General features: G+C 53.3%; 5 protein-coding genes across 10 annotated transcripts; 2 read left to right on the forward strand and 3 right to left on the reverse strand.

Moving 5' to 3' along the window:
• The first annotated feature begins 23,265 nt into the window (after nucleotides 1-23,265).
• On the forward strand, nucleotides 23,266-28,976 carry ACHE (acetylcholinesterase (Yt blood group)). Of its 2 annotated transcripts, XM_055561676.1 has the most exons (6): nucleotides 23,271-23,343; nucleotides 24,455-24,616; nucleotides 24,923-26,009; nucleotides 26,374-26,858; nucleotides 27,655-27,824; nucleotides 28,739-28,976. In XM_055561676.1, the coding sequence occupies exons 3-6, from the start codon at nucleotides 24,945-24,947 to the stop codon at nucleotides 28,858-28,860; spliced, it is 1,842 nt and encodes a 613-aa protein (XP_055417651.1). In that variant the 5' UTR covers nucleotides 23,271-23,343; nucleotides 24,455-24,616; nucleotides 24,923-24,944; the 3' UTR covers nucleotides 28,861-28,976. The 2 variants fall into 2 exon arrangements, with proteins under 2 accessions (XP_055417652.1, XP_055417651.1); XM_055561677.1 differs by lacking the exon at nucleotides 24,455-24,616 and having other exon boundaries at nucleotides 23,266-23,343.
• A 189-nt stretch (nucleotides 28,977-29,165) lies between these two features.
• Nucleotides 29,166-30,326, forward strand: UFSP1 (UFM1 specific peptidase 1 (inactive)). Its single transcript, XM_055561679.1, has one exon. It carries the CDS (start codon nucleotides 29,742-29,744, stop codon nucleotides 30,168-30,170), a length of 429 nt encoding a protein of 142 aa, XP_055417654.1. The 5' UTR covers nucleotides 29,166-29,741; the 3' UTR covers nucleotides 30,171-30,326.
• Nucleotides 30,327-30,581: 255 nt separating this feature from the next.
• On the reverse strand, nucleotides 30,582-44,715 carry SRRT (serrate, RNA effector molecule). 4 transcript variants are annotated; one of them, XM_055561675.1, is made up of 20 exons: nucleotides 44,400-44,715; nucleotides 43,993-44,132; nucleotides 38,070-38,198; nucleotides 37,686-37,832; nucleotides 37,244-37,432; nucleotides 35,241-35,410; nucleotides 34,929-35,113; nucleotides 34,642-34,740; nucleotides 34,445-34,562; nucleotides 33,955-34,112; nucleotides 33,573-33,634; nucleotides 33,384-33,462; nucleotides 32,899-33,087; nucleotides 32,351-32,524; nucleotides 32,103-32,256; nucleotides 31,757-31,950; nucleotides 31,341-31,569; nucleotides 31,125-31,214; nucleotides 30,891-31,017; nucleotides 30,582-30,733 (listed from the first exon to the last, which is right to left on the reverse strand). In XM_055561675.1, exons 2-20 carry the CDS (start codon nucleotides 44,112-44,114, stop codon nucleotides 30,730-30,732), a joined length of 2,619 nt encoding a protein of 872 aa, XP_055417650.1. In that variant the 5' UTR covers nucleotides 44,115-44,132; nucleotides 44,400-44,715; the 3' UTR covers nucleotides 30,582-30,729. The 4 variants fall into 4 exon arrangements, with proteins under 4 accessions (XP_055417650.1, XP_055417647.1, XP_055417649.1 ...); XM_055561672.1 differs by having other exon boundaries at nucleotides 30,582-30,789; nucleotides 44,400-44,703; XM_055561674.1 differs by having other exon boundaries at nucleotides 30,582-30,789; nucleotides 31,413-31,569; nucleotides 44,400-44,700.
• A 660-nt stretch (nucleotides 44,716-45,375) lies between these two features.
• On the reverse strand, nucleotides 45,376-49,531 carry TRIP6 (thyroid hormone receptor interactor 6). Its single transcript, XM_055561678.1, has 9 exons — nucleotides 49,227-49,531; nucleotides 48,833-48,960; nucleotides 48,617-48,742; nucleotides 47,960-48,346; nucleotides 47,546-47,639; nucleotides 47,269-47,438; nucleotides 46,386-46,564; nucleotides 46,004-46,124; nucleotides 45,376-45,868 (listed from the first exon to the last, which is right to left on the reverse strand). The coding sequence occupies exons 1-9, from the start codon at nucleotides 49,333-49,335 to the stop codon at nucleotides 45,737-45,739; spliced, it is 1,446 nt and encodes a 481-aa protein (XP_055417653.1). The 5' UTR covers nucleotides 49,336-49,531; the 3' UTR covers nucleotides 45,376-45,736.
• Nucleotides 49,532-49,816: 285 nt separating this feature from the next.
• SLC12A9 (solute carrier family 12 member 9) lies at nucleotides 49,817-59,398 on the reverse strand. 2 transcript variants are annotated; one of them, XM_055562182.1, is made up of 14 exons: nucleotides 59,275-59,398; nucleotides 58,297-58,549; nucleotides 57,949-58,083; nucleotides 57,364-57,495; nucleotides 56,424-56,732; nucleotides 55,493-55,600; nucleotides 55,263-55,374; nucleotides 54,576-54,733; nucleotides 54,395-54,477; nucleotides 54,105-54,229; nucleotides 53,759-53,951; nucleotides 53,421-53,595; nucleotides 53,031-53,177; nucleotides 49,817-51,090 (listed from the first exon to the last, which is right to left on the reverse strand). In XM_055562182.1, the coding sequence occupies exons 2-14, from the start codon at nucleotides 58,475-58,477 to the stop codon at nucleotides 50,204-50,206; spliced, it is 2,745 nt and encodes a 914-aa protein (XP_055418157.1). In that variant the 5' UTR covers nucleotides 58,478-58,549; nucleotides 59,275-59,398; the 3' UTR covers nucleotides 49,817-50,203. The 2 variants fall into 2 exon arrangements, with proteins under 2 accessions (XP_055418157.1, XP_055418156.1); XM_055562181.1 differs by having other exon boundaries at nucleotides 58,297-58,519; nucleotides 59,275-59,393.
• Nucleotides 59,399-66,228: the final 6,830 nt, after the last annotated feature.

Raw genomic sequence — 66,228 nt, forward strand, 5'->3', positions numbered from 1 at the left:
CTTGGGAGCCATCAAGATCTCCCCCTACCACCCTGCCAAGGACAGCTGTGTCCAGAAACATGGGCTGGGTCGGGGTGGGAGAGTCAGGGGCAGAGCTGGAGGAGGGGCCACCGTGACCAAAAGTGAAGATGCCCCAGAGAAAGGAGGGGTTCCCAGGGCAGACGCAGGTCCCTCAGGAGGGCTGATGGACAGAAGTAAAGGGAGGGATGGGGCTTCCCCGGGGACTAAAGAATCTGCCTGCAATGCAGGAGACGCAGGAGGCGTGGGTTCAATCCCCGCGTTGGGAAAATCCCCTAGAGAAGGAAATGGCAACCCACTCCAGTATTCTTGCCTGGGAAATCCCATGGACAGAGAAGCCCGATGGGCTACAGTCCATGGGGTCGCCAAGAGGCAGACAACACTGAAGCGACTGAGCAGGCACGCACAAAGAGAGAGAGAGAATCCAGGCTGGAGGAAGCATCAGAGCTGGGGGAGCAGGAGCAACAGGACAAGGGAGCTCCAAAAACTGACTCCAATTGGGAAGACCAGAAAGAGGTTATCCCATCCAACTGATGCATGAGGACTCCTGCAAACCTGCTCGGTCCCAGGGGGGAGAGCAGCACCCCTGGGACCCAGATTCCCTCCCCTCCCCCGCCTCGGTTCTGCCCGCACAGAGAGCTCTGAGGGACCCCTCCTCAGGCTCCTTAGACCTCAGAGTCCCCCCAAACACACACACACACTCTGCCCTGGGACATCAGGACGGTCTCCGCAGCCCTCCCCCACCGCGCCTCCTCACCTGTGGACCCCAGGAAGGCCCTGAGCATCCAGAGGAGATGCAGCACCCTGAACAGCTGCATGGGTCCAGAGGCGCCGCAGAGGCTGGGAGCAGGGCCAGCGCCAGCACAGGGGATCGCAGCTGGGAGGCCGCACATGTGCACAGCAACACCAAATGAAGTTATCTGCCCTGCTGGGCGTGGGGGCTGAACATAGCTTCACCTTTGCAGGGCTCCACCTTCCCCCTTTCCCCCCTCCTCCCTGGATCTGCTGTTGCTGCAGGGAGGGTGGACTACCTAGAAGATAAGACAAGCCCAGGGGGTGTCAACCAGGAAGAGCTGTTGGTGGCCCAACCCCAGGATGCCTGGCCCACTCAGAGCAGTTCCTAGGACACTTCCCTTCCTTACCCTTCCCCTGCCCTCCACCAAGAACTAGCAAAACTGGACAGAGAACTCACTTGGCCAAGACCTTGGACTCTGGAGTCTGGGGCCTCTCCTTAGTTTCACTCCCATTGGTTTAGATGGTAACGCATCTGCCTGCAGTGCAGGAGACCTGGGTTCGATCCCTGGGTCAGGAAGATCCCCTGGAGAAAGAAATGGCAACCCACTTGCCTGGAAAATCCCATGGATGGAGGAGCCTGGTAGACTACAGTCCATGGGGTCGCAGAGTCAGACATGACTGAGTGACTTCACTTTCACTTTTCACTTTCTTTGCCCTCGGGGGAGAGGAAAATGTGTTCTTCTTCACTCCCTCTGCCCCTCACTCTTCTCCCTCTCCATCTTGCCCTTAGCATGACTCGAGGCTATACCCCACTGCTAGAGCCGGGGAACAGTGCAAAATTTCATCAGAAGTCATTTTAATATCTGAGGAATTGGTCCAGGTCTCAGAAAAGGAAACGCAAATGGCTAGTGGAAACAATCAAATAAAACAACTACTTTTGACCTAGCAGATTAGCAAGTACTAGGAACTTTGATTCTATCCAGTGTTGGGCAAAGTGGGAAGAATAAACACTTTTATTTGGCTGGCAGGGGTATAAGTGGGTTGGGCTGCTTTAAAAAGGCAATTTGGTGGCATCTATTAAAATTTTAAATGTACGTTCAAGGACCCAGTAATTCCAACTTTCCATCTCTGTGTTCAAGAAGCACTTTAAGGAGGCATTCATGAGAGTGTTTATTGCCATCCAGTTTATTGCACTTTCAGTAGAAATTGGAAACAACCCAAATAGCCCTCCATAGGAAACTAGAAGGACTATGGACGAGTCATAACATAGACTACCATGTTCAAATCAAAAATAATGGCACCGTCATGGCAAGGCTCTAAGAATGGTTTATGCAGTGAATCCAGTACACAGTTTTGTTAAAACATACACATATATGTTTCCTATGAATACATACACACACGTATACACATACATATGTGTAAGTGCATTCAAACTTTGGAAAGAGACTCACTTACTCCAATAACAGAGGTAAGGTTAGCTCAAAGAAGCATAAAGGAACTAACGTTGGGAATGATTGTCAGGCAACTCTGGCCCTATCTGTAGTTTTTACTTTGACAAGCATTGTCTCCTTGACCAGACTCTAGCCTGGCCTCCCTGAGTCTTCTTCTCTGCTGAGCCTCAACCTTGAACTATAAAGACTTGGACAGACACTAACAGAGTTTCTAACCACTCAAGGTCCCTAGGATGACCCCAGCCCTCCTTAAAAGTGCCAATCTAAGAAAACTCAAGGCTGTCAGAAGAACTTTACTAATTGTTCTAGCCAACAGCTGGGATAGGGCTCCTGTCACCTGGCCTTTGTGAAGGATAGGAGCCTAAATTTATAAAAATGAATAAGAATGCATTGCTCATGCACGTGTGCTCAGTCGCTTCAGTCATGTCCAACTCTGTGAGGCTCCTCTGTCCATGGGATTCTCCAAGGCAAGAATACTGGAGTGAATTGCCATTTCCTACTTCAGGGGATCTTCTCGACCCAGAGATTGAACCCCATTATCCTGTGTCTCCTGCTTTGGCAGGTGGAGTCTTTACCACTGAGCCACCTGGGAAGCCAGGTAGCAAATCAAGATGAGTTTCACATGGACTACTCACCCCTTTGGGGAATTTTTCACTTTCCCAACACTGCTGAGCCCTTGCTTTCTCTCTTGCCTACACCTTCACTCTCCCTTTAAAATATCACACACATGTGCTAAGTCACTTCAGTCACATCCAACTCTTTGTGACCCTATGGACTGTAGCCCACCAAGCTCCTCTGTGCATGAGTTTTTTTAGGCAAGAATACTGGAATGAGTTGCTATGCCCTTCTCCAGGGGATCTTCCTGACCCAGGGCTCGAACCCATGTCTCATATGTCTCCTGCATTGGCAGGTGGGTTCTTTACCACTAGTGCCACCTGGGAAACTCTTTAAAGTATCACTTCTGTGCAAATCTAAGTGGAATTCAGTTTATGCTAGACTCTTTTTCCTATTGAAATAGTATATTACTGATTAAGATCTGTCCTTACCACTTTACGGAGAAGGCAATGGCACCCCACTCCAGTACTCTTGCCTGGAAAATCCCATGGACAGAGGAGCCTGGTAGGCTGCAGTCCATGGGGTCGCTAAGAGTCGGACATGACTAAGCGACTTCACTTTCACTTTTCACTTTCATGCATTGGAGAAGGAAATGGCAACCCACTCCAGTGTTCTTGCCTGGAGAATCCCAGGGACGGGGGAGCCTGGTGGGCTGCCGTCTATGGGGTCGCACAGAGTCGGACACGACTGAAGCGACTTAGCAGTTACCACTTTAATGTCTGGCTTTGTTTATCTTTGACAACTTGGAGAATATGTTTTTAAAGGTAATTAAAAAGTACTTTAGAGGAACTTTCTGGGAAGGCTGTGGGCTAGGATACATCAGGGCTTCATCTTCCCAGCTAAACAACAACTGCATTAGCAGAATCTGATCTAACTATTTTGGAATTTTAGAGTCTATTGAAGGCTTGAAAGTTGCAGGGGAAGACCTGGATGGTAAATTGCAAATTTTGGTCAATTTTAGTTCTTAGCACAGTAGCAGCTACCCATTCAACACCTCCAGCCACATGGTAGGCAGCTATGCCTGTGTTCCTGGAGTTGCTCACACACAGCTTGTGGAGCTGGGGTAGGCAAAAAGGACCATGTACTCCAAATGTCAAGGATCTGTGCTCTGATCCACTGATTGCTACTGATCACATAGGTGCAGGAAAAGAGGTAGATGGCCAAAGTTGTTCCACTTCTGCATTCTTACAAGCCCCTCCCTCTCCACCTGAAATGATTTCTGGGTGATTTAAAGTGCCAATAGCCCTCCCCCCTTCATTTTTTTGTCTTTTCTCCTTTTGAGAGTCAGATATTAGTCAGATATTAAAGACTAAGACATTAAAAAACAACTGCATATATGGGGAAGATTTGTAAGTGGCCATGCATGCCCAGGGGAAGTTTTAGAAAAGACCTGACAAGATTTTAATTTGTATATTATGCTGCGATCCTTGGCACAGAGACAGAGCACAATAATAAAAAAAATAAACGAAAACAATAGAAGAAAACAACAGACCCTAGGGAAGGAGGAGAGTCTGATTTCCAGAGTTGCCACACTATTAGATTCAAATATTTATTGTTCAACAAGAAACAAAACATTAGCAAACCAAATTCAATATTGCATTAAAAGGATTACATACCATGATCAAGTGGGATTTATTCCAGGGATGCAAGAATGAATCCATATCTGCAAAACAATCAACATGATACACCACATTAACAAAGTTAAAGATAAAAATCATATGACCATCTCATTAGATGCAGAAAAAGCACTTGACAAAATTCAACAACTTAAGGTTTTTTTTAAACCTCTCAATAAAATCGGTCTGAGAGTAACATACCTCAACATAATAAAGGCCTTCTATGACAAGTCCACAGCAAACATCATACTCAGTGGTGAAAAACTGAAAGCTACCTCTTTAAGATCAGGAACAGAACAAGGGTGCCCACTCTTGCTCCTCTTATTCAACATAGTATTGGAAATCCTAGGCAAGAAAAAGAAAAGGCTCCATACTGGAAGAGAAGAAGTAAAACTTTCCCTAGTTGCAAGTGACATGATTTTATGTATGCTGCTAAGTCGCTTCAGCCATGTCCGACTCTGTGCGACCCCATAGACGGCAGCCCACCAGGCTCCCCCGTCCCTGGGATTCTCCAGGCAAGAACACTGGAGTGGGTTGCCATTTCCTTCTCCAATGCATGAAAGTGAAAAGTGAAAGTGAAGTCGATCAGTCATGTCTGACCCTCAGCGACCCCATGGACTGCAGCCTTCCAGGCTCCTCCATCCATGGCATTTTCCAGGCAAGAGTACTGGAGTGGGGTGCCATTGCCTTCTCCAGATTTTATGTATAGAAAACCCTAAAGACTCCACCCAAAAAAACTACTTGAAAAAATAAATAAATACAATTAAAGTGCAGGGAATGAAACCAATATACAAAAATATGTTGCATTTCTATATTCTAACAACAAACTAACTGAAAATTTAAGGAAACAATCCCATTTATAATCACAGCAAAAAGGGTAAAATACTTAGGAATAAATTTAACTAAGTGAAAGGCCTGCGCAATGAAAACTGTAAAACATTGCTGAAAGAAATTGAAGACACAGAGAAACGGAAAGATATCCTGTGCTCATGCCCCATAGAGCCATCGCCAAGTCCCCTTCAGTTGACCCCAGTGCGCCATATGCATATTCATTTGTTAAAGGTATTCTGTGCTCATGGGTTAGAAGATTTCACATTGTTAAAATGTTCATACTACCTAAAGCAATCTACAGATTCAGCGTAATCCCTACCAAAACCCCAACGATATTTTTCACAGGAATAGAACCAAATGTTCTAAAATTTATATGGAACTACAGAAGACTCCACCAATCTGTTCTCTGTATCAGTGAGTTTTGTTTTGGGTTTAGATTCCACGTCTAAGTGAGACCATGCAGTACTTGTCATTTTGTGCCTGAGTTATTTCACTTCGCATAACGCCCTCAAGGTCCATCCACGTTGCTGCACATGTCAGGATTTCCTTCTTTTTATGGCTAAATAATATCAGATTGTGATATTCGAATAATATGTGTATACACATTTCCTTGTCCATTCATCCATGAATGGACATTTCTCTGTCTTGGCTATTGTAAATAATACTGCAGTGAATATGAAGGTGCAGGAATCTTTTCAAGTTAGTGGGTTATTTTCCTTGAATGAATACTCAGAAGTGGAAATGCTAGATCATATGGTAAATCTACTTTTGATGTTTTCAAGGATCCTCCATACTTTTTTCCATAGTGATTGTACTAATTTACATTCCCACCAACAGTGCACAGAGGCTCCCTCTTTTCCACATCCTCTCCAACACTTGTCATCGCTTGTCTTTTGATAATAGCCATTCTAACGGGTGTTAAAGTGATATCTCACTGTGATTTTGATTTGCATATCCCTGGTAATCAATGATGCCGAGCACATTTTCTTGTACCTCTTGGCTTTCTGTGTATCTGTAGTATGTTTATGATATAGGAACGTCGTGGGTAAAATGCTTTTCAGTATATTTTTTGAAACTTGCTTCCATGTGAAGTTTGTTCCTTGTGAAATTTTTCCCATTAATCAATATCCCCCTTCTCTCCTCACCCCTGCTTCTCTCTTCTTCCTTGTTTTATGTATGCACAGTGATTCCTAAGAAAGGAGTACCTAGCTCACCCTATTCATGTACCCAAGATCATAAAGTGGCATTTCAAGTGGCAGCCAGTTCTGTTCTTAACTTTCGTGTTGGCAGTTTTATTTTATCACCACCGCTTTAATGTAGTTCCTATAAATCCATTATATAAGCTTTATGATTTAACACAAACACTCTAGCCTGAGAAAAAGCAAGCAGGGGATAGGAGGACGGGGAGGGAGTAAGAGAACAAGAGTTTGCCAGTTTCCGTTTACAATATGACTTAATATTATTGCCATCATTTTCATTCTAGTGAGGACTAATACCCTAATTAATTTCAGTTTGAGATTTATTCTCTTAGGAGGAATGCTCACATTAAGTTAGAGAAATGAATGCCACCATTTATAGATTTATGAGTTTAAAAAAAAAAAACTCACAGGAAGCTTGTGCAAGTATTTCTCACATGGCAACTGACTTCTGGGGGCTGTGTATAAGGAAGACCAAGTCAGCCTGAAGACTTCTGAAGGTTCACCAAAACTATTTCAACTCAAGGAAATTTAATCTCACCTTTCCCTAGCATTTATTTCTTCTCTTAGTCACCTTCCTAAAGTCTGCTGTATTAGAAAGCTCTGTTAGCACTAGCCTACCCGATACAGTCAGCCCAGGAACCACTATAAATACGGAGGGCACTATTGCCTACTGGAGAAGGAAATGGCACCCCACTCCAGTACTCTTGCCTGGAGAATCCCAGGGACGGGGGAGCCTGGTGGGCTGCAGTTCATGGGGTCGCTAAGAGTCCGGCGCGACAGAGCGACTTCACTTTCACTTTTTACTTTCCTGCATTGGAGAAGGAAATGGCAACCCACTCCAGTGTTCTTGCCAGAGAATCCCAGGGACGGGGGAGCCTGATGGGCTGCCATCTATGGGGTCGCACAGCGTCAGACATGACTGAAGCGACTTAGCATAGCATAGTATTGCCCTACTACTTATAATGCCAAAGGGCTTCCTTGGTAGCTCAGCTGGTAAAGAATCCGCCTGCAATGCAGGAGACCACGGTTTGATCCCTGGGTTGGGAAGATCCCCTGGAGAAGGGAATGGCTACCCACTCCATTCTGGCCTGGATAATTCCATGGAGGGTATATTCCATGGGTTTGCAAAGAGTCAGACACAACTGAGCGACTTTCACTATAATGCCAACAGAATACTGAACAGTAAACACTCAACTAAAATGTAATTGAAGCTTTGGACCAAAACTGATGAAACTGAAAGATCTGTGTGTGTTGAGCATCCCAGACCATAATCTGTCACTCAGCTTTTACTTCCTATTAGTTACAGTCTTGTTGCTTTGAAGCTCTTGGAGTTTTTTGTTTGTTTGTTTGCCTTTGTTTTCTGGTTGGAAAAGTTGCTTTTGTAAAACTACACATTTATAAATACAAATTTGCTCTTAATAGTGAAAGCCATTCAGTCATGTCCAACTCTTTGTGACCCCATGGACTATGCACTCCATGGAATTTGCTCTTAAGATTTGGTTTTTTGTTTGTTTGTTTAAAAAATTAATCCACAAGTCGTCTTCTGGCTTTGATGAACCTCAGTTCTTGCTGAGTTTGGGGTTTTTTTTTTTTTCAATTCTGATATCTAGACCAACTTCCAACTCAAACCACACTAAGAAACCCCTTTGCTTCCAAGTCTTAGGACTGTTTCAGAAGTTAAAACTGTTTTTTCCATGTCGGTGATCTTAAAAACTATCCTTTTTGTTGTTTAGTCACTAAGTCATGTCTGACTCTTTTGAGACCCCATGGGCTATAGCCCACCAGGCTCTTCTGTCCATGGGGTCTCCCAGGCAAGAATACTGGAGTGGGTTGCCATTTCTTTCTCTATAGAATCTCCCCCACCCAGCAATCAACCCTCATCTCCTGCACCGGCAGGCAGACTCTTTACCACTGAGCCACCAGGAAAACCTTAAGAAAAAAAAAAAAACTATCTTAGAAGTTTTTAATAGTTCTATTCTCTAACTGCAATCTGAAGTAGCTATAACATCTAGCCCTGGTGAATTGGTTAAAGTGTGCATTTTATTCAAAAGTAAAATTTAAGATAAATTACATACTCAACACATCTAGAAAACTTGGCTTGTGGTACACAAGGTGGATTACTCAGTAACTGTTATAGGTAGCTTTGGGGTCACACTTTTCATTTCTGGGTAGTGCTTTTACAATTCATTCCACTTTTATGACGTGAATGAACGCCATATTTTTAAAAATATTACCAGGTCCAGAACCGTTCTTACACTTTATACTACAGGAAATTTCATTTAATGGGTTTAAAATAAAACATTGTTGATTGGACTGTTAAAAGCAAACTACTATTCCTCCAGTTTACATGGAACATTCATTCACCAAGATAGACCACGCTCTCAGCCATAAAACACACCTGAATGTATTTCAGATAGAAATCATACAATGTCTGCTCTCAGACCACAGTGGAATTAAACTGGAAATCACTAATAGAAAGATAACTAAAAAAACATCATACTACGTAGAGATTAAGCAACCCACTTCTAAATAACACGAGCCAAAGAAGAAACCTCAAGAGAAATTTAAAAATATTTTGAACTAAATGAAAATGGAAATATAATTTATCAAAATCTGTGGGATGCAGTGAAAGCAGTGCTTTAGAAGGAAATGTATAGCATTGAATGCATGTATTAGAAAAGAAGATCTAAACTTAATCATCTAAGTTTCCACCTTAAGAATTCAGAAAAAAGAAGAGCAAGTTAAATCCAAAGCGAGCTGAAGAAAAGAAACAAGAAGAATTAGAGCAGAAATCAATGTAACTGAACACAGGAAATCAAGAGAAAAAAATTAACTAAGCAAAAGCTAGTTCTTTGAAAAGATCAATAAAGTCAATAAGCCTCTAGCCAGGATAACTAAGAAAAAGAGAGGGACTTCCCCCCAATACAGGGGGCCCAGGTTCAATCCCTGGTCGAGAAACTATATCCCACACGCCACAACTAAGACCCAGCACAGCCAAATAAATAAATAAAAATAATTTTAAGAGAAAAAGAGAAAGGGCACAAATTACTAATATCAGAAATGAAAGAGGGGACATCACTACAGATCCCCTGGACATTAAAAAGATAATAAAGGAATACTAAGAATAACTCTATGCCCACAAATTTGATAACAGATGAAACAGATGAAATGGCTGCTGCTGCTGCTAAGTCGCTTCAGTCATGTCCGACTCTGTGCAACCCCATAGACGACAGCCCACCAGGCTCCTCTGTCCCTGGGAGTCTCCAGGCAAGAACACTGGAGTGGGTTGCCATTTCCTTCCCCAATGCATGCATGCATGCTAAGTCACTTCAATCATCTCCGACTCTGTGCTACCCTATGGACAGCAGCCCTCCAGGCTCCTCTGTCCACAGGATTCTCCAGGCAAGAATACTGGAGTGGGTTGCCATTTCCTTCTCCCCAGATGAAATGGACTGGTTTCCTTTTTGGTTTGAAAACTGAACGCCATACATGCAGGGCAAGGAGAGACTGAAAGAGTGACCACTGCAGTGCCCAGGTGGGACTGTATATTGTCAAAGGTGTTGGGTTACTCTTGAGATAGAGTGACTTGGTTAGTGTAGTAACAGCATGTCTTGTGAGTTCTAAACAACACCCAAGGCAACCAAGAGTTTGGAGCCATCCACTAGGGTTCCAATTGGTGAGGAATTGATTAACTAGTGCCTTATGAGGTGGGATGTGGGGGAAAAAAAGATGGCCTCAGACCCTCGCAGGCAAACCCAAATGTCCTTTTGTTACTGAAAGGTATGCATGGGGGGTCAGCTGCTCGGTACTCAAAAGCCAGTAAACAGGCCAGGTTGATGGAAAGGAAAGTTTGCTTTATTTCAGATGCCGGCAACTAGTGGGGGGAGGGTAATGGACATCTGCCCAAAGGCCAGCTCTCCCCACCTCCGACAAGCAGGGGGTGAGAGCTTTTATAGATGGTGGCGGGGGAGGGGGGGGCCGCGAGTGGCGGGAGGGGTCCATGCAGAAACAGCACAGTCTTCTCTAACAGTCACTTTCCAATCAGTCATCTGTGGTCTGACTAGAATCACCTTGGTTTTTTAGGTACAGTTAATCTTTAGTTCCAGGATAAACCCGTTCGAATTTCTTTGCAGTCAATTCTCAGAACTGTGACAGCTCAAGGCCTGGGTACAGTCTGGTCATCATGTAGTTAACTTTTCCACCTCATATTTTGGTATCTAAGACAGCTCACAGGATATGGCTCCAAATATTATCTATAGCCCTTGAGAAAGAACTAAGGGTCCTTGACTATGCTTAGTGACTACATTATTATTATTTAGTCACCATAAACTGTGGACAATTCTGAAAGAGATGGCAATACCAGACCACCTGACCTGCCTCTTGAGAAACCTGTATGAAGGTCAGGAAGTAACAGCTGGAATTGGACATGGAACAACAGACTGGTTCCAAATAGGAAAAGGAGTACGTCAAGGCTGTATATTGTCACCCTGCCTATTTAACTTATATGCAGAGTACATCATGAGAAATGCTGGACTGAAGGAAGCACAAGCTGGAATCAAGACTGCCAGGAGAAATATCAATAACCTCAGATATGCAGATGACACCACTCTTATGGCAGAAAGTGAAGAACTAAAGAGCCACTTGATGAAAGTGAAAGAGGAGAGTGAAAAATTTGGCTTAAAGCTCAACATTCAGAAAACTAAGATCATGGCATCCAGTCCCATCACTTCATGGCAAATAGATGGGGAAACAGTGGAAACAGTGGCTGACTTTATTTTTCTGGGCTCCAACATCACTGCAGATGGGGATTGCAGCCGTGAAATTAAAAGACACTTACTCCTTGGAAGGAAAGTTATGACCAATCTAGACAGCATATTGAAAAGCAGAGACATTGCTTTGTCAACAAAGGTCCGTCTAGTCAAGGCTATGTGGTCATGTATGGATGTGAGAGTTGGTCTGTGAAGAAAGCTGAGTGCCGAAGAATTGATGCTTTTGAACTGTGGTGTTGGAGAAGACTCTTGAGAGTCCCTTGGACTGCAAGGAGATCCAACCAGTCCATCCTAAAGGAGGTCAGTCCTGGAAATTCATTGGAAGGACTGATGTTGAAGCTGAAACTCCAATACTTTGACCACCTGATGCGAAGAGCTGACTCATTTGAAAAGACCCCGATGCTGGGAGGGATTGACGGCAGGAGGAGAAGGGGACAACAGAGAATGAGATGGTTGGATGGCATCACTGACTCAATGGGCATGGGTTTGGGTGGACTCCAGGAGTTGGTGATGGACAGGGAGGCCTGGTGTGCTGTGCTTCATGGGGTCTCAAAGAGTCAGACACGACTGAGCGATTGAACTGAACTGAACTGAACTGAGTCTCCTTTGACTGTTTTCCTTTGTTTCATCATTTTTCACTTCTCTGATTAAACTTATTTTTTGACTAAAGTTTTCCACAGGCAAAAGGCAGGCAGAAGACATGGCAAGGACCACAGAGTCCTGCTCCATTTCACTTTCCCACCACACACCCTGACCCCAACAAGTACCCACTCATGAATCATCCACCTCTTGGCTTCCCATTGTCCAAGCCATAGGGTTAGTCTCTTTAGAACAGACCAGCTCAAAGAGCTAACAACCAGGGTTCATGAGCCATCACCAGCCAGACCACTCTGAGGTCAGCCTGTTGGTGGCTGGTTTACTCCCTTCTGAGAGCTCCACCTGAAGAAGCACGTGTGCACTGCTAGGAGCTGTGACTCTGCGGGAGTGGATGGGGTTTCTGTCCCCTTCCAGAGCTGGGACCAAAATCCTAAGGGACTCCTCCCCTCCTGCTGTCTGTGCCACAATGTCTGAGCCATACCTTCCGGAGTCGCAGACCCATCTAATGCAAACGGCAGCCCTGCTAGAGAGATACCCTGAGCTATTTCACTAGTATTTTGCCTGCTCAAAAGTGGTTCTCTGCTCTGATCCCCAGTTCCATATGTACCTTTCTTTACCTGGCAACACAAGGAGGGACAAGCCTACCAGCTCCCAGTTGCTATTTTCCTTCAGCTCTGGTTTGATAAACCCAGAGGCAGAATTCACTGATAGAGGTGGCAGAGTCTGACCTTGAAGGATGCCAAAGGATATGTTCTTTGTATTGTGTGTTGTGTTGCTCGGTTGTGTCTATTTGAGACCCCACGGGCTGCAGCCTGCCAGGCTCCTCTGTCCATGGTGATTCTCCAGGCAAGAATACTGGAGTGGGTTGCTACGCCCTCCTCCAGGTGATCTTCCCAACCCTGGGATCGAACCCAGGTCTCCTGCACTGCAGGTGGATTCTTTACCAGCTGAGCTACCATGTTCTTTGCATTAGGAGAAAAGAACAAGACTGTACCCCTGAAGGCTCTGCTGGAGTAGGCGGGGCCTCAGGGATGGTGGGGGCGGAGAGGGCAGGTCTGATCTGTTGTTCGGGTTTTGTTGTTTATTTGGCTGCACCAGGTCTCAGTTGGGGCACACAGATCTTTAGTCGTGGCATGTGGGATCTAGTTTCCTGACCAGTGATCGAACCCAGACCCTCTGCACTGGGAACATGGAGTCTTATCCACTGGACCTTCAGGGAAGTTCCTGTTGTTCGAGTTTTAAGACTTTCCACAGGTTGACCCACTCAACAATGTGTTGTTGGTCCAGCTGTTCAGATGGGGTCCCCACAGCCACGAAGTCAAACCACATGTGCTTCCAGGTCATTTCCCCCGACCCTTTAGAGCCCATTAGGATAGCCCCTTTGGCTTTCTGAGCCGCTTCGCCATCTCTGGTCTTTCCCCCAGCCTGCACCCATTCCTGGGATTTGTCAGTTTCCCCCAGATCAGCAATGGGTGGCCCAACGTCATAAATATCGTGAGTCACAACTGAGCTCAGCATGGCTAACCCTTCCCACACCAGGTAGTGAGGGCGGATGGGAGCATCTTAGCTCTCATTCCTGCAGTGAAGGTGGCCAAATCAGGGCCTTTGAAGACAGGGGCAATGTGCAACTAAGACCCAGTGCAGCCAAATAAATAATGGATGTCCCAGGTGGTCCAGTGGTTAAGACTCCATACTCCCAATGCAGGGGCCCTGGGCTCACTCCCTGGTCAGGGAACTAGACCCCCATGTGCTGCAACTGAAGATCATGCATGCTGCAACTAAGACCCGGTACAGACAAATAAAAAATAAATTTTAAAAGGGCGGGGGCACATAGACTGCCTGCCTCATTCCTAACTTCCTATGAATTTGTTGCACCTCCTCTATAGATTTCCAGGGTCCCACATGCCCAGGAAGGTCCCTGTCATTGAGCAAGCCTCCCTGCCAGATAGAATAATCCAGTCTCTAAGGGAGTGAGGACTCTGAACCTCCTGCAGGCTTGTCGGAGGCTAGAGTGCCTGGTGCTGTACTTTTTTACTGCCTCCACCGGGTCAGGAAAACCATCACCTCTCATATCCCATGGTCACACCAACCATACCTGCTAACTTTCCCTGACCTTTAGCTGAAATTTGGCACCTATATCCAAAGCTCAGTGGATGTGTATTCTTTCAGCACGAACATTTCCTGGATACATGTCATTTAAAACTAATTAACAAGTACTAACTGTTTTAGAAAAGGCAGAGGAACCAGAGATCAAATTGCCAATATCTGCTGGATCATGGAAAAAGCAAAAGAGTTCCGGAAAAACATCTATTTCTGCTTTATTGACTATGCCAAAGCCTTTGACTGTGTGGATCACAATAAACTGTGGAAAATTCTGAAAGAGATGGGAATACCAGACCACCTGATCTGCCTCTTGAGAAATTTGTATGCAGGTCAGGAAGCAACAGTTAGAACTGGACATGGAACAAGAGACTGGTTCCAAATAGGAAAAGGAGTACGTCAAGGCTGTATATTGTCACTCTGCTTATTTAACTTATATGCAGAGTACATCATGAGAAACGCTGGACTGGAAGAAACACAAGCTGGAATCAAGATTGCTGGGAGAAATATCAATAACCTCAGATATGCAGATGACACCACCCTTATGGCAGAAAGTGAAAAGGAACTCAAAAGCCTCTTGATGAAAGTGAAAGTGGAGAGTAAAAAAGTTGGCTTAAAGCTCAACATTCAGAAAACGAAGATCATGGCATCTGGTCCCATCACTTCATGGGAAATAGATGGGGAAACAGTGGAAACAGTGTCAGACTTTATTTTGGGGGGCTCCAAAATCACTACAGATGGTGACTGCAGCCATGAAATTAAAAGACGCTTACTCCTTGGAAGGAAAGTTATGACTAACCTAGATAGCATATTCAAAAGCAGAGACATTACTTTGCCAACAAAGGTTTGTCTAATAAAGGCTATGGTTTTTCCTGTGGTCATGTATGGATGTGAGAGTTGGACTGTGAAGAAGGCTGAGCGCCGAAGAACTGATGCCTTTGAACTGTGGTGTTGGAGAAGACTCTTGAGAGTCCCTTGGACTGCAAGGAGATCCAACCAGTCCATTCTGAAGGAGATCAGCCCTGGGATTTCTTTGGAAGAAATGATGCTAAAGCTGAGGCTCCAGTACTTTGGCCACCTCATTCGAAGAGTTGACTCATTGGAAAAGACTGATGCTGGGAGGGATTGGGGGCAGGAGGAGAAGGGGACGACAGAGGATGAGATGGCTGGATGGCATCACTGACTCGATGGATGTGAGTCTGGGTGAACTCCGGGAGTTGGTGATGGACAGGGAGGCCTGGCGTGCTGCAATTCATGGGGTTGCAAAGAGTCGGACGCGACTGAGCAACTGAACTGAACTGAACTGAAACTTATAAAACTACTTAACAGTTCAAAGGAAAATGTTAAAACAGGTAAGAAGATAAACAATAAGGTCCTACTGTAAGGCACAGGGAACTATATTCAGTATCTTGTAATAGCCTATAATGAAAAAGAATATGAAAATACATGTATGTGTGTATATATATATGTGTGTGTGTGTGAATCACTTTGCTGCACACCAGAATCTAACATAACACTGTAAAACCATTATACTAAAAAAGCTAAAAAATTATAAGATAAAAAGATAATAAATAGAAACAAAGGAAGGGCGGGAAGGCAGAAGAAAAGTATCAAGATTATTGCTCACAGTAGGGAATTAATTCCTAAAGAAACAGAATTACAGCTATAAGTTACATACTCTATAACACTAACCATTGTTAAATAACTTAATATTCCAAATTATCAGAATAAACATACACAAAATAAAGCAGAGTCCAAACAATAAAAGTGTTTTTAAGTTATAAAAAATAGGGGAGAAAATGTAAGACAAAAAAGCTGTCAAATAATAAAAGAAAATGAATTGAGTTCACCTATATTTCAAAGACTTTAACACTGGCACACAAAGAAAAACCCAACTCTGCTATTTATAAAAGATACATCTCAAAGTGATTCAGAAACTTTTCTGAATATTTTAATTTTATTGGAGTACAGTTGATTTGCAATGTTGTGTTAGTTTCAAGTGTACAGCAAAGTGATTCAGTTACGTAAATACATGTGCTCACTCTTTTGAAATTCTTTTCTCAATTCAGAAACTTTTGATGCCCAAAAGTTTCCTGCTGCTGCTGCTGCTGCTAAGTCGCTTCAGTCGTGTCCAACTCTGTGCGACCCCAGAGACGGCAGCCCACCAGGCTCCCCCATCCCCGGGATTCTCCAGGCAAGAACACTGGAGTGGGTTGCCATTTCCTTCTCCAATGCATGAAAGTGAAAAGTGAAAGTGAAGTCGCTCAGTCATGTCTGACTCTTCGGGACCCCATGGACTGCAGCCTACCAGGCTCCTCCATCCATAGGCAAATGCAAATGAGAAAGTGAAGGTCATAATATTATTCTCGTTTATTATAATCCTTTTATTCCTTATTTCCTTTCTATAATTTTTTTTCCCTTTGGAATATCTGCCAGGGTATCCAAGGCTAAGAGTTTTGACAATCTGTGCGCCAGCAGTTAGAGCACAATGTTTTGAAAACAGCAAAGATCCAGTGTGTGGATTTACAGACACAGTTGCAATACAGAGGAAAAGAGGAAGAATCTAAGAACCAAAGAGTATCCTGGTTACAACTCTTACATTAAAATTATGGTGAGAGGAGTTGCAGGTTCAATCCCTGATGGGGGACTAGGATGCCACATGGCACATGGCGAAAAAACTCAAACAAAGACCTCCCTCCAGCACTCCTTGTGTCACAACCTCTTCCCACCCGGAGCTTCTGAAAACTACTAATCTGCCTGCTATTCCTGCAGCTTTGTCTTTGTGAGAAGTCATATAAATGAAGCGTTTGAGTTTGGCTTCTTTCATTCAGCATAATGCCTTTCGGAGTCATCCAAGTTATTGGTGTATCAATTCGGGCTTTCCAGGTGGCACTAGTGGTAAAGAATCCGCCTGCCAGTGCAGGAGATGCAAGAGACACGGGCTCGATCCCTGGGTTGGGAAGATCCCCTGGAGTAGGAAATGGCAACTCACTCGGGTATTCTTGCCTGGGAGATCCCATGGACAGAGGAGCCCGGCAGGCTACAGTCCCTGGGGTCGCAAAGAGTCAGACATGACTGACTGGGCACAATAGTTCTTTCATTTTATCGCGGACTTATTCTGTGGTGTAGCTATACCACAGTTTATTTAGTCATTCACCCCTGGATGAACATTTGGGTCGTTTCCAATGCGTGGCATTTCTATGAGAACAGAAAATTTCACTTTTCTAATGCCAACACCCAGGAGAGGGATCGATGGGTCATATGGTAAGTCACAGAAGAGGAGGCTGGCTCCAAAGCATGCCAACTCCATCACAGGCCAGAGTTCCCACCCAAAACCCAGGGCCTCCCCTTACCAGCTGATGAAAGGAAGCAAATGCTTCTTCTATCAGCAAACCTCTCTGTCTTGTCAATTTCAGTTTCCTGTCTGTTACCTTGTAAGGATTACAGGATGTATCCCTTTGGGATGTTGTGAGCAAGAATTAAATACGATGGTGTTTTGCCAAGCGGTCAGGCCAGTGGCTAGCAAACAAGCCCCCAGTAAATGCTGATGTGGAAGTAATGCTGAGTTTGGGCTATTCACCAACCCCACTCTGGTGTCCCCGATGTTGTGGACGTTCAACTTGGGACTCCAGCTGTCCGAAGGACCACTGGCCATGCGGCTAACTCTGCAGTCAGCCCCAGCAGGCCCTGCTGTCCTCTGCACCACTCCTGGGTCCAATGCTCAGTGTCGGTGGGCCATAGCCAGGTTCATTCAAGAAACCTCTGCTTTGGGCTGACTCTCACTGGCTGGCTAATACCTGCAGGCAGCCAGGAGCGGCTGGGAACACTTACAGGAGCTCCCTGGGTGTCAGACATAGATGGTACCTCATTCAACCTCGCCAGCTGTTCCCAAGGAGTCAGCTAAGATGCATTGCTAACATTTAAACCAAAGCCATCATCAGGGTTGGCTGGAGCCTGTTTGAAACCAGGACCTGAGAAGGCAACAGGTCAGTGCTCCAGGATCCATCAGATGAGTGCTGAGTCACACCCCTAGATCCTGAGTTCCTTCAGGACTCTGACACAGAGCAGATAAATGATAACCTGGGGCTAAATGCATTTACTGTGAATTAAATTACACATTTCACTTCTTTCGGAACCTGTATGTTTCTGGATAGAAATCAGTACCCGAGAAGCGTACTGATGTTTATAATTAATCAATCTGGGGCGCAAGATATGAAACCCTCACTCCACCCTGCCCTCGGCTAGGAAGGGAAGGTGAATAAAGGATGTTTGATGAACTGCATGGGACATACTGTAAACTAGTTAAATATCAGGCTTCCCTGGTGGCTCAGCAGTAAAGAATCCGCCTGCCAACGCAGGAGATGCAGGTTTGATCTCTGGGTCAGGCAGATCCCCTGGAGGAGGAAATGGCAACCCACTCCAGTATTCTTGCCTGGGAAAGTCCATGGAGAGAGGAGCCTGGCGGCCCACTGTCCATAGGGTGGCAAAGAGTCAGACACAACTTGGCAACTAAACAAGTTAAATAGTTAACAGAAATGTGAAAATAAAATTAGACTATCCAGAGACTGACTAAAAGTGTGAAATGCTCAAAACTGCCAAAAGAGGGGAAAGGTACAAACAGGATGGATGAATGAATCCAACAAGGAATCATGAAATGATGTCACTTGGAGCAAGAATGAATTTTAGGCCAACCTTCAGATAGGGTCGAAAGGCAGGGTGGAGAGAGGGGAGGAGGGTCTCTTTCTTGCATGGCTTAGGAGCCCAACTCGGGGGCTCAACCACACGGCTTAATACGGGTTAGGGCAGAGGTCACATCAGGCACCCTCCAGCCTGAGGTGGGGGCAGTCCTAGAGAGCATCTTTGGCCTGAACCCGCGGCACAGCCTCGCTCCCAGCACAAGCATGGGGATGGTGGGAGGACCCGAGTGCGAGCTCAGCATCTGGAACCCCTTAACCGCCCTCATCCCCACGCCAGTGCGCTCACCAGCCTCCTCCGGGAGAGGGAGCACGTCACCGAGTCCCTCAGCTCATTGCTACCAGCGGCTGTGGCAGCAGCACCCCAGCCCCCGCCAGACCCTCCCCCAATGCCCAAGAACCAGTACGTATCCCTGCAGAAGCAGCCGGGTTTAGCAGAGGTCCCAGGTCACAGAAATTGCAGGGTGGGGATGTTCATGAAAGAAGTGGAATGGGCAGGAGTCCCTGGAGGTCCAGTGGGTAGGACTTCCTGCTTTCACTGCCCTGGGCTCAGCGTTCAATCCCTGGTTGCTGCTGCTGCTGCTGCTGCTGCTGCTAAGTTGCTTCAGTCGTGCCCAACTCTGTGCGATCCAATGGACAGCAGCCCACCAGGCTCCCCCATCCCTCGGATTCTCCAGGCAAGAACACTGGAGTCGGTTGCCATTTCCTTCTCCAATGCATGAAAATGAAAAGTGAAAGTGAAGTCGCTCAGTCGTATCCAACTCTTCTCGACCCCATGGACTGCAGCCTACCAGGCTCCTCTGTCCATGGGATTTTCCAGGCAAGAGTACTGGAGTGGGGTGCCATTGCCTTCTCCGCAATCCCTGGTTAGGGATCTTATATCCCGTAAGTCCTGGGGTATGGCCAAAAAAATGGGGGGGGGGGTGAGGATGGGGATACAGGGTGGGGGACATCATTCCTGAGTTGAAACATTTTAGAAGTGTGTTTCAGTCTTGCACTGACAGAGGCAAAGGAGGCCATTGTGGGGTTTGGCAAACCTCAGTATCCCTGGTATCTGCTCCCTCTTCTTCCTTAGTAGCAGGACAGCCACGCTTTAGATGAGTACACAGTCATCCAGAACAAAAACTATATCTCTGAATTTCCTGTATAGCCAGTTATGACCTTAGGATTAAGTTCTGGCCAGTGGGATATAAACCGAAGTGCTGTGTCTGTGATTCCCAAGAAATGTCCTTAAGGGGAAGAGCAATGACCTTTTCTTCAGACCTTCCTCCTTCCTGCTGGCTGGGAATGTAGATGTGATGGCTGATGCTCCAGCAGCCACATTATACCATGCAGTTAAAGCTACATACTGAAGACAGGTAACAAAATTCTTTGTAAAGGAACCAGGTCCCTGATATCAAGGACAGCCCGCCAACTCTGAATGGCCTGCTTCTGGGTCCCTTTTGTCTAAGAGAGAAGTATATTTCCATTACATTTCATTCAAGCCATTATAGTGTGGTTTTCTGTCTCACATACCTGAACCAAATCCTAACCGATAAACAGACGACATGAAAATCCTTTTTGTTGGCAGAGGTGGGGCAAGGGCTATAATGGAAGTAGGGGTCTCCTGTATTAGCAAACGTGGGAGACAGAGGCGCAAGGGAAGTAGAGTTGGCATCACTGGTGGTAGGAGCCTGACTGACTCCTGAATAAACAGACACGGTGAAGGAAGAAATGGATCAGCACATCTCTGTAGTGGTGGTTATGCCCAAGAGTGGGATCACAGAGGACACTGGGGAGGTAAACTTGTTGGACTAGGGAGGGACATGTGTCATGGCTAGACAGGTGAGGTCCCCATGTTGACAAAGCTTGGGGAGAGGCTCAAGGTAAAAAGAGGAATTGTTCCCAGAAGTTCTATCCGATTTAAAGAATAGGCTCAAGTCTTTGTCCATCTAGCTTGGTGGCCAGAGGACTCCCTGTTAGTTCTTATATCCGCTGACTGCCCACAGCACCTCCTACTGACCTACGCAGCCTGTTGATCCCAAGGAAGTCAGTCTGGCCCCTCTGCGGGGGGCACCTCATCCAGCATTTGTCCTCCTGTGGTTCTCTCCTCACGGATCTGCCCTGGCCACTTGGTAAAAATGCCTGCTTAAGGACTCCACTTAATACCTGATGGATCAGTCCCTCTAAGTGGCCCTGTGATTCTGACGTATACTGAGGTCCAACCCATCTTTTGACAAGTTGGGAAACTGAGGCCCAGAGCAGTGGGGCCCCTGCAGAGACCTCCCTGCCAGTCAGCAGAACACTAAAAACCTGGTCCAGGGCTAGCTCCAATGCCCTGTGGATCTCCCAACACCTGCACCCTTTATCTTGGCTCTCTCTGGTGGTCCGCTGCTAATTTTAAAATTCTCTGAGATGGGAGACACAACCTGCATGGTCTCCTCCATCCTCACAATCCTAGGACAGACTGCAGGCTGAGGATGCCCGGTGGCCCCTCGCACATCTCCCAGAGCAGGGGCCTCTTTCTGCAGCACCTACTGCTGAGGCACAGGGCCTGAGATCCCCAGGACTCCACGAAGACTTGCAGATATCTCTGACTGGACATTCAACTTCCCCCTAGCGCCTGGGGAAGCACAGTAGGGGCTCCAAGAACGGAACACCCTCCTCGGATCCCCCACCTACCCCACTACCGGCCTGCCTACCTGCCCTTCCTTCCATCTCCCTACTGCAGCTCTGGCCCTGCCCTCCCCACGCCTGGGGTAGGAGGAGAGAGTGATGACATAACGTTGCAACCCCTTCCCGCCCCCGAATCTCGAGCATCTTCAGAGACAACTTCCCCTTCCCTCTCCTACTGGCTGACCTTCCATATTCCACCCCCTCCCAAAAAAATAAAGTTCTGACTGGCTTCAGAAAGCTCCACAACCTGCCTTGGCCTTACCAGCCATGGATTACTCCACAGGTACTGCCCCACAAGTGGGCAAGAGCAAGCAGTCTACTCTGAGAACACGCCCTTCTCTTTTCACTTTCTAAACTATCACTAGTTCATAACCCCAGGCTATAAGCTGTGCTTCATCTCCCTTATCTCCGTGCTCCAGCCTAGGACCTCATGACCAGAGAAGTCAAGTGAGGTGCCCGCGTGGCACAGACGGTTCGGGAGCGGCACCTACACCACCCGCAAAGGCCTCCAGTTTCCGAGGCCGGAGAGGCTGCATTCCGCGCCACCTGGCGGCCGCCGCCCGCAAGCGGAACTTGGACCCAGCGCCGGGTCCCGCGCTAGCAAGGGCCGGTGTTTGTTCCCGTGTGATGGGCGGGCAGACTGGGGGCCGCCCAGCTTGGAGAGCCGTGAACGACCGGCCCCGGGCGGGGCACGGCTGTGGATTCCAGCGGTCCTCGCGAGACCCCGAGACCCCACCCGGGCCCTAGCGACGTCTGACGGCGACTTAGGGCGCTGAGGAGAGCTCGGCAGCCAAGTGAGCGTGCGCGCGCGCCCACCCCACATCGCCCCGCACCGCCCCGCGCGCGTGCACGCGCACGCTCACCCCGAAGCTCGCCCGCGTCGGCCGTTCTCCCACGCAGTGAGCGGGCTCCCGAGCCGGCGGCCCCAGGAGAGGAAGGGGCTTACGTGCGGCGCGCTCGCGTGAGCACACCGCTGCCCACTTTTTCCACCTCACCTCGGGCGCGGGGACGCCGCCGTGGCCGCACCGTCCCCATGGGTGACTCCCTGTAGGGCGGGACCTGGGTCGGGGGGAGGGGGGCGGGTGGTCTGTGCGGCTCAGGCCCCTCCGACCCGGCTAGGGGCGCCCGGGCCAGGCCGCTCCCACCTGCCGGCCGCGGCGACCAATGAGAGCCTGGCCTGGTGATGTCATGCCCCGAGCGGACCCTCGTGACGAAAGTCCGAGGTCACCCGTCAGGGAACCGGCGCGAACCCACCCGCGGGGGTTCCGGAAGTTTCCACTGCGGCGGCGGCGGCGGCGGCGGCGGAATGCTGCCTCGCCCCGCAGCCTCTTCGCGTGCCACCACATTGGCCTTCCTTGTCGGGCGTCCCGGGGTCACCTCTCCCTCCCGCGAGGGGTCTCCTCCCTCTTCAGGGGTCCACTTCCTATCGTGTTCTGATCTGTTCACAGCCTCATTCCCACAGGTGTCACCTTTCCTGCACTAGTGTTACCCGGCCCCCTGAGAGGGTCGTCAGCCAAGTTTTCGCGTGCTGGTCCTCCCGCCACCCCTGCGCTGTCGTGGCCAGGGATGCTCATTTATTCGGCCCCCAGCCCCGACTTGTCCAAGTGTGTCCGTCCGTCCGTCCGTGAGTGTCGGTCACTGCGTTTGTCTCCGGCTGTCACTGCAGGAGGCCGTCCACACGTGTCTGTCTCCGCGGGCTTCTTCTGTCCCTCTGCCTGTCCCTGTGGGTGTCTGCTCCGCCGCTGAGGCTCTTGCGGTCGTGTCTGTCAGCGCGTGTCTGTCCGTCTGTCGGCGTCTGTCACTGGAGTCCGTCTGGGCCCCGGGGTCTCTGGGTCTGGGCTCGGAGGGAGGGAGAGGGAGGGGAGGTGGCAGCCAGGGAAGGCGGGGAGGGGCGGGGGCGGAGACAAGGGGCGGGGGCGGGCGGGGGCGCCGAGCGGCCCGGAGGGGGTGTGTGCGGGGGGCCGGAGGCGGCGGCTGTCAGAGTCGGCTCAGCCTGCGCCGGGGAACATCGGCCGCCTCCAGCTCCCGGCGTGGCCCGGCCCGGCCCGGCCCGGCCGCCTCAGGTGAGTCTCCCGTCCCACCCGGGACCCCCACCACCACCACTCCGGGCAGCGGTCCATCCCGCGGCCCGGGTACAGTGAGCTCCCCGAGGGACCCAGACCCCCAAAACGGGACGCCCCCCGCGCCCCAGGGCCTGCCCAGCGACGCCCCCCGCCGCCCCACACTCATCCTTAACTCTTCCCTCGCCGCCGCCGCATACTTACGGTTGCCCGCGCGGGAGACGGCAGCCCGCAGGGCCCGCCGCGGCTTCTGCTCCCGGATTCCTGTGGGGGCCCCCGACCGCCGCTGCCCCTGCTCTCTCCCAAGTCCGGAGCCCCCAGGAAGATGCCCCCAGCTTGGGGGCGGAATCTGAGCTGCGCAGGTTCCTGGAGCGCGGCTGGGTCCTCCGGGATCCCTCGACCCCAGTGGCCCTGCGCAGCGCCAGCCGAAGCCCCCTCCCAGACGAAGGCGTCCCCCTCCCGCGGGGACTCCGTCTCTATTTTGGGGATAGGGGAGGCTTAGCGGAAGCCCCGAGTTATAATTAGCCCCACTCGGGTTTCCTAGTTAATCTCCATCACCACCACCCAGCTCAGGACGGCGAGGACTGGGTGAGGGGTGACCGGCGGGAGAGGGGGGGAGTTCCGACCCGGGGAATTTTGATCCCTTGGCTGGAGATGCCGGAACCGCAGCAGCTGCTGCCCCAAAATAGCGCCCCTGCCCCTGCAGCCGGGGATCTCCGGAGCTTCGAGAATACAGGCGTCCCGGCTCGCCCTTCAGACCCCTCGCCAATGCTCGCGAGCCCCCAGACCCCCGCCCCAAGTTCCCGGCTCCTGGACTCGGGGCGGGGAGCGCCGTCCTTTTCTCGGTCTCTACTGCCCCCCGCCGGCGGCAGCGTGCACCGCAGCATCGGATGGATGGAGGACTTGAGTCCTGGGGGGCCAGGGCTGGCGAGCCTGTTGTCTGAAGCTAGGCGAGAGGGGTGCGCAGTAGACGGGCACCCGCCGGTACCAGTGCGCTGTGTCAGACAGTGGATGAGGCGGGGCTGGGTGGAGCAGGATATGGAGTATGCAGGATTTGGGGTACCCTGGGGCCTGTGACTCCCACACCGTGAATGCCCAACCCATACCCCTCCAGGGCCCGGCCCTGGCCAACTGCAGGAGAGGCTGCGCCTTCACGCCACCTCAAGTTCCCCCATCGGGCGCCTCCCGTCAGTGAGGGCCCCGCCCCTGTCGGTGGCCTGCGGCCTCTAGTTGTGGTGCCTCCACTGGGCCCAAGGCACTCCACTGGGGGAAGGAGGTGAGGGCAGTGGGTTCTGCCTCGCAGGGGAGGGTGTTGCTGGGCAGGTCTATCTCTGTTCCCTGCATTTGTCTGTGTGTGTGTGTGTGCACGCGCGCGTGTGCCTGATCTCTGTCCCCTCTAGCTTCTTCTATGTCCTTGTCTCTGCCTGTCTTCCTCCCTCCCTCCACTCTCTCCTCCTCTCTGCCAAACTGCCCCACCTCCTCTGTAGCTCAGTGATAACCCCTGAGCAAGAGTGTTACCTAATCACCTCCTCCCTCCTGGCAGCCTTGAGCCTTCAGCCTCTGCCTTTCTTTCTCCCAGCAGACGCCTGCCTGCCCTGGCAGCCATGAGGCCCCCGTGGTGTCCCCTGCACACGCCCTCCCTGGCTTCCCCGCTCCTTCTCCTCCTCTTCCTTCTGGGAGGAGGGGCAGAGGCCGAGGGCCCAGAGGACCCAGAGCTGCTGGTGATGGTGCGTGGGGGCCGACTGCGGGGTCTCCGCCTAATGGCCCCCAGGGGCCCTGTCTCTGCTTTTCTGGGCATCCCCTTCGCAGAGCCACCTGTGGGCCCCCGTCGCTTTCTGCCACCAGAGCCCAAGCGGCCCTGGCCAGGGGTGCTGAATGCCACAGCCTTCCAAAGCGTCTGCTACCAGTATGTGGACACCTTGTACCCCGGCTTTGAGGGCACTGAGATGTGGAACCCCAACCGCGAGCTGAGTGAGGACTGCCTCTACCTCAACGTGTGGACACCGTACCCCCGGCCTTCGTCCCCCACCCCTGTCCTCGTCTGGATCTATGGGGGTGGCTTCTACAGCGGGGCCTCCTCCCTGGATGTGTACGATGGCCGCTTCCTGACCCAGGCCGAGGGGACTGTGCTGGTGTCCATGAACTACCGGGTGGGCGCCTTTGGCTTCTTGGCCCTGCCGGGGAGCCGGGAGGCCCCAGGCAATGTGGGGCTACTGGATCAGAGGCTGGCACTACAGTGGGTGCAGGAGAATGTGGCAGCCTTCGGGGGGGACCCAACATCAGTGACTCTGTTTGGGGAAAGTGCAGGTGCCGCCTCTGTGGGCATGCACCTGCTGTCCCCACCCAGCCGGGGCCTGTTCCACAGGGCCGTGCTGCAGAGCGGGGCACCCAATGGGCCCTGGGCCACGGTGGGCGTAGGAGAGGCCCGCCGCAGGGCCACACTGCTGGCCCGCCTTGTGGGCTGTCCCCCGGGTGGGGCTGGTGGCAATGACACAGAGCTGGTGGCCTGCCTGCGGGCACGGCCAGCCCAGGATCTGGTGGACCATGAGTGGCGTGTGCTGCCTCAGGAAAGCGTCTTCCGCTTCTCCTTCGTGCCTGTGGTGGACGGAGACTTCCTCAGTGACACACCCGAAGCCCTCATCAATGCTGGAGACTTCCATGGCCTGCAGGTGACTAGTGGCTAGAGTGGGTGGAGCTAGTTCATCTAGGCCTGTTCTCCCACCCGCCCCTCCCCTTGGGAACCCAGGCATGAAGGTGCCTCCAGACCCACTCCCAAAGGCCCGGGCTTCTGGGACCCATGGCCCCCTCCTCTTCCCTGAGGGCTCCATCCCAGGGTGGTCAGAGGGACAGAGAGGAAAGGAAATGTGGGTATATTTTCTCTTTCTCTCTTTCCCTTCCCCAATCTCGAACTCTTCCTCCCTGGTTCCGGGTCTATAACTCTTCATCTCTCTGGCTCTTTGTCCATGTGTTTCTGTCTGCCTGTCTGTGTGTGCTTCCCCTGCCCCGCCCCATCCCTCCATCCTGTCCCCCCAGGTGCTGGTGGGTGTGGTGAAGGATGAGGGCTCCTATTTTCTGGTTTATGGGGCCCCAGGCTTCAGCAAAGACAATGAGTCTCTCATCAGCCGGGCCCAGTTCCTGGCCGGGGTGCGGGTCGGGGTCCCCCAAGCAAGTGACCTGGCTGCCGAGGCTGTGGTCCTGCATTACACAGACTGGCTGCACCCTGAGGACCCAGCACGCCTGAGGGAGGCCTTGAGTGATGTGGTGGGCGACCACAACGTTGTGTGCCCTGTGGCCCAGCTGGCTGGGCGACTGGCCGCTCAGGGCGCTCGTGTCTATGCCTACATCTTTGAACACCGTGCATCCACGCTCTCCTGGCCCCTCTGGATGGGGGTGCCCCACGGCTACGAGATCGAGTTCATCTTCGGGCTCCCCCTGGAACCCTCGCTCAACTACACCATCGAGGAGAGAACCTTTGCCCAGCGACTGATGAGATACTGGGCCAACTTCGCCCGCACAGGGTCAGCGGTGCTGAGGGAAGGAGGGCCTCCAGGAGCCAGGGATAAACAGAGAGAGGGGAAGATAAGCAGGCACAGAAACAAAAGGCCAAAGAGAGAGGGCAAGTTCACAAAGGAAAGGAGACAAAGAGGGAGAGAAAGAATGATAAAGGAGACCCCGAGAGAAGGGAAGGAGGAAGGCAAGGTCCTGATGATACAAGGACAGAGCAGAGGGATAAAGGAGTCACCATAGCAGATAGGAGCATGGACTGTAGAACTGCATCAGCTGGACCAGTGATGACTTTATTAGCTGTCTGAAGAAGGGGACCATCAATATCCCCATCACCTGGGTGTCAGCAGAAGTAATGATGTTTTTAGAGCTATGACTGGGCCTGGTTATAGAGAAAGGGCCCAGTAAATTATAGCAATTTTTTAAATGGGAGAAACAAAGATGGAACAGAAATAATTGAGGGTAAAGAAGAGGAACAACGGGGAGTTCCCTGATGGGCCAGTGGTTAAGACTTTCGGCTTCCACAGCAGAGGGTGTGGAACTACTGCATGCAGAGTGTGGCCAAAAAAAAAACCACACCAAAGAACAAGAATAGGAACAGAAAGAGGGAGGGCAGGAGGAAGGGAAAGACCCCAGAGGACAGAACATATTGGAAAAGAGAAAGGATTAATGAGGTGGTGGGAGGAAGGGGATGGGCTCTCCCAGGAGCCTAAGAGGGCAGGGCAGGGGTCAGCAAACAGGCTGCCCCCTCTTACTCCCCATCTCCATTCCTCAGACCCCAAGGGCTGAGCCTCCCCTTTCCTTCCGCAGAGACCCCAATGACCCCCGGGACCCCAAAGCCCCACAGTGGCCACCGTATACGGCGGGAGCGCAGCAGTACGTGAGCCTGAATCTGCGGCCTCTAGAGGTGCGGCGAGGGCTGCGAGCCCAGGCCTGCGCTTTCTGGAATCGCTTCCTGCCCAAACTACTCAGCGCCACCGGTACGCCGGGGCCTGCGGGCAGGGGTTGGGCGGAACGGGGGAGCGGGGGGCGTAAAGGGGCGTGGAGAAAGAGAGAGAGGGTATTGGGAGCCGGCCGGGTGTAACCCCTCTCTTCTCCCCCCAGCCTCGGAGGCCCCCTGCACCTGCTCAGGCCCCGCCCACGGGGAGGCGGCGCCGAGGCCCAAGCCCGGCCTCCCCCTGCCCCTCCTTCTCCTCCTCTTTCTCCTCCTCTCCCGGCTCCTGCGGCTGTGACCACGGCCTCTCCCCTCTCCGGCCTCAGGGCCGCCCACCCCCTCCTCTAAAGAGTGGTCGGATCGTGGGGAAGGGCCTCATTCAGGGATCTCCGACCCAGCGACCCCTCCCTCCTCAAACCGAGAAACTGAAACTAGACAGGGAACGGCGGGAGGAGGGGCGGGGGGGCGGTACACCTACGACCCATCTCAGGGACCCACACACCTTCATTGTTTAAATGGAAATGAAAAAGCCAATTTTCTTTTTTTATATACAATTATTCTCTGGAGCCTGAGCTCGGTGTTGGGGGGTGAGGGAGGCCCTGGGGCTAGATAGCACCCCCTAGTGGAGCTATAAACGCCAACCATTTCTGTCTCTTCTCTTTTCCCCACCAACCCACGGACCTCCTCCTCTGATCCCTTCGGTCCTCCTGTCTTCCGGTCATCTTCTTCCCCTCCCTCCTCCTTACCGCCATCCTTCTCTGGCTCCGCCTCTACCCTCGCCCGCCCTCTGGTCTTGTCTTTCGCATATTCTCCTGATCCTCTTTCCACCACCCCACGTGGTCGCCTGCATTCTCCTTGTCCTCTCTGAACTCACGCTACCCCGTCTCCAACTCCCGCATGTCCGTTCCCGTTCTTCCCTATGTCCTTCCCCCACCCACTTGCCGGGCACTCTGGCCGCAGACACGCTGGACGAGGCGGAGCGCCAATGGAAGGCCGAGTTCCATCGCTGGAGCTCCTACATGGTGCACTGGAAGAACCAGTTTGACCATTACAGCAAGCAGGATCGCTGCTCAGACCTGTGACCCAGGCGGGACCCCCACATCCCCTGCCCTGCCCGCTCTGCCTGGCCCCTCAGCTGTATATACTATTTATTTATGGGCTGGGATATTACACGGAGGATCCCTAGACCCTGCCCACCCACCCCCGACTTTCCCCTGGGGCTCCCGGCCCTCTGCATGCCTCGGGCCGAGCCCCCTCCCCCGCGGTGCCTTCGCCCTCTGGGCTGCCAATAAACTGTTAACAGCCACGGGAGTACGCGCGACTGGGGAGTCGGGGTCAGGGCAGAACGCTCCAACCACTGGGGCGGAGTGAATAAAGGGGTGGGTGCTAAAGTCGGAGCGGGGAGAGGAAGCTGGGGGCAGCGTACCGTCTTCCCCAGCCGCAGCGGGTAGGGCCCGCCCGCGAATAGGAGCTCACGCCTGCGCAGTGAGGCAGGCGGCGCGGGCGCGGCGGTGCATTGTGGGAGACCCGAGGACCTGCTTGGTCCTCACCGCCGCGATCGCGCCATGCGCTGCTACCAGGGGCCGGACGAGCGATCCCGGGGCCCTTGCGTGGTGCTGCCTGCGGTCAGCCCTAGACTCGGGGCGGAGAAGGAGCGCTGGAACCTGGAGTTCGCGCCTCGCTGCCTGGAGGACGCACCTGCCTGGCCCAACAACCGCCGCTCCCGCCCACCGTCCTGGAGCTGCTGAAGGACGTCCACCTGGGCCTGGCCTTGCCCGGCCGCGGCCCCACCCGCCTGGCCCTCCTCTCGGGCCACTACCTCTACTACCACTACGGCTGTGACGGAGTGGACGACCGCGGCTGGGGATGTGGCTACCGCACTCTGCAGACGCTGTTCTCATGGCCAGAGGGCCGGCCCGTGGGTGTACCCGAACTGGGTGCACTGCAGGCGGCCCTGGAGGACATGGGCGACAAGCCCCCCGGGTTCCGGGGCTCTCAGAGCTGGATCGGCTGTGTAGAAGCCAGCCTCTGCCTGGACCACTTCGGGGGGCCCCAAGGGCGGCTGCGTCACGTTCCCCGTGGAGCAGGGCTTCAGGGGGAACTGGAAAGGCTGTACTCCCACTTTGCCCGGGGCGGGGGGCCTGTAATGGTTGGCGGAGATGCAGATGCCCAGTCCAAGGCCTTGCTGGGAGTATGCCTGGGCCCAGGCACAGAAGCCTACGTCCTGGTGTTGGACCCTCACTGCTGGGGTGCTCCGAAGAACCCCAGTGAACTACAGGCTGCTGGTTGGGTGGGCTGGCAAGAGGTAAGCACAGCCTTTGACCCCCACTCCTTCTACAACCTGTGTATGACCAGCTGTAACTCCGAAGAGCAGAACCGTGCCCTGGACTGAGGCTAAGTTCCCAGCACTGAGCAGCCTCTAGCCCTGTACATTCATCCACCCTCATCTCAAAGGCAGAGGCTGCCTAATGTCAGACCCCCAGGAAGTCCCAGCAAAGCCTGAGACCTTTGTTGTCAATAAAGTGGGCAAGACCCAGCTAACCATGGTCCCAGCAATTTTGGGGGAGAATTCGGGGAGGTCTATGTTGTACTACACACACACACACACACACACACACACATTCTGCCTGCAATGCAAGAACCCAGGTCTGATCCCTAAGTCAGGAAGGTCCCCTGAAGAAGAGCATGGCAAGCCATTCCAGTATTCTTGCCTGGAGAACTCCATGTACAGAGGAGCCTGGTGGGCTACAGTCCATGGGGACACAAAGAATCAGACACAACTGAACAATGAACACTTCATATATACTAAGCCAAGAGTCACCACGCAAGTGCTTTTACTGGCAGTAGGGCTGAACGTACAAAAACTTCTCAGAGCTGGATAAGACAAGGCAGTCACAAGTACAGATGATACCAGGAGTGAGGAAAAGTAGGTGAGTCAAAAGAAGTCCACATCATCTGGAGCATCCAGGTCACGGTATTCCACAATGGCCCGTGGGTCTCCACGGACCATCCTGTGCGGTCAGAAAGAGTTAAGACAGGGTTAGAGTTGAGGGTCTCTGAAAGGAAGTTTGCAGAGGGCCAAGAAAACGTAACCATCTTAACCCATTCTCACCTGTTTCGAGGTTTCCCAGGATAACCTCCCTGGCCTCGGAAAGCATCATAGTTCCCTCGGCCAGCACCATAGGGAGCATGGGGGTATGGGGGTCCTCCTGTGGGGACTGCAGGGCGAACAGCACCAGCTAGGAAAAAGATCAGTACAGAGCTGAAACGCTGTGACCTCAACTATACCCTAAGTTTTCTTTCTCCCAGCCCCAGTTCAAGTCCTTCAACTCCCTCTTACACTTACCTCCATAGCCCAAGATGGGGGGCCTGGGCTGACCATAGGGCATCAGGCCCTGGGGAGTCTGGTGTGGGTAGGGAAGTCCCGGGGTCAGACCTGGGGGGAGTACAACAAGGACAGGAACATGAATTACTGCGGGGGAGGGGAAGGGGCGGGGGAGGAAGACAATGAATGCGCTTTTAGTAATATGGCCTGAGACTGGGGTAGAAACTTAGGTCTCACCAGTTAGAACCAGGAGTCTTTGAACAGTCAAGGGACAGAGAATGGGGCAGACCCTCATGGATCGTATCTTACTCTGGGCAGGGCCTGGTGGCTGAGCTGGCTTGATCTCAGGCAGAGCAGGGCGCTTGGCATCAGTGAGAAAGTTGTTAAAAAAGGCTACCTCCTTCTTCACTTCCTCAATCTTTTCTGCATGCTTGTTGAAGATATGTTTACGTACAAACTCGGGGCCCTGGGCGAAGAGAAGAGGGGATTAGGACAGACTGAACAGTGTGGGCTCCCTTGCTGCCCAGACCCAAGCTTCAAGGACAGTCCTCCCCTCTCCAATCCCAGTGAACACTTCCTCCCCAGGCTTGAAGAGGCTTCCTGGCTCAACCCTCTCTTCCCATTGTCCTAACAACATAATTGTCATCACAGACCTTGAATTTCTTGCCACTGAGAGGGCATAGCCACTTATCCTTGCCCAGTTCCTGGGTGTTGGAGGTCACAAACTTTTCCACTTCCTGTTCAGGGTCTTTGCGACCCATCTTCTGGGCCTCTTCCTCTGAGAGAGATTCTCGCACACTCAGCAGCGGAGTCAGTTTCTCCTCAAATGTCTTCTGCCACTCTAGAACTATGGTTGGGGTACAGAGAGGAGCAGGTTGGAGAAAGGAGCCAGGAGGACGGGATTGGAGGAGAGGGTGGCAGAGCACTACTACCAGGACAGAACCAAGGCCAGAAGCAGCTGAGAGCAAGAGAAACCAGGATGGGGAGCGGGGAACTCACCTTCCCCATGACTGATGCGGTTGGGTGGCATGGGCCCCCGAACGTGGATGATGCCACAACGGTTGGGCATTTCATCCTCGTTGGGGTACTCGCATGTGTTATAATAATCCAGGGAATGCACGATGCGCAAATAGAGAAGGAGCTTGTCCAAAACCTAAGAAAAATGAGAAGCGGTGAGTTCATCACTCTTCCCCCTTTACCGCCGGAGCCAGGCTCTCCCACGCCCCACGCTCCACTCCCACTGGCACCTTGATCAGCTTCTCATCCCGCTCCACGTTGATCTCTGCAGGGTTCCCTTCCTTTGGAGGCTCCTCGGGAGGGGCCCCCCCACTGCTCCCCAGCAGCTCCTCCTCCTCAGCGCTCACCTCCTCAATCAGGTAGTCAGTGATATTCTTCAAGATCGGGTTCTGTGAGGGCAGACTCTGGAAGGGTGAGAGGTGAGGTGAGACAGGCAGACAAAACTCTTCAGGGCAGCCTAGGAACCTCTGCATTTGAAAAGGCCAAGTGAGGCAGAAAGGAGCTCAGGACTCAGCTGGCCTGTTACCTCTCCGTTGTTATATTTCAATATAATATTTTATAGAATACTATATTTATAATAAATATTACATTTACACATCTGTTCTGCCTTAGCCCATAAATAATCACTAACATCAATCTGTTTCATTGGAGCTAAGGTGCTGCCCAGGAGAAGGGCAAAGACGTGGGTGGGTACAAGGGGTCAATGCTACAGATCAGGTAAGGCCAGAGGTGCCCACAGCTGACGAGGTGGTAAAAAGCTCCCCAAGGAGTCACTGACCGCTGGCAGGGCAGGAGTCCCGGGCTCCGGGGCCCAGAGCTGGGTCCTGTCGTCCAGTGTGTGGACCAGCTTGGCTGCCAGCTTGATGTCGTTGCGCACGATCTGCTTGTGCTGGGTGATGCCGTTGATGTTGCGGACGCGACGAGTGAGGTCTCTGTTCACGCCAGGGCTCAGCTCACACTCCCGGAGCTGGAGGGGACCAAAAGCTTAGCAACACTTGCCCGAGAAGAGCCACTAGAAGAGTGGCCCCACTGAGCACGCTAGTGATCAGACCGAGCCCCTGTGTACAGGGACCAGGATGTCTTGCTCACTCCAACAGTCTCAGGGCCACACCCAGAGACAACTGCATGCAGTCCACGTGAGCAGGCAAAATGGATGAAATAAGGACTGGATGGATGGAGCCGTCAATGAACAAAGGAATGAGACCGTGCGGAGCATGCAAGGCCCTACTTTCTCTTCCTCAACAGCCCACTCCCAGCACTCACTCGGATATTCTGCAGGTTCCAACAAATCTCCTTAATGTTCACGCTGCGGTCAAAGGTCACCCAACCACGGCGGAAAAACCTGAACAAGAAAATGCCCACATAATCCTGGGATGGAGGTGATGCTGGCCACTCATCTTCCCTAAACCTTTTCCCCAAGGTGTCCAGGGTCACGCCTCCCGCCTTCCTCACCTCCTCTCCGGCTGGGGCTCCGATAACGCCACACGCATAAAGCCTGGATATCGTTTACAAAGCTGGAAAAGCAGAAACAGAAACCCTACCTAGTGATTCAACAATTTACTTCTTCCTCCAATCCCTATGTCCTTAGAACCCTGGGGAACTGCCTTTTCATCTATCCTTGGACTAGGAAAAAAACAATACAAGGGCTTAAGAACAGCAGCAGCTGAAAGCAAATGCTGCAGTCAGGGCTGGCCTCTCTGGAGGCCGTGGGCCCAGGGGGAAGGGGCCTCCCTGTTAGAGAAACAGGGGTGTGTGTGCATCAGAAGCAGCGCCAGGTTCTCGTCCCCCTGCCGTCCCCACCCAAAGCCTAGGTGTCACCCCTGCCCCCACTCACAGAAATGATCTCAGCCCGGGAGATGTTGGGCGCGATGTTGCGCATGAAAAGAGAACACGTCTTATGCAGGGGTCGGGGTTTGCATTCCAGCCCAGGGGCGTCCTTAGCCTTCTCCCTCTCTTCTTCCTTGGGCTTCTCCTTTTCCTTGAGTGTTTCATCTATGCAGGGAGCAGTGGGAGTCAGTGAAAATTTATTGTTGGGTGAAGGGAGAATAGAGAAGTTTTTAGTGAGTAAAGTTGCTCAGTCATGTCCGACTCTTTGCAACCCCGTGGACTGCAGCCTACCAGGCTCCTCTGTCCATGAGATTCTCCAGGCAAGGATACTGGAGTGGGTTGCCATTTCCTTCTCCAAGAGAAGTTGTTAAGCCTCCCCCAACCAGTCTCTCCCAAAAGGCCCCCTCCTTATCAATTTCACCCACCTCTCGCCTCCACACCAGCCCCCTCACACTCCCCAGCACCATCAATAGCAAGAAACTGAAAATAAAACCTACCAGCCTCCTCCTTCTCCTCCTCGGCCTGGCCACTCTCAGACTCTGACTCCGACTCGGACACACTGCCTTCGTCAAAGCTGTCATCGCCACTGTGCTTCCTGTTCCGCTTCTTGCTGCTCTGTGAGACCCACAGCAAGGGGGGGAGTCAGGTACCAGGACCCAGCCCCGACTGCAGCCTTATCTAAGCGAGAACCTACCTTTTTGGCTTCTTTCTCAGAGTCTTCCTTCTTCTCTTCTTTGTCCCCATCACCTTCAGATTTCTTAGTTTTGTCATCACTGGAACTCTCATTTTCAGCCTATAGGTAGAGACAAATCACCAGAACATCACTCTCTCCTTCAGCCTTTTACAGAGGGCCCTGCCCACCCTCCAGCAGCTCAGTCCACAAGTTTGCCTCCCGCCCACCCAATACCCAACCCCCTAAAGTGGCTCCATTTCCCGCCCTCCAGGCCTCACAGACAGCGCCAAAAGCCCCAGCACTGAGACCTGTTTGCCATCTTCTTTCTTGTCATCCTTTTCGTTGGCCTTGCGCTCTCCATCGCCCAGGCCTGGTCCAACCCGGCTTTCCTCTTTCTTGCTGGGCTCCCCAGGCTTTCCTGCCTGCTCCTCCTCCTCCTCCTGCTCCAGGATCCGCAGATCATTCTCTGTACCTCCTTCCATCTTAATCACAGCTACCAAAACAGGGAGCAGAGGTCACAATCCAAGGGTCCTGGCCTTCTGCCTCTGGCTTTCTATCAATTTTCATCTTCAGCCAAGACCCTGGTCACCAGACAAATCCACCCCTCCCAATCCACACACCTGCATCCAGCATCTTGACAATGGCGTCAGCTTTGTCTATGTCCAGCAGAAGATTATCAAACCAGCCACTCTCCATGAGGGACAGGAACACCCTTAGTCGGTTTTGCAGGGCCCCTCGGGCCTCCTGCCGACGCTTCCCCACCTCATCTGGGTGGTACTTAGACCGAAACCTGAGAAGGAAGTGGGGAGGGAAGAACCAAACAGTCACTGGAGGCCAGAGCCAGGACATGGGGAGGGGCTCGGGAAAGTCAGGGCACAGCCCCCATCCTCTCACACCCACAGACGGTCATAACAGCGGAGATCAGGGGAGGGGGTGCACCTGAACCACCCAAACCCCCCAAAAGGAACCAGAGGTTAGGCTCTGAGAAGATCTGGGGGAGAGCCAAGAACTAAGAGCTCTAGATTTGGAAAGAGTATGACTACAGGGGGAGTCAGGGCTGGGGGCAGAATGACTGCCCGAAGTATCTGGGAAACACAAATTTTAAGGAGTGTAGTTTCCCACAGCTTCCCAAAGTACCACTAAAGAAATAGTAGGTCCCAAAGAACCTCCCTCTCCTTGCCAACCCCAAACTAGAATCATTAAAAGGACTGCTCCCACCAGCTCCCTCCATCCCTTGGTGGAAGACAGGGAAACCTGAAATCACCAGAAAGGAAAAGCCACAAAAGGCAGGACACCTTTCTCCCCGCTAGGGAAGATAAGCAGCTGGTGAAGGGACAGGGAAAGACCAAAGGGAGAAACTGAAGTGCCCTTATAACCTCAGGTACTGCCCACAGGGGTCAAGAGAGGACAGGGATGGAGGGTTAGGTTAGAGCATGAAAAAGAAAACACTTAAAATAGGACCCTGGGCAGGAGAGGGCAGGGAGGACAGGAGAAATTAGGATATGCAAAGAAGAAAGGGCAAAGTGTGAGAAAGTCCCAGAAAAAAAACAAGGAGGAAAACTAAAGACCAAACGAAAACTAGTAAAAAACAAAACCCCAGTAGAAAGAAGTGTCAGACAGGAGCAAGAACGGGGACAGAGAAAGAATGACAGGTCTATGAGCGAGTAAGACAAAGACATGGGTTAAGAAGAAAGAGGAGACAGTGACAGAACAGAACCACAAGCTGAGCAGAAGAGGAAGGGAAAGCCGCAGGCGTCACCTCCAGGATCTTTACCTTGGCCGCTTGGTCAAACAGAGCTCAAGATTTAACTAGCCGCGCCCAGGGCCCATGCTGGCTGGTGGGCCACCGGCTGGCTCCTGGCTGGGGCGCCCGGCCCGGGTGCCCCACCCCCGCGGGACTCCGCGGTGGGGGCCCTGACTGACTAGCTGCCTGAGCAATCACATTCAGCTAAACCGCTGCATTGTGCACAACGGTGCCCTGCCTGTCTGCCTGGCCCGGGCAGCGCAGTCAGCCCAGGGGGCTCATGTATGGGCTGGGTATGGTGGGGGTGGAGGTGGGTTTGCTCCGAGCTCCGTCGATGAGCGGGTGTAGTTCCCAGTTCTGGCTCTTTTCAAGGAGGAGGAGCAGAAAGAGGATGAGGAGGAGGAGGAGCAGGAAGGGGGGAAAAGATGGTTGATTAAAATTAAAACATCCACAAAAGGAAAAAAATCAAAATTCTTTTTCTGTCAAACGATCCTGAGAGCTTTGCTTTTCTTGTCTGGATTCACTCGTTGCTTTTGGGAGGACGCTACCGCCACACAGGGTCCCAGCGATCAGGGATGGTGGTGACCCCGAAGAGCAAGGGGGAGGCGGTGTGTCTGCCGCCCCAGAGGAACAGGTGGCTCTGGCCAGCTGCCTGGAGGTGGCTCACTCACCGACGGCGGGAAGGGAGATGGGGTGGGGGGGGGCCGTGGCGGACGTGGAGGTGAGGAGACCCATCGGTCAGGGCTGGCACACTCCCCTCCCCCGCCCCCAGAAGTGCTGGACTGGGGGAGATGGGAAGAGCACCGGGCTGCAGGCCCCACTGGCAGGGCCAGGGGAAACATGCCAGGGACAAGACGGCAGGTGAGGAGGGGCACTCACCACTCCTCATCCTTGTGAGCCAGGAAGAAGTCCTGCATCTGCTGCCTCCGGAAGTCCAGCTTGTAGTCGTTGTAGCGCTTGACCGCCTCGGTCTCATCCACAGCATCATCCAGGGACAGAAGGAACTCCTTGAAGGTCTTCATCACAGGCGGCGGCACGCCCAAGTCGATCTCTGCTATGCTGCCCAGCCTGTGGGGGCGGGGGGACGCGCCGGTCAGGAAGTCTTGAATGTGGGGGAAAAGGGTGGGGGAATGGGGGGGCCAAGGCAGCCAGGTGCCCTCTCCCTTTGCCCACCAAGACCATCACCCCGAGGCACCAATGGCTGCCACCGCCCACTGGTGCTCTTGTGTGCCCAACCCAATTCTCCTGGCTTCAGCCACCCCAATCCATCCCCAAAGGTGGACCCCCTTCTCCCGGGCCCCCCCAGAAACGCAGGTCTCACCTGGCCTGGATAGGCAGAACAGGGTGCTGCACGATGTGGACGTCTGGGTGGCCCCAGGGCTGAGGGGGGCCATAAGCTGGGCCCCCACCCCCCCCAGCATAGGGCATCTCATAGCCACTGTGGTATGGGTCAGAGCTGTGCTCATCCCTGAGGGTGGGGGACACAAAAGTCAGGCGGAGAAGGCAAGCAGCTCTCCAGAGGACAGAGGACGGGACCAAGGGGGGGTGCACGTGGACTGCGGTCTCTCCCACAAGGGCTTTAAGGGACCAAAAGAGATGACTTGAGGGGAAGTCTGAGCAAAGGAAACGACCAAGAAAGTTCTCAGCAGAAGTGAGGGGGGAGAGCTGAGGCCCGGAGAGAGGACAGAGGCTATCGCCATCTCACCAGTCTCGCCGCATGCGCTTCTGCGGGGGGCTGAGCTCATGCCGCGGAGGCGAGAAGCGCTCCCGCCGATTCCGGTCATAGTCACGATATTCGCCCCGACTGCGGCGCTCCCGGCCCCGGTCCCACTCTCTGGAGGTAAGAACAAGCGGCGGTAAATACAACGACAACAGCTGGGTATCCCAAGACCACACTCCTGGATGGGCTCTTTCTATCCTATCTGAGTTGTTGTTCAGTCGCTAAGTCATGTCTGACTCTTTGCAACCTCGTGGACTGCAGCACGCCAGGCCCCTCTGTCCTTCACTCTCTCTCAGTTTGCTCAAGTTCATGTCCACTGAGTCGATGATGCTCTCTAACCTTCTCACCCTCTGCTGCCCCTTCTACTTTGGCCTTGAATCTTTCCCAGCATCAGGGTTTTTTCCAATGAGTCGGCTCTTTGCATCAGGTAGCTGAAGTACTGGATCTGAGTACATCCAGACTAAATGCTGGAAACTATTCCAAAAGAACCCTCTAAGCGGAAAGACTTGTCTACTTCCATCACTTCAGCCACTACCCACAAATTGATGGCTCGTCAACTCTTCCTCCAGCCTGGCCTTTTTTCTGAACTCCAGACCAACGTTACCAACCCCTTCTATCATTGCCACCTCCAATTCAACATGACCAGAATCAAGCCTGTTATTTCCATCGCTATGGGCCCAAACTTGCCGCCCCCGACCCACAGCTTCCCACTTTCGGCTGCACCAACAGATTGCCCCGCATCCAGTTACCAAGGGTCACTCTCACCGCTAACTTGTTATCAGCTTATTAACTCTCTGCCTCAAACCCAACGAAGGCTGTCCTTTCTCCTGCCATTCCCATAAACTCAGCCAGGTCCATGTGCCCTGGTCCCGGCCACTTCTCCTTTTAAGTGCAACCTTGGTTTGTATTCCCTACCTCTGGTCTCTCCCCTTCCTCCTCTCCAAGGTCAAAGGGCTCTTTCTCAAACACAAATGCGAACATGTCATGCCCTTGCTTAAATTCAAAACTTTGGTTCCTGGCGACCATTCCAGATTCTCTACCAATCACCAGTGAACCCCATCTCCATCTTAACAAAGGAAAATCCTCTGCTATAACCCAGTAGTTCTCAAACTTTTCAGTCTTGGGACGACCTCCTTACCCTCTTAAAAATTAAAGAGCTTTTGCTTATATGAGTTATATTTATCAACATTTAACTGTATTCAAAATCAGAACAGAAAATAAGACTATTAACTTTGAAGTCACACAGTAATACAAATTATATATTTGTACACGAAATGGCTATTTTCCAATAAAAAATTTTGTGAAAAAAGTCGCACTGTTTTTTTTCATTTACAAATTTTTTCAAGGTCTGGCTTAATTTTAAAGGAAACAACTGGATTCTCACAGTATATGCATCTCCATTCAACCTGTTAAGATATGTTGTTTGGTTGGAAAATGTGAAGTACACAGTGATATGTACTTGAAAAAGGGAGTACCTTAATAACCTTTTCAGATTATTGGGGATATTCTGTTTGTTTGCTTTGGCTGTGCCATGCAGCTTTTGAGATCTTAGTTCCCCAACCAGAAATCCAACCTGGGCTCTCAGCAGTGACAGCCCAGAGTCCCCAACCACTGGACTGCCAGGGAATTCCCTATTCACTGTTTTTGATACTCCCCAAAATTTGGCAAGAGATAGTTATCTTAAAGGCTAGTTGCAATGTGGAATCTGAAACCAAATCAATGAACATTTTGTACTCTGCTACATTAAAGTTCATTGTTCTTCTTTGCTCTTTTAATGGACCTTGGCACATCTCATTTCACAGTATTAAAATACAATCATTTAGCATCACTACCTATCTCACCATAAAAGCCTTTAAAGCAACGGGGAGCTGACAAACTGACATTGTAGATAAAAGTTTTCCAAAATTTAGTTTTCACTGCAAAGTTCCACTTTCTTACTGGCAACAAAACTGACAATTTCCCCTAAGCTAACAAGTGGTTAGACAGCAGCACCAACTCAATGGATATGAATTTGAGCACACTTCGGGAGATAGTGGGGGACAGAGGAGCCTGCGTGCTGCAGTCCATGGGGTCACCGAGTCGGACACAACATAGTGACTGAACAACAAGAGTAGCAAGTTCTCTTAGCTTTTATTCCCAAGAAAATGTCTACCCAAAACCCAAATATGAATAAGCACTGTTTGACAGCCGTCCATTCAGGTAAAAAACAAAAACGGCATCTCACAGGAGAGGAGGGATCAGGGCTGTTAACTCAGCTCACAACTCAATCCCACAAAAGCTCCTCCTCAAGATAACCACTATACCACAGGCGTGCAAGCTTAGTCGCTCAGTCGTGTCCGATTCTTTTCAACCCCATGGACTGTATCCCGCCAGGCTCCTCTGTCCATGGCATTTTCCAGGCAAGAATCCTGGAGTGGGTTGCCATTTCCTACTCCAGAGGAACTTCCCCACCCAGGGATCGAACCCCGTCCTTGCAGGTGATTCTTTACCACTGCGCCGCCTGGGAAGCCCAGGTGATACCATATGCAGAAGTGCTTTATGCATACTTCCTATTCATCACATGTATTAAAAACTATATTAAGAAGTTAAGAATAAATAAAGTTTAAAACTGTTATTGCTAAAAAAAATAAAAATACAAAATAAGAAAATAAAATAAAATTGTTATTGCTTCATCAATGACAGTACATGAAACTTGTTATCGAACACTGGTGCCACTGCTTTGATTTGTGCTAGGGCACCAGCACAAATCAAGCCAGTTTTCCTCACCACTGCTAGAGCACCAAATGTCAATACAGTGAAAGCAACAATACTACCTTAGTATTACTATAAAAAGTTGCAAGCTAATAACAAATGCTTGGAGAGGGTGTAGAGAAAGGGGGACCTCCCCCCTACACTGCTGGCAGGAATGTAAGCTGTCTGCAGCCACTACGGAAAACAGGATGGAGGTTCCTCAAAAGACTGATATTACACTTGCCATATGATCTAGCAATCCTGCTTAGTCACCCCATCATGTTCAACTCTTTGCGAACCCACAGACTGCAGCCCACCAGGCTCCTCTGTCCGTGGGGATTCTCCAGGCAAGAATACTGGACTGGGTTGCCAAGCCCTCCTCCATGGGATCTTCCCAACCCAGATCTCCCACATTGCAAGTAGATTCTTTACTGTCTGAGCCACCAGAGAAGGCCTACTCCTGGGCATCACTCAGACAAAACCGTAACTCAGAAAGATAAATGCAACCCTATGTTCACAGCAGCACTATTTACAGCAGCCAAGATATGGAAACAATCTAAATGACCACCTACAGAGGGATGGATAAACTGACATGGTGTATGGAATTAAGAAAGGAATACCACTTAGCCATAAAAAGCAATGAAACAATGCCATTAGAGATTACCACACTAGGTGAAGTAACTCAAAAAGAGAAAGACAAATACTATATGATATTACTTACATGTGGAATCTAAAACACAAATGAACATATCTATGAAACAGAAACACTCACAGACATACAGGACAGACTTGTGGTTGCCAAGGGGGGAGAGGAATGGAGTGGGAGTTGGGCGTTAGCAAGTGCAAGCTATTATATATAGAATTGGTTAAGTGACAAGTTTTACTGTATAGCACAGGAAACTAGTACTCTGTGATAAACCATAATGAAAAAGAATTTTTAAAAAAGAACAAAAATTTTTAAAGATAAAAAACAGTTGTAGGCTCACAGACCTCTGAGGGATTATGAGAACCACTACTCTAAAAAAACTAGAACCTATGTTCTTTTCTGTGAACAACATTATGTCCCCAACTCCAAGCTGTACACCCCATCTGTGTCTGAGGAATTCCCACTAATCTTTCCAAATTTTCCTAAGTGTCCCCTTCCTGTCACCCTCCCCTAAAATACCTCCACCACTTCTCCTCTCCCTCAGATCTGTTCCCTCAACATTTCACATCTTCATCATGACCTCTCATAGATAAATATATTCATTTACAGCATACACCCAAGGCCATTTTGCCCCCCACTCCAAGCCTCTGACTGTCAACTCCTTAAAGACAATAACTATCCCTTGGCCATCTTCAGAATTCAGAAGAATGCCTTTGGTTGTCTTCTTTTATTATTTTTACACCTTTATTTGCTTTAATTTTTTGCAGCATTTATTCCCAGGCCGTAAGTTTTTTCTTCAGTTTCTTCTGGGAAATCTTTTACTTCTGGGCAGCCTCCTCTTCTGGTTTAGGAACAAGCCGTTCTTTTTCAGTAAGGATCACCTCAGTGCGGCAAGGAGAGCTCATGTACAGGTTGATCCGACCATGAGCTCTCTAAGTCCTGCCTGGCATCCTGGGGGCTCTGTTCACCTAGATGTGCTCAATGACCACAGAATCTACATCTAAGCCCGTAAGTTCAACATTACTCTCTGCATTTTTGAGCACGTGCAGTAAAAATTCAACACTGTTTTTGGGCCACCAACCCTGTGTCCAGCCTCACTGCTTGGCCTGTGCACACCTACCAACTCCACCGTTACGACGGAATGGCACACATTGCTTCTTTAAAGTGACAGCCTTCAGATACTTGGTGGCTTTTCAGATATGCACACCCTTAATTGCCTGGGCAGTTTCATGAGTGTTCTTAAAGTGAACACAAAGATTTGAACCTCTTGATCTGCATGATTTTGTGGGGTTTTCTGGATCAAGTGAATAGTGCACCGTTTTTAGAAGTCACCCCAGGCTGCTTACTGGAAAAGCGTCTCCTGACTTTCTTAGAAAAATACTAAAGAAAACAAGGTGCCGCAGACAGTCTCCACGGTGAAGAGATACGTTGAGGGAAACACTGAACAACTTACTAAACTTCTTTTTCAAGATGACGCTAGATGAATAAATGCTACTGCAATAAGCCATCTCCAAGTTTTTTTCTGATAACCTGTTTCCAAATCAAGTCTGTGATATCAACTCACTGACTAGATACTTATGATGTTCCTTAGATAAAAATCTTCCTCAATTCCTTTAAATATCATCTATTTAACAGAAAAAACCTCAACTCTAATCTACTCCAGAACATCCCAGAAAGCTAATCACTACTGCTAAGTCACTTCAGTCGTGTCCGACTCTGTGCAACCCCAGAGACGGCAGCCCACCAGGCTCCCCCGTCCCTGGAATTCTCCAGGCAAGAACACTGGAGTGGGTTGCCATTTCCTTCTCCAAAGCATGAAAGTGAGAAGTGAAAGGGAAGTCACTCAGTCGTGTCTGACTCTTAGCGACCCCATGGACTGCAGCCTACCAGGCTCCTCCGTCCATGGGATTTTCCAGGCAAGAGTACTGGAGGGGGTGCCATTGCCTTCTCCAAATCACTAGCTACATCAAACCTAATCAAGTAATCCCATCCATGGATCACTGATGGCATCACCAACTCAATGGACATGAGTTTTAGCAATCTCCAGGAGTTGGTGATGGACAGGGAAGCCTGGTATGCTGCAGTCCATGGGGTCACAATGGGTCCGACCCTAATGAGCAACTGAACTGAACTGATCACTGTTCAAAGAACTCTTTCTGATTCTAGGCTATGCTATTACAAGAAATTTAATTATATCCTGATAGAGAACTAGTCTGATAACCTCTCCAATCAAGCCAATTCTGTATTATTACTTTTTCTGAGTCAACTTTCTGGGGGTATAATTTACAAACAATAGAATTCACACACAAACACTGCTTCTTCCTACTCAAACTCTTACCTCTGTTGCTCTGATCTTCTGAACATTTAAAAAATTAAGCCATAGAGCAATGAAGTCGAACCACATGAAACAGTCAAGAACGAGTGATTTCATATGGCTCGACCTAATGAATAATGCTTTAAGAAAACTGCAATGAAAATTGAATGCCCGACAATAAAACAGGGAGCCGAAATTAAGAAAAAATTGTGTCTTACCGGTCATTCCAATCATCCCCTCGACGTCTTTCATCTCTCTCCCGGGAACGGTCGTAGTCGCTGCGCTCTCGTCTAAACTTGTCCCTGCGCCTTCGATCATACTCGTCATCGCTGTCACCCATGGCTCTGGCTGAGGGGGCCTGGAATCCGGAGAGGGATAATCTGGGCGTTCAACAATGACTGCAGGAGCAGAGGACCCCACCCCACCCGCCCTTTGCAGGAGCATGCCCGCCTCCCTCCAAAAACGCCAGCCCTCCGCCGACCCCGCCATCATAAGGCCTCGGCCCCCGCAGCTGGAGGCCTCCGACTCTCCAGTCGCCCCCAGGGGCCTCCTCGCCCACTCGCAAGCCCCTCTCCCTGCTTCCCGCCCCAGCCCGGCTCTTCCCGCTCCAGGCCCCTCCCCCCACCTGGAAGCGGTCGCGGCCGTTAGTCTCGCGGTCCAGCCAGCAGGTTCTCTGGGAGATCTGGGCCCGCCCCTTGCCTCGGGCGCGCGACGGGGACGACGAGGAGGGTAAAAGGGAGACTGGGCGCTCTTGGCGACGGGGCCGAATAGATGCGAAGAAACCGGGACAGCCGAGGATGGACGGTCGGCGCGCGCAGCTCCAGCTGCGCCTGCGTCACCCGCAGACCAGCGCCCGGAACTACAAACTGCACCCACCAGGGGCTGGTGGAGAACTAACTCGGAGAGGGAAAGGTGGGGAGCACCGGGGGCTGATGGGAAGGGGCGGGCACCCAGAAGTCTCGCGCGCTCTGCGGCACGAGAACTGTGCGGGCAAGAGGAACTACGGGAGCCGGGCGGGACCAAGCCTGGGGAGGGCGGTAGACGCCCCCTCCCCCCTCGGCCGAGAGGGAGCGCTTCCTCCCGCCGAGGTCGAAGGTCGCGCTTCCCCGGATGTGTCCGAAGTCTAAACCAGTTGGCATTCAGCCGCTTTCCCCTATGTTTAATCGCGGAGCACCCCCGACTTCATCAGGAATGGTTCTCCCCTCTCCTTGCGCAGGGCAGAGGTTTAGGGACGCTTCCGTTTTCGCGGATACAGCAACCATTTTAAAGCATTTCCCACCATTTTGTGATCCCACCAGAGAACCAGCGGTTATTGGTTGTCAGTATGCGCTACCTGCAAAACGCATTGTTCCTGCTCTTCTTCCACAAAGGCACCCGATCTTTAAGTAAAAGTGGCAGACCCCAACCAGCACCTTGATGAGATCGGTTGTAGGTTGTGAGCCTGACAGCCAAGCAGGATCTGGGCTGCCCCAGATTAAATGCACCACCACCCCAGGGATAACAAAAAAGTCGTTGTTCAGTGAGTTGAGTGTGAAGACTTTAGGAAATGCTGCCTTTCTTGCACATACTGCAGCCTTGTTCCCAGGGCTTGTGGCGGGGTTGGGAGGGGGGAGTGTCTCTACAGAAACTACTTTTAAAACAGTGTACAATGGAGTTGCAAAAAACTGACCCAGGACTAGGAAGACCCTTCCGATCTTGGTTCTGCCATTTGGGAGCCATGCAACCTGAGGAAGTCACTTCTCAGGTGAAAATGCAGGCCAGTCACCACAACCTGCTTGTGTTGGGTTGATGTGAGAGTATCAGATGAGACAACAGACTTTAAAGTGTTTTGTAAACTCTGGCTGGGTTGTTATTTCGTGACTGGAGGCAAGGAGACAGCATTTGGTGACAAAGTTATAAAGGTGGTTGTCGGGGAGGGTGATGGATGGGAAGGGAGGGCACAGCAGGTGCTCCTCGGGAGACTCAGCAGTCGGTGGTGACGGTGGCCGAGAGCTCCTGGATCCGCCAGGCACTGCAGGTCTTGCACAAGATGTGCCCATCCAGTGGGTAGCAGCCCTGACACTCACCCTCAGAGGAGAGCAGCAGCCCACACTCCTGTTTAGAAAGAAGCAGCAGCTTCCCATCAGGCTGGGACCCCTGAGATCCTTTTCCATCATGCTTTACCACACCCAGCGCCCCAGACCCCAATAACCCTTCCCCTCCCCCCACCGTTGCCCAGGCCCCCCCTACCTCACACTTGTAACAGCCAATGTGAAAACTGCGATCCAGAGCTACGATTCGCACGGTCTCCTCCTGACCTGGTTCGGGCATGATGGCCCCACCACATACTGAGCATCTTGGGGCAAACTTCCTGGGGGTGGAAGGGAACCCAGGAGGCTGTCAAGCCCCAGGGTTGGAGGGGACTAACAGTAGATCCCAAAGAAGGCGGGACAAGGCAGGAGATGGGAGAGACCAAAGGGAGGTAGAGTTTGGGATCTTAGGGAAAGAGAGAAAGAGGCACAGCCAGGGTTGCCAAACAGGAGAGGCTGGTACTGCAGTGGGAAGGAGTCATGAGGAAGATGGGAAAGGCCAGCCCAGACATCCTGAGACAGAAGCTGGGGACCCGGCTGACCTGTGGAAATCCTCAATGCAGTGGATCTGGCTCGTGGCATCCACAGTGAAAGGAATGCCGTCGAGGCCGCGGTGGCACACCACACAGGTGAAGCAGCCCGGGTGGTAGGCCTTCCCCATAGCCCGAAGAATCCGGTCCAGGATGGGCTGGGAGCACGTGGAGCACTTCTCCAGGGTGGCCTGGCAGGAAGGAGGATAGGAAGGTCGGGGGCTGGGGAGACCCGCAGGAGCCCTTACAGGCATCCGTCTAGCCTATCCATCTTATTTCTCTATCTACCTGCATGGGATTCAGTGAAAGGTGACCTTGAACAGATCTGAGTACTGACCCCAGCACTGCAGCTTCCTGGACAAGTTATTTAACCTCTCTGAGCTTCGTTTATCCTTCAGCAGTAGTAGCTGCTTCACTGGGATATTGTGGGGATTTAGCACGTTCCTGTAAATCTAAAATAAATGCCTGGGACTTTACTGGCGGTCCAGTGGTTAAGAATCTGCCCTGCAAGGCAGGGGACCTGAGTTCGATCCCTGGTCTGGGAAGATCCCATTCGCCTCAGAACAACTAACCCCATGCACCACAACTACTGAGCCTACACTCTAGAGCCTGTAGTCTGCAACAAGAGAAGCCACCACAATGAGAAGCCTGCGCACCGCAGCTAGAGAAAGCCGGCTGGCAGCAATGAAGGCCCAGCGCAGCCAAAAATAAATAAATGCTTCACACGTATGAGGGAATATCGTCCTTCTCCAGCAGCCAGTGTGGCGCTCCTTACTTCATTCATCCCTTCTTCTCGTTTATCAGTGTCAGTTCCCCTGCTTCAAGCCCTATTCCTCTAGTTTCCAACTCATTTATTCTAGTTGGATGGAAGCCCTCCCGGCCCCCAACCACTCACCACATAGCAGCTCTCACAATACGCCCTCCTCTCCACGGCGTAGAAATGCTGGCCCCGGAGCTGGGCCCGGCATGTAGAACACACAAAGCAGCCCACGTGGAAGACGCGATCCAGGGCTACGACCCCGGCCCCATCCCCGACCACGTCTTCTCCGCACCCACCACAGCGGCCTGGGGACAGGGAGGGACAGGGTCAACCCCCTCACAGGCCGGGAAGCCAGATCCGCTGTCCATCTGACTCTGCAGTCCCACCTCCCTGAGGTCGGGGGTCAGCTCACCGAAGTACTCCCCGCTGGGCGGGTGGTTCATGTCGTGCACCAGCTTCTTGGTCAACCTCTCAAGCTCCTCCTCGGGAGGCTGGCTCAGGGGGACCTGGGAGGTGAGACTCAGGGGTTTGGCCCTACCTCTAGCTCCCAGTGCTGTCACTGAGGGTCCCGAGGGTGACCAGACCGTTCTACCCAGAAAGCTTATCACAGAACAAGTCCCAGCCCAGGGGCCGGGGGAGCCCCTCTGGCAGCCAGGGTGTAGATCTAGGCCCCTCCGTCTTTTAGTCCTGACCTGCCCTACATCCACAGGGGATCCAGAGCCCCAACATCCCAGACCTCCAACATTAACACCCCCTCCCCTGCACCCCACCCAGTCAGCATCCAGTTGTCTTTGATGGACCCGAAATCCCAGGGCCCAGGGCTTACCTGGGGCCCATACCCGCCTCCTCTTGCGCCTGCAGGGCTGGAGACCCCCGGGGCCTCCTCCTTAGCCCCCGGCCCTGGCTCGCGGTGGCTCCTGTAGCCAGCCCCCCAGACTTCACCTCGGCCTGGGAGAGGAAAGTGGGGGCCCGGGGAGGACCCGGAGGCCTGAGAGGCCCCCCGCCTGGGAGGGCCACAGCCTCTCACGGGTTGTGCCACTTTCACTTGCACAGGGAAGGCAGGGCCGGCGGGGGTGCTGGCCGTAGCATAGGAGGCCGGAGTGGGGCCCCCATAGGGGGACCCTGGGAGCGGTGGGGGAGGAAGCGCCCCTCCATTCGGCCTCAAGGGGCCTGACCCTGAGCGGTAGGCTGGGGGCTCAGGGGGCTCGTAAGCCTGGGGAGAGACGCAGAGCGGGAGTGAGCTGGGCCCATTTCCAAGACACCCATCTGTAGGAACCCCCCCACCCCTTGGGGCACCCAGGCAAGAACCAGCTTTGACAAGGGCCCCGGAGTAAGCATCCCTCACATGGGGCTTGTGGGCGGGTGTGGGGGGCGGGGGGAGGTTTGGGAATGGGGGGATTCAGAGTAGGGACCAGGCTTCAGGGGGGAGGGGCGGGGTCAAGGATTGGAAGGGGAAGGGGCAGGGGCAGGACAGGGGAGTCACCTGCCGGTCAGGCCGCCGCAGGGCGTGACCTCGACCCCCGTCCAACTCAGCCAGCATGCTGGTCAGGGAGTCTATCTCAGCATCCAGACTTCCCGGGCGCAAGCCCCCCCTGTCTTGGGGGAGGCCCTGGGGAGGGAGCAAAAAGCAGGGAGAAATGCAAATCCCACGGTCTCCCCCCTGGCCCAAATCGCCCCATCCCCCAGTGCCTGTGCTCACCTGTGAGTGCTGGGGTGCTCCGTGGCACCCCACCCAGGCCAGCCCCCGGTCCTCCGGTCCCCCGGGGGTCTGGTAACACTGCTCGGATGGGAGAGGGCAAAAATTGACCCGGGGGTGGGGCTGGAGCGCTGGGGTGAGGGAAGAGAGAGCCAAGGTGGGGATGAGGAAGGTCAAGGTGACGACGCCCGTGGAGGCCACTCTTCACCCTTGAAGAGGGACTCACATCTTGAGTCCCTCTTCACCCCCGCCCCCCCGCCCTGCACCTGGGGTCCGCGAATGGGGCTGGGAGGGGAAGGGGCGGCAGGGGCCTGCTCAGTGGGGCGCGGACGGCGCAAGGCAGAGCTGAGAGTGCTGGTGGCCCGGGGGCCTCTGGGCCTCACTGGGGCTGCCTTACCTGCTCCATGGGCCGGGGGAGGCCCTGAGGCCCCTCGGGGGAACGCTCTCCCCTGAGGGGCTCGAGCGGGCTCCGGCTGCTTCGGGGGGAGCCAGGTGGGCCCGGACATGGTCTGGAAAGGGGGACTTCAGACAGCGGGTCGGGCCCCACGGAGCCCCGGGGCTCTGACTTGGATCCCTTCTTCCGTCCCACACCTTGCTTGGGACTCCAGGAAAGAAACTTTTTCTGGTTTTTTTTTTCCCCTTCCTCCCTAATTTTGGGGATGGCCACGCCCCTGGTGACATCATCGCATTCCTGGGGGAGGGTCACGTGGCCCCCTAGGCCCTAAACTGCCGTCCCTCCCCGAGTCGGGCCCCCTCCTGCGAGCAGGGAGCGCTTTCCTCCGGAGCCCGAGTCTGCGGGCTGCCGGCAGCCTGCATCTCCACCAGCACCCCCCCACCCCCAGGCCAGCGCCCCGGGTCCCACACGTGGCCACCTCCCTGCTGAGAGTCTCTCCAACGCTCTTCTGTCCCCATCCCCCATACAGATTTCTCCCTCTTTCCATCCCACGTACCACCCCCCCTCCTTCCAGAAATGCTCAGCCGGCACTTAGTGTTTTGATCTTTTATTCACATTGAGCAGTTAGAAAAATAAAACAGAACAAAAACATCACAACCTCAGGGGTCCAGGGGGGTCTGTTGGGGCGGGGGAGACTGAGGTAGCCTAGAGTCACAAGCGGAGACCCAGCCCCCGTCAAGGCACGGGTGAAGGCAGGGAGGCCCACAGGGAGGGCCGTGGACTCCTTCCCCGGGAAGGTGGTGGGGACAGCTGCCCTGCGTTAGTAACTGCACCCGGGGCCGGGAGACCAGGATGCCCTAATACGTCCACCAGGGGCCGAGACCCACGTGCGAGGCTGGCAAGAGGCAGCCCTTCCCCTTCTCACCCTACGCTCAAGGTGGGCCACAGGACCTGGACGCTCTCTCTGCTTGGCGTGGGCATCAGAGATCAGTGCAAGTGACAGGGGTGACACCGTGAATGAGCAGCGTGGGGCCCAGATCGCGGCTCAGAATTTCCAGGAGCGCCAGGTAGCGCAGGTAGCGGGCAGAATCAGCAGGCGGCCGTGGCAGGTACAAGAAGGTGAGGGCGGTGGCGGGCCCCACCTCTCCATCCCCTTCCTCAGGCCCACCGGGCCCTCCTCTACCACGCCCCTGCTGGGCCCGAACCAGGGCGTTGGCGCTGCATGCCAGGGCCTCTGCCTCAGCGTCTCCCCGCCTGCCGTTCACAAAGTCCCCTTCCTCCTCCTCCTCCGGCTCCTCGGAGGCAGCCCCCTCACCCCACACCACCTCCCGCACCTCGGCCCGGATCCTCAACTGGCTCAGCAGTGCCCGCAGCCGCCCCTCGGCTGCCCCCGGGGCCTCCCGAGGCCCCAAGCACAAGAAGATCCGGAGGCGGGCACTGTGCCAGGCAGGCACCATGCCCAAGATGGTCGCCATCTGCAGCAGGAAGAGGCCGCACACGTCCACGTAGCCGGGCCCGCCCCGCGGCCGCAGCAGGTTGAGGGGCCACACGTCCACGTGGTGTGGCTGGGAGGTGCCCCCAGACCCCCGGCTCAGCCGCTCAGGGGGCAGGGCCCCACAGGCCCGGGCCAGGACCACGTTCTTGTTCATCTTCAGGGCGTCTGCCACGGTGGCCACATAGTCCTGGGGACTGAGAGCCCGGGGGCTCCCAGGAGCCCGGGGTGGAGGGAACAGGGTGCTCAGGGCCGGGGCCCCAGCCTCCTGGGTGCCATCCGCAGGCTCAGAGAAAGCCGGGTCAGTCAGGAAGTGATCCTGGGGTGCAGCATCGTCATAGAAACCCAGGACCAGCGTGTTGGGCTTCATGCCACCTGGGGGGCAGAGAGGTAGGGGAGAAGGAACCCAGGGGAGTTAGACGAGTGGGCTGAGCTCACAGAGCACCAACGGGCGCCCACTGCCACACTGACAGTGCCGTGTGTCAGCCGTCAGGCATGACGTGTGCACTGTGCTTGGCCTCTTAAGGCCACACTACGCACATTTGCACAATAACTTTCCGTGTTCCCAAACACTTTCACATGCGTTGATTTATCTCCATGACTAATCTCCCCCACCTAAATAGGCAAAGTGCGCCCTAAAGCTTGCTTTAACTAAGGAGCACTTCCGGTCCATGGCAGTAGGATGCATCCATTCTGGGCTTCAAGCCGCACACCTTTTCGTGATGGGAGGTAAGCCTGACTCCACTGGCAGATGGGGCCCCCCAATTAACCAAGCTCATGGCCTCGGCTCCCAGGGAGATAACGCTTAGATCCTGCTCGCGGAGGATGAAAGCTCAGGACGGGGGGCTGCACAATCCGTTTCTAGGACTACAGAGTCCTAATGATGGCCTGTCCAAAGCACAGCCCCCAGTGAGCTTACCACCTGGACACTGACCGGGGGCCCCGTACTGTTGAAAGCACTTCATATTTTTAACTCATCAGAGCCCTGAAGCAACGCTATGAGATAGAGAGTATTACTCACCCTCTCTTACAGATAAGGAACCTGAGACCCAGAGTGGTGAAGTCACTAGCCCAAAGGCTCATGGCTGGTAGACTCTGGGGCCAGCAGTGACCATGATGTCTTGGGCACCAGAGCCCGTTCTCTTAGCCACTAAGTGGGTGGTGGCCAACCACAAAGCCCCCAGTCCCTGCTGACAGCTCAGGCTTTAGCGTCTGAACAACCAGTATGGAATGGGATCGTTTCCCCTGTGGCAGGGTTGGGTTTACAAGAAGACTCAGACCTCTTCTAAGACCCATTCTCAAGGGGCAAATGGTTTACTCAAAATCTATCAGTAAGTCAAATTCTCCTTGCAAGGGAACTAACTGCTTAAAGAAAACCTTTCCCTTTTTATGTGAGTTATTTTCAGAGGGATGAACTGCATGAAAGGTGTGGTCTCTGGGTCCAGCCTTCCCCACAAAAGATGGGACTGGAGGAGATGCTGCAGGGTCTATCTGATACTATCTGATAATGCTTGCTAACACCCCTAGAACTCCTTACCAGGTGGGAACTCCAACCGATCTTGCAAATTAAACTAGTCACACCCCATTCTGAGCATTTTCCAGGGTTCTCATTGAAACCACCCAAACGAGCAGGGCAATGTCCAACAGCTGAACTTTAGCCAGACTATAATGGGGCAGGAAGCATGCACTCAGGGAGGGCGCAAACGTTAGTCCTGAGACTGAGAAAGGAGGAGGCGGCTCATCAGGGGTTTGGAGGAAGGTGGGGTGCTGGGCCAGAGGACATGGTCACAAAGCCAGGAACATTCCACTCCATCCGAGAGCATCAGCCACTCCCCTGCCACCCTTGGCACTCTTTGTAGTGTCTGGGGACCTCGTTAGTTACATCACTTCCCCCTTCTCTGCTCAAGTCTCAGCTGAGATACTATCTCATCACAAAACCTTGTCCACCACATCAGTGACCACGGTCTTCCTCTTTCTGAACTCCAGTGGTTGGAAAGCATCTGCCCTGGATTTTGATGGGGGCAACACCTAGCCTCAAATCCTTCTCCCACTGTCCCCAGGAAAACAACACGCTCTTCAGAGCCTGTGCCCCAATCATGGGTCAGAAAGAAACCAAAAAAGCCATGTCCTTCCATCTCTAGTCCTAAGGCAGCTCCTCAGAGACCTCCTCACACACTGTCTTTTATCTTTGAGAATCAAGTCCTGTCTGCACGAGACGGTGGGTTCCTTTCGGAGTCTGCAATCTGTGGTTTACTCTCGGGGGGGAGGGGAGCAGAGACTGAGAGGGGCCACAGAGCGGGCCGAGGGCAGCTCACCAAGACCGGAGATCCGCAGCAAGTGCTGAGCTCCCTGGCGCACGGAGGGTGAGAGGGTGAGATCCACAAAGGCCTTCACTTGAGCCCGGTCCACCAGGCTCAGCCATGCCCCGTACTGCGGCTGCACAGGATCCGAGGGCAGAGAGTCTGCAGAGAAGGCAGGCAAACACATGTGGGCCAGACTCGTGTACTTTCTCCTCAAGTCCAGATCCCACATGGGCAGAAAAGAAGGGTCTGGGCAGGGACGTGACTGGTAGGAAGGGCGATCTGGGAAGACTGCAAGAGGTCTCAGGGACACCAAGAACACAAAGAGTGTCTGGGAACCAGAGGGAGAGAGAGGGGATGTGGCGGGGGGGGGGGTGGGTGTGGTATGAGTGGAGGGCAACTGACCGAGGTCTCCCAGGGTGACATGGCCCAGCACGTAGAGACCCCCTTTCTTGAGCTGGTTGGCCAATCGCAGCAGAGGCAGGGCACCCCGCGGGTTCCCCACCAGAAGCAGCAGCTGCGGCCGCCAGAACTTCACGTGGTCCTTCCGGACGTCCAGCCGGAGCAGGTACTTCCGCACCTGGGGTCAAGGGGAGGTGGGGGGAGGAAGGGCTCTGGCAGATGACCCTCATCCATCAACTGGGATGGGAATCAACCCGAGGTCTCCCCGGAGCAGGGGTGTTCCCAACCCGCCTCTTCCCTTCCCCAGCCGGCCCCACACTCCCCCTGCCAGCTCCCTGGACCTGGTGGAAAAGCAGGGCCTGGCTGACGTAGCCCCAGCTGCTGGGCCCTCCTCGAGCAGTGAGCAGGGCAGAAAGCAGGCCCATGAGGAGCAGGGAGCCGCCGGCAGCCCCGGGGCTGATGAGGAACATCATGAGCAGGCAGGAGGCCACCCCCAGCAAGCAGGTGTGCCAGGAGAAGAGGTTGAAGGTGGGGCTGAGGGCCGACAGAGAAGGAAGAGCGCTTGAAACAGCCCGAAATCACATCATCACCTCCGCTCCCGCCCGAAATCTTGCGCTTGGTCCCAGGCCTTCCCGCCGTTGTTACTCCCACCCTTCCTCTGGGGACACAGGCGGCTCCTTCTCTCACCGGAAGTTGGGGGCAGAGGCCCACTCCAGGCTCAGGCAGGACAAGTCCACGGCAGCATAGGCCACCAAGTAGAAGACGGTGACCACGGCGGCCAGCGTGTTCAGCTTTCCGGCCAGGAGCACCAGCTGGACATGGACCAAAAGGCTGGGCGCTCGTTCCCGCCCCCATCAAAGGCCAACACATCCTGCCACCTTGGGTACGTCTCCCCGCATGCATGCCCAACCCTCCCCAGTCCCAGGAGTGTAACCGGAGGGGCTGAGGGTGAGGGCAACTCGAGGAGACAGGCTTACCTGCACGAGGCCCCAGGAATACAGCACAGCCCCCCAGGGGTTCCCCCCTCGGGATACCACCTTGGCCGGCGCCAGGATCACTCCTGTGCAAACAGAAAGGCGGTAGGCAGAAAAGTGAGCCCGGGGCGAGCAGGGGACAGAGACAGGCACGGGAAGGTGCAACCAGGCAGGGGAAACCCACCGAAGAGGTCATCCTGGGCCAGGGCATGGAGGATGCGGGAGGCGCCAATGAGGGAGCTCATGGAGGCGGAGAGTGACGTGGCGTAGATCCCGACCAGCACCAGTGGGGGCCACAGGCTGATGGCTCGGAAGAAGCCGTAGTCCTCCTGCAGCAGCACCCTACAAGCACGGAGAGGAGGAGGAGGCCGGAAATCAAGGTGCGTCCACCCCCAGGGACCTGGTGAGAACAGTGCTCTCAACACTGGGCAGGTTCAGCGCTAGGTGTTCTGGACTGACCCCAGCCCTGACCTCAAGAATCATACTGATAGACGGAGTGGGCCTGGGGGTCAGACTGGGCGTTCTACTGGTTGTCATTGGGCTGCTGTGGATTTCATCACAGGGTGGACGTTCCCAACGGCATAGGCACAAGAGGCCACATATTTATAGAGCCACCAATTGACTGGCAAGCCCCACCCCCAGGCCACATGCTGACAGCAGCCCAGGCAGGAAGCCAATGCTGGCTTCCGGTGGGTCCTTACCATGGCGCCAGCCTTCCCCATTTCAGGCATCAGCTCCGACTCACTGCCCAGTTTCCACACACCTCAACCATGTAGGCATCTCCCACCCCCACTCCCAGCCAGCGCTTCATTTGGTGAACCAGGTGTGACAACTCCGTTCCCACACCCCACTCCACCCCGTGCCCAGGCACCTGTCACACGTGAAGCTGGAGAGGAAGAAAAGCAGGATGTAGATGAAGAAAGTATAGGCAACAGCAACGATCGTGCCCAGAGGAATGGCCCGGCTGGGGTCTTTCAGCTCCCCTGGAGGGAAGGGAGCAGAGGGGGAGGGTCCTCCACCAGCCCCCACATCCCTGAGCCCCCACAGCACCTTGGAGGGGCACCAGGTGGCAAGGCAGCCCCCTCCCCCAAGGACGCTCACCTGACATGTTGGCCCCAGCCATGATGCCCGTGCAGCCGTTAAAAAGAACAGCAAAGACGCTGGCAAAGGTCATCATGGCCCCCGTGGTGTAGTCCTTGGCGTAGCCGGCTGAGGAGGAGGGATCATTCCCAGGGACGAAAGGGTGTCAGCATCCCTCCTAGGGATCCAGGCGTTTTGGCCCCGCCTCCCTTCCCTCCTATTCTAAAACACACCCCTTGCCTCCCCACCACCCTGACCAGCTTGCCAAGACCCCAGCTCTGACCCCCGTCTCTGGCCTGGGCTCAGCTGACTTCATCTCCTCCTTCTCCCCCATGCACCTCTGTTCTTCCCTCCACATCTTCATCCACACTCTTTCCTAGCTGCCTTCCCTCACCCTCCTATCTGAGTTTTCCAACCCCTGGGATTTCCCTGCTGGTCCAGTGGCTAGGACTCCAAGCTCCCAATACAGGGAGCCCGGATTCAATCCTTGGTCAAGGAACTAGATCTCACATGCCACAAGTAAGACCCAGCACAGCAAAACAAACAACAATGAATTTCCCAGCCCCACTCAGGCCACTTATAGCTCTACCAGCTTTCCCGACCCCCTGGCCACCCAGCTCATACCCAGGTCTCCCTCCTCTGGACTCCTCTATGATTCTTATCTCCTTAAATCATACCCCATCCTAATATGCAATTTGTTTCCTGAATGCACATCTTATCTCTCTGATTAAACAAGTTCCTCTAAGGCAGAGACTGTCTCGTGGTCATTCTTGCTGGGCCAAACACAAAGCGGCCAACAAGTGCCCAACAGATTCTAATCAACCTGTTCCAGGTCCAGTCTCTCACCACTGATGATCTCTGACATCTGTTCTCATCCAGAGATTCCAAGCCACCCCCACCACGGGCTCACCCCTTGCCCTGAGAACCCCCAGAACCCCTGCACCCAGCTCACCATCCAGATTAGCCTTCAGGGTGCTGCTGTTGAAGCCAGTGAAGTGGCCGACCTGGGGTGGCAGGGAGGAGCCATTGGGGCCAGGCCGAGGAGCCAACGGGATGTCCCTGGGCCCCACAGCCACAAAGCTGACCAGCACGGAGGCCAGGGAACCAGAGACCAGCAGAAATGTGAGGAAGGAGGCCCTGGCGTAGAGGCCGGCCCCCAGGGTACAGACCCCGCCCACCAGGCCCAGCAGCAGGGAACCGTAGAGCAGGCTCCAGCCGTAGCCCTGGGGCAGGACCCGGAGGCCACTGGACCCTGAGGCATCTGCAGAGAGGAAAGAACAGTTAGATGGCCACGCCTCCAAGGAGGGACCCCAGTCATGACTCAGAGCAGGCAGAGACCCCATCTTTGGCCCACTTGTCCTCAGAAAGGCCATCTTTCCCACTCCCCCACCCAGCTGGACTCCCCTGGTAGCTCAGACGGTAACGAATCCACCTGTAATGCAAGAGACCCAGGTTCGATCCCTGGGTCAGGAAGATCCCCTGGAGGAGGGCATGGCAACCCACTCTAGAATTCTTGCCTGGAGAATCCCCATGGACAGAGGAACCTGGCGGGCTACAGTCCACGGGGTCGCAAAGAGTCAGACATGACTGAGAGACTAACACTTCACCCAACTGTACTCCAGCATCCTAGCCCTCCGTGGGGGGTACCGGCAATCTTGCTTTGTCAATTTTCAGAGTGTCAGCCTGCCCTCCCCACCCCCACCCCCCGACTAGATGGTGAGCTCCTCGTGGGCCAGGACATTCTCTAGGATGTCTGCACGAGGCTGGGCACACAGCAGGCACTCAAGAAAGTGCGTCTGTCCCAGGAGAGGGCTTCTCCCCCTGCTGTGATCCCAGAATCCCTGACCCTGAAAATCCTCGGGGCCCCCCAGACCAGAGTGGGGTGCACAGACCAGCCCCGAAGACGTCAAGTATGGCCTCCACCAGCCCCAGCAGGGAGACGGCGCAGCCACAGACGTTAGCCAGGTAGAACATCAGGCCGATGCTGCCGCCAACCTCAGGCCCCAGAGTCCGACTGATCATGACTGAAAGTGGAAGTAGTGGGTGAGTGTTAAGGGAAAAGAAACTGAATCGGAATGGGAGGCAGGGCCCAGGCACAAAGCACCGTGCAGCTGGCCCTCCAGGCCTTTTCTCCCTGAACACACGGGACTCTTCCCAGAGGTGGTATGTCCCAGTGCGGCCACTCCCTAGCCACGTGGCTTTGTCCAAGTCACTAGCACTCTTGAATGTCCTTGTTCATAAGATGAAGACTATCTGACAGGACTGTTAGAACCAAAATGGCAGCCACGGAGACACCTGGTGGACTCAACCACGGTGGCTGTACCGTGTAAGGCCATGCTGGTGACCTTCTCCATACCAACCTGTCCACTGGATGTTCATTAGAACTGGCCTGCCCCCCAGGAGACGCAGGGAGGGGCCCTCTCCTCCCCCCATAAGACAGAAGAGCCCAGACCACCGTCCACCCAGGTTGAGGATACAGTAGGCTCCGCCCCCTCGCACAGCTCCGTTGGTGGCGATGGCACAGACGGAGAGCACGGTGAGGGCCAGGATGACGTAGGCAACCAGGAGCATGGCCAAAGCCTGAAGCAGACCAGCATGACCCACCACAAACCCTGGGACAGGAGTGGCAAAGCAGGTCAGATGGCGGCTCACCCCTCCTGCCCCTCCCATCCCTCCCACCCTGAGGTCATCAGTTACCTCAGGGCAGAGCTAAGCCCAAGGCCACTGGGGGCCCCTCCCCCAAGCCCTTCATTCACCAGCTTCTCCCAGGGCCCTTCCCCAACCTCATTCCAGTCCCAACCTTGAGTAAACCAGCGCCAACTCACCAATCCTCAAGAACACCACTATACTGAACATGGACAGGACTGTGGGCACCACCACACCCAGGAAGGTGGAGAGTTTCCGGGCCGGTGCCCCTCCAGGACCTCCGGCCCCATTGGCAGGGAAGGAAACCCCCTCCTCCCCCAGGAGCCGGTAGGCCAGCAGAGGAGAGTTCTCACTGGCCATGGTCGAGAGCAGGCAGAGGAAGCCACCAACGGGTTACAAGGCCTGCAAAGAGTTTGCTGAGTGGAAGCCGCTCTGTGGAGACCCCACGAAACACGTCTAATCAAACACCCAGAAACTTCCTCCAAAAGGACACACACACACACTCACATTCACGTTCACCAGCAACTCCAAGAGTTAATGGGGGTGGGGGGCAGGCTGATCCTGGCCACTGCCCCACCAATGGTAGGCTCCAAGTCTCAGGACCGGGTACGAAGGCCCCTCCCAGCTCCTGGGGCCACCCCTTCCCCCATATCCCTGAGAGGAGGGATGGCATTGGCTCTGGAAAGGTGCAAAGATCTTCCACCTTCTTAACTAGCAGCACAAGAGGAAGCAAATCCCTCAAAGGGGAAGTGAGTTATGGACAGGCGGCCCTCCTCACCCGTTCCTCCGGGGTCCTGAGCCGCCCCCCAAGATCCTCCATGCAATCACCTCATCCCCGGGCAATAGGAAACTTCTCAATCTTCCAAAGCCCCGCCCTCCATCAACCCTCTTCTCTCAGCCCATCTCAGACAGCCTCCTCTCTCTTTAACCTCACCAGATTCCTCCCACCCACACAAGGCATTCCCCAAACTCTACCGACCCCGCCACTCCCCGACGACCAAAACAAAAACATCATCGGCCGGCCACACGAGGTGGTCCTCTTTCCTGCACCGGTTCCTTCCCATTTTCTCCCCGGGGCGGGTTGGAGCGGGCCGAGATTCGCTTCACCCCGGCCAGGCGCACCCTTACAGCCCGGGTGTGGCAGCGCGCTCACTCACCCACTGGAGGACGCAGCCGCTCGGGGGTAATCCCCGAGAGCGGGAGGGGTCTGCTACTGGCTGAGGGGGCGCGGGTGCCGGAAAAGACAGCTGCGGCTACCGGGATGCCAGGCCTGGATCCTGCCCCCGACCAGCACACACGCGCCCCATTGGTCCCCGAGCCCGGCCCCGCCCCGTGGGCGCGCCCCGGGGAAGCCCCGCCCCAGTGGGCTAACGCTGGCAGCGCGGCTCCCCGCCCCACGTGCGAAGGGGGTGCTGCCAGGTGTCGCCCCTCAGACGCACGTCTCCGGCACGGTGTTGGCCACAGCTCCCACTGCACCCATCACCCTGGTGCAAACGAGCGCCCACCGCGTGGGCGGGACCCCACTCGGAGCTGGGCGGTGACGCTGCTGAAAGGGGCGTGTCCTGACGGCTGAAGGCCTCCGGCAGGTGGGGGGGCCACGACACCTGGCCCAGGTGTGCCGCTAGGAAGGCAGGGCCCTGTCGGCCTACGCCTTAAGGGGTCCGCCTCTTCCAGCCTCCGGGATCCCCGTCCTGTGCACCAGGTTCCAGCCCCAGCCCTCACCCCTGCGGCGCCCTCCACTAGCGCCGGGTCCAGCCCACCGGCTGTTCTTCTCGCTTCCACCACCTGAGGGCGCCATTGGCTGCCGATCCGGGCGAGCCCTGGAGGCGCTGGCCTTGGTTGGTTCAGTCTCGTCCCCCACCCGCTCTCGTGGTTCCCTGCAAGGTTGCCCCCTCCAGCAGGGATTACAGGACTTGTGAACCTTCAGGAGTCAGGATTCCCCTCCTAACTCTTTACGGCCTTCCCAGGTGGCTCAGCGATATAGAATCCGCCTGCAATGCAGGAGACGGAGACGCGGATTTAATCCCTGGGACGGGAAGATCCCCTGGAGAAAGAAATGGAAGATTCCCTGTAGATGAAAATGGCAACCCACTCCAGTATTCTTGCTGGGGAAATCCCATGGACAAGAAAAGCCTGGCAAGCTGCAGTCCGTGGGCTTGCAAGAGTCAGACACCATTTAGTGACGAAACCACCACTGCCCACCTCAACTCTTTACAGGTATGGTCAACATTGGCAGCACCTGGCAACATCCCATCCGTCAACTGTAGATAAACCCTCCTGCATAAGGTTGCTGCGCAAGCTCAATAAACTTGAATAGGCACTTGAGAACAATACTGAAATGCTCAATAAACTATCTGCATACCGTACTGTATTAAATATGCATAAGCACTTTGTGAGGTGGATCCTGCTATGATTTCCATTTTTCACAATAGGAAATTGAAGCTTGGAGAACTTCAGTAATAATTTCCTAACTTTCATAGAGGCCTTTGTGGTTACACTGTCATTTGAGCCTCAGGAAATGAACACTGCTTTTCCTGCCACTGGGCTTTGGCTGTAAATTAGCCGTAACATTTCCCTAGGAGAGGAAGAGATTCAAGCCAGTGCAAATGTGGCTTTGCCAGGGAGCGGTCTCATGAGCAGTAAACTGTGGCATTTTCATCAGTCATCCCTGCTACCCACAACACGGAGTTTGACTCCAGGGTCTCTCTCACACCCCTCCTATTACAATTTTTGGTGATTTCAATATCCGCATTGATAAGACTTCCAACACTCTGGGCTGGCATGTGCTTAACTCGACTTCTGCATAGATGTCAGTCTCCATCCTACCCAATGGTTATGCCTAGACTTTATCATTACCAATAACTGGACCCCTTCCTCTTTTAGTCCATCACTTCTAGTTATGCCTGTTGAGGGAAAATATTAATCTGACACTTACTAAAACAGTAGGGAAGACTTTATTCAGGGCTACTGCAGTAGGTGTCAAGACACAGGAGGGGAGAAAGAATGTGCTCAACTCCAAACAGAGCAGAGAAACCTGGAGATTTATAGCCAACCAGCAAAATGAGGGGGTCAGTGAATGGAAAATTACTAAGAGGAAGTACCAAGCATAGGGGGATTCTAGCTAAAGAGGCTTAACAGGATCCTTGCTGAAGGAAGGCCAGGGTGATCAATTATGAAGGTTGGATGGATTCTCTCTGAACTGGGCTAGACGTGCCCAGCAAGGATGAGGGCCAAGGTGGAGGCCAAGTCCAGAAGAGGTTTCAGAGGAACCTGACTGAAGTTTGATGAAGAAGAGGGTCCTTGTCATGCCCTGACCCCAGCAATCTTCCACCTCACTGGACCCCCAATTCATTGATCCTGCCCTCTGCCCACTGCCTTCCACTCACTTCCCTTGTTACCCAGCTTAAAGTTCACAGTGAAAAGCACTGCCATACCCCTCGCTCACTTTATAACACCTTCCAGCAAAATCACAGCCCTGGTAAATGCAACTATCCTCTTCAGTCTCCTTTGCTGGCTCCTCCTCTTCTCGTTTCAACTCTGGAGCACCCCTAGGTGTTGGAGGAACAGCCAAGAGGCCCCATTGATCAGAGGCTCCATTGAGCACCAGAAGCTCAGTCCACAGTCTTCTTTTAACCACTTACACCCACTCCCTTGGTGATCTCATCCAATCTCCTCTTTAATACCTCCTCTATAGTAATGCCGAAAGGGTGTGTCTCCAGCCCAGATCTCTACTCTGAACTTCAGACTGTATGTATGTCCAAGAACATGCTAACACCTGTGCCTGGACATCAAATGGGCAACTCAAACTTGGCATGTCCAAAATCCAACGCCTGACCACAGCTCACTCTTCTTGTGGTTGTCCCACTTCCCCAGTTGCTCAGGTCAAAAGCCTTGGGGTTATGCTCAAATACTCTCTCACACAACCCACATCCAACCCATAACAATTTCCTTGGCCGTTAGTTTTCAAATACAACCAGTATCCAACCGCAAATACCACACTAGTCCAGATCACCATCATCTCTTGTCTGCATTATTGCAACAGCCCCCTAACTGGTGTGCCTGCTTCTGCCCTGGCCCTTACACTCAATCCTAAAGGAAATCAACCCTGAAAAAAAAAAAAGGAAATTAACCCTGAATATTCATTGGAAGGACTGATGCTGAAGCTGATGTTCCAGTACTTTGGCCACCTGATGCAAAGAGCTGACTAGTTGGAAAAGACCCTTGTGCTGGGAAAGACTGAAGGCAGGAGAAGGGGGCAACAGATGATGAGATGGTTAGATGGCATCATCAACTGAATGGACATGAGTGTGAACAAACTCCAGGAAGTAGTGAAGGACAGGAAAGCCTGGCAGTCTGCAGTCCATGGGGTCGCAGAGTCGGACACGATTGAGCGACAGAACAACAACTACAATCTATTCTTAACAGATTAGTTATGCTAGTAAAGTAAGTGTCCGTTCAGGACGCTGCTCTTTTCAAAACTGTCCAATGGTTTCCCATTTTCCTCAGAATAAAAGTCAAAGGCTTTTGAGCCATTTGACAATCCTCCCACCCTAAGGTAACCATACCTACCTCCTGATTCACTGTCCACAGTCCGACTACCATAGTTTATGCCTGTCGCCTTGGCATATGTAGTAACAGCACCTCTTTAGCTCAGAAGTCGTCTACATATTACATGGGTACCTTACTCATGAAGCCCTACCGGATCTTCATCTCGTCCTCACCTCCCCTGACCTTGCCCCACAACGACTTCTGGGCTGGTCCCAACAAGGCGCTATAAGCACACACCCAAAGAGTCTCCTTTGTCTTCTGGACTCAAATATTATCTTCTTAGCGAAATCTTCTCTGCCAGTCCCATTTAAAAATTGAACTACGCCTTCCTTCCCATCCCATTTTCCTATTTTTCTCTTCTGTCCTGTGTTTTTTTTTTTTTCCCCCTTCATAGCGCTCAACACCATCTAATACGTGTCGTTTACTGGTTTCTCGTGTTCACTGAGAAATGTAAAGCTAAGCTCCACAAAAAGTTAAGCTCCCAATAGGAAGTTAAGCTGCACAAATCAGGAATTTCTCTTTGCTTCGCTGTTCTGATTGCGGTACTTCTCACAGTCCCGGGCACCCGAGTGACCCTCAAGCACCATTCACTGACTGCTTGGGGAACCATCTCAAACCTATGGCTTACTTCTCACGTGATTGCATTGGCCCCGCCCCGCCCGCTCGGACGGGAAGATGGCGGCGCCCACGGGGGCCTCAGGAAGAGGGCAACCAACGAGAGGGCGCCGGCTCGCTAGAGCGTCCGCGCCGCCGCCAAGTCTGCGGTTGCGTCCTGGGAAGGCGCGAATTCAGAGAGTATGTGTTGGTCTTCCTCCCCACCATTTTTAAAGGAGAAAGGAATTAACTAATCCTCAGAAAGTGCTCTGTCTGACTTGCCCGCTGCCTCCCTACCGCTTGGGGTTCCCGGATCCGAGGCGTGTTAGGACGTGGTTGCGGGATTCAGTGTCTAGGTTTTTCTCCCCTCCTGTTGGCTCCCGGGTCTACCTGTTAGGACATTTCAGGGTATCCATCCAGCCTCCAGTTCTAGGGATCCCCGAACACACACCCGGACCGCCCCTCGGAGACAGGACGCCCAATCCCCGCCTCCAGGTGCCCCACTCCGAGTTCAGGCCCTATAAATGCTACCTCACCGGAGATCCACCCTCCCTACTCCCGCGGAGAGCTCCGCAGGATTAAGTCTTGTGAATCCCGACCCCCACCCTCCCCCAGGCCCCAGGGGCAGATGAGCCCTTGGCCACCGCCCCTCCAATTTCCTGCAGACCCAGCAAACAAAAGGCTCGGGAAGAGAGGCGAGGCTGAACAGGGCGCCCTTCCTGCAGGAACAGCTGATGGAGCAAAATGACCCAGGAGGGAGAGCAGGGGAGGGATGAAATTCCAGGGTTCCAGGAGGACCGCAGCAGGAGGCCAGACTCTTGGATCTCGGGGAAGGAGGGAGGGAGTCCCGGAAAGTGGATATGCAAGACCCAGGCAGGACACTGCAGTTTGCTGGGCTCTCTCAGATCCCAGCAGCCCTGGTGGGGGTGATGTCAGCCGTAGGGAATGGAGAGGGTGGGGGGAACACTGGATTTCAGGTGAGCTCTCAGGCCCCTAGGCTGGAGTGGTGGGGGCTGGGAGAGGCCTGAAGCCCTGCGTCATCTCCTCTGGGGCCCAGCCTACCGCCCCCTGGCCCGACCTGCTACCCTCGGTGAGGGCCCCACCCTGGCCTGGCTTCCTGCTCCTCCCCAGCCACAGAGCTTTCCCTGCCAAGCTCAGGAACCAGCCCGGGGGCTTCTGGTCTCTTCAGAGCTTTGGTAGCCTAGCCCCCAGACACGCAGAGTCCTTATATTCCCTCCTAGAGCCGATGCCCCTGCCCCCATCCCTGTCATGGACACAATGGTATGGGAAGGGCCCTGTCCAGTGGGTGGGGGGATGCTGGCATGGAGAGGGGGCTTGGCCTCATATCCTGTCAGGCTGCCAAGGGAAGAGAGGAAACAAAAGACTTCCCCCTGCTGAGACAATGAGCCTCCCATTACCTCTCCCCACCCCTCCCTTTATGCTCTGGCCCCCAGCCCCCTAGCCTCCGTTGTCTCTACCTCCTTGGCGGCGGGTAGCCTTGGGTAGTCTTGGCCTCTGCGCTGAGCTCTGCCCTTCTCCTGACTTGCTTCTGATCAGCTCGCACTGATGCTTGCTCCCAGTCCTGGCTGTTTCAGTCCCCTGCCACTCAGTGCTCAGGGGCCCTTCTTCTGTCCCCAGAGCCAAGATTGGGGCCTGGCTGGGCTAGGCTCTGGTGAATGTTAGGGGATAAATTACACCATCATTAACGGCTACTGGGAAGTAGGGGCTCCAGGAGGGAAAGCATCCAAGGCCACCGAGAGAGAGGCGTGCCCTCAGCCTGGCCTGGGTGAGAGAGGAAGGAGAGAAAGGGCACAGGTGTCCTCCAGGTCCTTGGAGGTGGGGCTGGAAGGCCATCCTGGTGCTGAGTGCGGAGTCTGGCCCACCTGCTGGCTACTAGCTGAGTGCACTGGACAGTCACTTAACCTTCTGAGCCTGTCTCATTTTTAAAGTGGATATCATAATAAGGCCCATCCTGCCCCTCTAATGGGGTTGTTATGTTTTAAATACGATAATGTTTGGGGAAAAAGAAGAGGAAGTAGGTAGTAAAGCTTTCCTTAGTCTTCTCAATCTCTGCAGCCTCCTCCACACCCCTCGTTCCCACCCCCAGCAGTTTCCATCACCATCATGTGACAATAACTCCCAAACCAGTACCTCCAGCCAAAAAGCTCTCTGAGCTGCAGACCCAATGAGCTCAGATCTAGTTGACTTCTGGCCCGGATGCCTGAAGGTACACAGGGATCTGAAACAAACATGCCCAGCATGCCCCGCATCCCTGCCCCTATGGTCTCCTACGGTTTTACTAGCTCCTACCAGATTGCCCTTGAGAGTCCCCTGGGCAGCAAGGAGATCAAGTCAGTCAATCCTAAAGGAAATCAGTCCTGAATATTCATTGGAAGGACTGATGCTGAAGCTCCAGTACTTTGGCCACCTGATGCAAAGAACTGACTCATTGGAAAAGACCCTGATGCTGGGAAAGATTGAAGGCAGGAGAAGGGGACGACAGAGGGTGAGATGGTTGGATGGCATCACCAACTCGATGGACATGAATTTGAGCAGGCTCCAGGAGTTATCAACGGACAGGGAAGCCTGGTGTGCTGCAGTCCATAGGGTCACAAAGAGTTGGACACGACTGAGCAACTGAACTGAACTGAAGGCTAGGCTTGCAGTAGGGCTGCATGCTGGTAAAATAAATCCCGACTTCATCTGGTCTTCCATCCCCCAGGGAACATGAAGGATGGGAAGAGATACAGAAGTAAGCTGCCCAAGTCTGAAACTTGAATCATGTTTGATTTCAGTTTTCCTCCTCTCCCAGCCAGGCTTCGGGTCCTGTCCACTCTAGTTCTCTGACATCTTTTGAATCCTCCCCCACTCCAGCCCTCACACACACACAGACACTCACCCATGTCAGTTCAAGCCCTCCATATCATTTGAAGAACTGCATGTGGTTTCTCTGCCTTCAGTCTTGATCA

This window comes from Bubalus kerabau, chromosome 23, assembly GCF_029407905.1.
Source record: "Bubalus kerabau isolate K-KA32 ecotype Philippines breed swamp buffalo chromosome 23, PCC_UOA_SB_1v2, whole genome shotgun sequence".
Classification (NCBI taxonomy): Eukaryota; Metazoa; Chordata; class Mammalia; order Artiodactyla; family Bovidae; genus Bubalus; species Bubalus kerabau.

What these genes read in the sequence shown, in the direction of transcription:
- ACHE (XM_055561677.1), top strand. Translation starts at nt 24,945, where the DNA reads ATGAGGCCCCCGTGGTGTCCCCTGCACACGCCCTCCCTGGCTTCCCCG. An exon ending in GAGACTTCCATGGCCTGCAG is followed by an intron (nt 26,010 to 26,373) that starts GTGACTAGTGGC and finishes CTGTCCCCCCAG; the next exon opens with GTGCTGGTGGGTGTGGTGAA. An exon ending in CAAACTACTCAGCGCCACCG is followed by an intron (nt 27,825 to 28,738) that starts GTACGCCGGGGC and finishes CTCTGGCCGCAG; the next exon opens with ACACGCTGGACGAGGCGGAG.
- UFSP1 (XM_055561679.1), top strand. Translation starts at nt 29,742, where the DNA reads ATGGGCGACAAGCCCCCCGGGTTCCGGGGCTCTCAGAGCTGGATCGGC.
- SRRT (XM_055561672.1), bottom strand. Translation starts at nt 44,114, where the DNA reads ATGGGTGACAGCGATGACGAGTATGATCGAAGGCGCAGGGACAAGTTT. An exon ending in CCCGGGCTGAGATCATTTCT is followed by an intron (nt 33,635 to 33,954) that starts GTGAGTGGGGGC and finishes CTGCTTTTCCAG; the next exon opens with CTTTGTAAACGATATCCAGG. An exon ending in AAGACTCCTGGTTCTAACTG is followed by an intron (nt 31,215 to 31,340) that starts GTGAGACCTAAG and finishes TACTCCCCCCAG; the next exon opens with GTCTGACCCCGGGACTTCCC.
- TRIP6 (XM_055561678.1), bottom strand. Translation starts at nt 49,335, where the DNA reads ATGTCCGGGCCCACCTGGCTCCCCCCGAAGCAGCCGGAGCCCGCTCGA. An exon ending in GCCCAGCGGGGAGTACTTCG is followed by an intron (nt 47,439 to 47,545) that starts GTGAGCTGACCC and finishes CCCTGTCCCCAG; the next exon opens with GCCGCTGTGGTGGGTGCGGA. An exon ending in TTGGCTGTTACAAGTGTGAG is followed by an intron (nt 45,869 to 46,003) that starts GTAGGGGGGGCC and finishes CTTTCTAAACAG; the next exon opens with GAGTGTGGGCTGCTGCTCTC.
- SLC12A9 (XM_055562182.1), bottom strand. Translation starts at nt 58,477, where the DNA reads ATGGCCAGTGAGAACTCTCCTCTGCTGGCCTACCGGCTCCTGGGGGAG. An exon ending in TCCAGCTTCACGTGTGACAG is followed by an intron (nt 54,734 to 55,262) that starts GTGCCTGGGCAC and finishes CCGTGCTTGTAG; the next exon opens with GGTGCTGCTGCAGGAGGACT. An exon ending in GGCCCAGGATGACCTCTTCG is followed by an intron (nt 54,478 to 54,575) that starts GTGGGTTTCCCC and finishes CTGTTTGCACAG; the next exon opens with GAGTGATCCTGGCGCCGGCC.